General features: G+C 47.8%; 4 protein-coding genes across 9 annotated transcripts in view; 1 reads left to right on the top strand and 3 right to left on the bottom strand.

The window, feature by feature from the left end:
• The window catches only part of LOC129713532 (casein kinase I-like), a 198,276-nt gene extending 192,218 nt beyond the window's left edge, over nt 1–6,058 (top strand). For 4 of the 5 annotated variants that reach the window (XM_055662622.1, XM_055662621.1, XM_055662624.1 and 1 more), the window contains one exon: nt 4,554–6,058. In XM_055662622.1, the coding sequence (XP_055518597.1) occupies nt 4,554–4,608 (55 nt within the window). In that variant the 3' untranslated portion in view covers nt 4,609–6,058. The remainder of the gene's footprint in view (nt 1–4,553) is intronic. The other variant, XM_055662625.1, reaches the window with a different exon arrangement.
• Nucleotides 6,059–15,750: 9,692 nt separating this feature from the next.
• ch25hl1.1 (cholesterol 25-hydroxylase like 1, tandem duplicate 1) lies at nt 15,751–21,026 on the bottom strand. Its single transcript, XM_055662620.1, has one exon. It carries the CDS (start codon nt 21,024–21,026, stop codon nt 20,217–20,219), a length of 810 nt encoding a protein of 269 aa, XP_055518595.1. The 3' UTR covers nt 15,751–20,216.
• Nucleotides 21,027–30,218: 9,192 nt separating this feature from the next.
• Nucleotides 30,219–54,522, bottom strand: si:dkey-24l11.2 (uncharacterized protein LOC100034462 homolog). 2 transcript variants are annotated; one of them, XM_055662618.1, is made up of 12 exons: nt 54,463–54,522; nt 50,677–51,432; nt 46,052–46,111; nt 44,702–44,754; nt 43,538–43,682; nt 40,309–40,739; nt 38,457–38,685; nt 37,015–37,132; nt 35,921–36,044; nt 34,695–34,806; nt 32,736–32,848; nt 30,219–31,422 (listed from the first exon to the last, which is right to left on the bottom strand). In XM_055662618.1, exons 2-12 carry the CDS (start codon nt 51,418–51,420, stop codon nt 31,350–31,352), a joined length of 2,202 nt encoding a protein of 733 aa, XP_055518593.1. In that variant the 5' UTR covers nt 51,421–51,432; nt 54,463–54,522; the 3' UTR covers nt 30,219–31,349. The 2 variants fall into 2 exon arrangements, with proteins under 2 accessions (XP_055518593.1, XP_055518592.1); XM_055662617.1 differs by lacking the exon at nt 54,463–54,522 and adding an exon at nt 53,196–53,551.
• Nucleotides 54,523–68,646: 14,124 nt separating this feature from the next.
• Nucleotides 68,647–71,112, bottom strand: part of kti12 (KTI12 chromatin associated homolog) — a 17,332-nt gene continuing 14,866 nt past the window's right edge. The window contains exons 8-9 of the mRNA XM_055662616.1: nt 69,864–69,932; nt 68,647–68,853 (exon numbers count right to left, since the gene is read on the bottom strand). Of these exons, the coding sequence (XP_055518591.1) occupies nt 68,710–68,853; nt 69,864–69,932 (213 nt within the window). The 3' untranslated portion in view covers nt 68,647–68,709. The remainder of the gene's footprint in view (nt 68,854–69,863; nt 69,933–71,112) is intronic.

The following is a 71,112-nucleotide window of genomic DNA, read 5'->3' as shown; positions in this document are numbered from 1 at the left end:
TAAATTCTTAGTGAGAATTTTAGTGTTTTGGTATGCCCATCAAACGTTTCAGGTTAAATGGGACAATGTTGTATCTGCTCCATTCAGCGTTAGTAACGGAGTGCGGCAAGGAGGAATTTTGTCTCCTATTTTATTTAATGTTTATATGGACGAATTGTCAAATCAGTTAAATAGGTTAAAAACTGGCTGTCTTGTGGGCAACACTATTGTTAATCACCTGATGTATGCAGACAACCTGGTCCTGCTCTGTCCATATAGTGCTGGGCTGCAGCAGATGCTGAAGGTGTGCTCTCAGTATGGCCTTGATTATGACATAAAGTATAACGCTAAGAAAAGCCGCATAATGGTAGTTAGAAGCGCTGAGGACAGGGAATCAACTTTTCCGACCTTTTATTTGTCAGACAGTCCTCTTGCAGTGTGTGAGGAAATTAAATACTTAGGTCATGTCATATCTGATGACTGGAAGGATGACAAAGACCTCTACCGACAGCGCTGTAAAATTTATCTTCAAGCCAACATGCTTATAAGGAAGTTTTATATGTGCTCTGACCATGTGAAGTGTTCCCTGTTCAGAACCTACATCACACCGTTATATACTGCTCAATTGTGGTCTAAGTATAAGAAAAAGAGTATGCAGAGGCTTAAGGTAGCGTACAATGATGCAATGAGGTTGCTACTTCGTGTCCCTAGGTGGCATAGTGCCAGTCAATTGTTTGTGTCCACTAGAGTGCCAACCTGTGAGGCACTCTTAAGACAGCTGATGTTTAGTTTTATGTGTCGCCTGGACAAGTCAGAGAACCACATAATTGAAGCCTTAATCAGCCCTCTGAAAAGCTGCTATAGATTCACTTCTAGGCTAAGATGGCATTGGTGCAATAGCTTATATATATTTTAGGCTAATATGCAATTTCTTAATGTATCTTTGTAATTCTTTGTACTGTTTGATGTGTATATGGACCTGTGTCTGAAATAAAGCTTTAATAATATCTATCGGACTAGACCAGGGGCCGCCAACCTTGTTCTGCAGAAGGGCCGGGACGCATGTCTGTGAGCGGATGGTGGGCCACATCTAACACGTGTACACATGGATCCTGCCCCGGATGGCAGGCATCAAATCACGTGTTCACAGAAAGTAGACATAAATACTGGAGAAACTCAGCGAGTGAGGCAGCCTCATGCAATCCTTGCATGTCTCACCTGCTGAGTTTCTCCAGCATTTTTGTCTACCTTAGATTTTTCCAGCATCTGCAGTTCTTTCTTAAATGTGTTCGCAGAAGGTGCGCGGTTGTGCCAACGGCTTTGCGCAGGGTGCGGTACAGCCAGAGCTTGGCCGCGCTCAGGGCGGGCGCTCGGCGGGCCGGATGATTTTGGGTTACGGGCCACATTCGGCCCGGGGGCCGGTGGTTGCCGACCCCGGGACTAGAGTTTGAACAGATTGTATATATATGGTTAAGAAAGAACTGCAGATGCTGGAAAAATTGAAGGTAGACAAAGATGCTGAAGAAACTCAGCGGGTGAGGCAGCATCTATGGAGCGAAGGAATAGGCAACGTTTCAGGTCGAGACCCTTCTTCAGACTGATGTCGGGGGCGGGAAAAAGAAAGGAAGAGGCAGAGACAGTAGGCAGTGAGAGAAGGAGGGAGAAAGCAAGGACTGCCTGAAATTGGAGAAGTCAACATTGACCTCCAATTTCAGGTATCTACATATGGTATACCTGAACTGTTTTGGATATCTTGCAAAACAATGCTTTTCACTGTACCTCGGTACACATGACTATAAAAAATCTACACCTAAACCATAAGAGCAATCAAGTCAAACTCAAGTACATTAGGCTGAGCAAAGGGAAAGATACCAAGTGCAGAACATAGTTGTCAGCATTGTAATGCAATAGTTCCATAGACCAAGTCCAATATCCACCATGGGATAGAGGTGACAGCAGTCTAGTTTACGGAACTACCATTCTGATTACAGAGGAGAAAAAGCTATTCCTGAGTCTGGTGGTGTGCACTTTCAATCTTCTGCCCTATGGGAGCGGGGAGAAGCAGGATTAACTGGGGTGGGAAAAGTCTTTTGAGTATGTTGGCTTTGAGGTAAGTACAAAATAATCTACATCGAAGCAGGGCGTTTCCTACTTCAGTTATTTAATCAGGTGTTGTTAGTATCTGGAGCATGTTGTGGCCTCTCATCAATGACATCAGATTAGTTTATTGTCACGTGTACCGAGGTACAGTGAAAAACTTTTGTCAGTGAAGGTTCTGTCGCACAAATTGCGACCATGTGGCCCTCACCAGTCATGGTTAGGACAGCATCCGCAGTAGTCCAGTGGTGGGTCAGCAGTGCTAAACTTGAGGACGGGCAGTCCACTGCTGGAAGTATGTTTTGGCCCATTTCCACCTGTTTGGGCCTCCAGTGACTCAATCACCCTCCATTGAAAGCCACTCCTTTATTTATAACAATCCTACTCGAGACTAACCATGTCTAGTGATAACTTAGTGCCAGCCTGCTGCTTGTGGAATGAGATTGTATGTATGTTTTTCACACCCATAAGGATATAAGGTCTTCAGTGATAGGTGTAGAATTAGGCCATCAGGCCCATCAAGTCTACTCTGCATTCAATCATGGCTGTTCTATCTCCCTCCTAACCCCATTCTCCTGCCTTCTCCTCATAACCTCTGACACCCGTACTAGTCAAGAATCTATCTATCTCTGCCTTAAAAATATCCACCGACGGCCTCCACAGCCTTCTGTGGCAAAGAATTCCACAGATTCACCACCCTCTGACTAAAGAAATCTCTCCTCATCACCTTCCCAAAAGAATGTCCTTTAATTCTGAGGCTGTGACCTCTAGTCCTTGACTCTCCCACTAGTGGAAACATCCTCTCCACACCCACTCTAACCAAGTCTTTCACTATTTCTACGTTTCAATGAGGTGTCCCCCCCCCCCCCTCATTCTTCTAAACTCCAGCGTGTACAGGCCCACTGCCAACAAACGCTCATCAAAGGTCAACCCACTCATTTCTGGGATCATTCTTGTAAACCTCCTCTGGACTGTCTCCAGAGCCAGCACATCCTTCCTCAGATATGGTGCCCAACATTTCTCACAATATTCCAAATGCCGCCTTATAGAGCCTCAGCATTACATCCCTGTTTTTGTATACAAGCCCTCTTCAAATAAATGCTCACATTGAATTTGCTTATTAACTTTTTGGGAATCCTGCACCAACATTCCCAAGTCCCTTTGCACCTCCGATTTATGGATTTTCTCCCCATTTTGAAAATAGGCTCCAAAGCCACACTCAGCAAAATCAATAACCCCACTCTCACCATCGACGGCACCACTGTCTCCCCATCTCCCCAGGCCCGCAACCTTGGCGTGATCTTTGATTCCACCCTCTCCCTTGAGCCTCACATCCGCCATGTCATTAAAACCTCCTTCTTTCACCTCCGCAACATCGCCAAACTCAGACCCTCTCTCACACCTCCCGCTGCTGAAAGACTCATCCATGCCTTCATCTCCTCCCGACTGGACTACTGCAACTCACTTCTCCTTGGCATCAGCTCCACCTACATCAACCGACTCCAACTGGTCCAGAATGCAGCCGCCCGACTCATCACCCACACCAAATCCTGGCATCACATCACTCCAGTCCTCAAACAACTTCACTGGCTTCCCATCTCCCACCGGATCACCTACAAAATCCTGATCCTCACCTACAAAGCCCTCCACCATCTGCCCCCCCCCCCCATATCTCACTGACCTCCTCTCCCCCTACCAACCCTCACGGTCCCTCAGATCCACATCAGCCGGTCTCCTCTCCATCCACAAGTCCAACCTCCGCAGTTTTGGGGACAGAGCCTTCTCCAGGGCAGCTCCCAGGCTCTGGAACTCCCTCCCCCAACTGATCCGCAATTCCGTGTCCCTCACCATCTTCCAGTCCCGCCTCAAGACCCATCTCTTCACCTCTGCCTATCCTTAGCCCCACGTCCCCTCCCTTTTCATCTGTGCATTAATTGCCTCATATTGTGTTTTGTATTGAATTCTGTCTTTACTTTGTGTACTAGTCATGTCTCTCCTATTTATTTCATTCCCCTTACATGTTTTTCCTCTACCTGCTAAATTTTTGTACGGTGCCCTTGAGACTCTTGAAAGGCGCCCATAAAATAAATTTATTTATTTACTACCAAAATGTAGTACTCAATGGGGAAAAATAGACACACAAAGTGCTGGAGTAACTCAGCGGATCAGGCAGATCATTGATCGGTGGGTCAGGTTGAAGACGGGACCTGAAATGTCACCTATCCATATTCTCCAGAGATGCTGCCTGATCCGCTGAGTTACTCCAGCACTTTGTGTGTCTTTTCCTTTCGTTAACCAGCATCTGCAGTTCCTTGTGATTCCACCTTAAAATGTTTGTGAGTCAATTCTGGATTATATTAGTTATGATATGGGTTGTCGATTGCTGTTCAGCCTGCCTGCCTGCCATGCATCGGTTTAAATGTATCAACTAAATCTTCGGGGGCCGTTATTAATTGTGTGTCTCCCTCCCTGCCCAGGTGCTGCTGTTTTTTCAGGAGGAAAAGGAAGAAGAGCAACAGTCGACACAAATGACTGCAGCTCTCCACGGACTGCGAGGCACTCCTTGCATGTTCAACTCCCTTCATTTCAGACGAAAACGCCATCTGACTGGTTGACAAGCATCAGACTGATGACCTTTGTTTTTGTTTCGTTTTTTTTGCCTGTGCCTACATGTTCCTCCGACTGGGAAAAAGGATCCTTCTCTCCTTCGACACTCAGGCTCAATTGCACTTCTTCACGCGACGGATTTTCCCCTTCCCTCCCTCCACCCCAACCCTGTGGGAGATGGGCCAGGCACCCAAACAACACCCCCCCCCCCCCCCCCCCCCCCCCCCCCCCAGCTTTTCCTGTTTTCCCAGCCGCGGAGAGACGGATGGGGGAGGAGACGACCCCGGGAGATTAGTCCCGCCACAAACCGAGAGGCTGGAAAACTTGTGGGTGCAAACAGACTCTATGCAGAGACACCCACCTGGAGCAGGAGAAGACGGCCAAACTGACAATGGCAGCACAGGTGGAAGGAAATAGGTGCATTTGTTGCAAAAAAAAAAATGGTTGTTCTATTTTGTGATGTAGCATACAAGCTGTGAGAAACTTACAATCTATGTTTTTTTTTTTTGCCAAGCCTCCATCCCATGCCCCATCCCACCTCTCCACCCGACTATTAAGCCTTTTCTTGACCTTGTTTGGATCTTTCCAGGTGCCGCCAGATGTGTTTTGTGCATGCTGTCTGAAATCATTTTTAAGAGGAAGAGGTAGGCTCTTTTTGCTTTAAGGTGCACTTAATGTAGGAGCGGTGTGTGCGCGGGTTGCGTGTGCGCGCGCGTGTGTGTGTGTGCGCGCGCGCGTGCGATCTCTCACTGGTATCTGATATCGATCAAAGATCAAGCCCATTGTGGATAGTGAACACACACTGGCTGCTGCAGTAATCTCCAAGCCAGTACTGCCACTTTTAAATGTGTTTTTTAGTTGAAATCTTGACGTTTATATCCAAAGAGCTGTGTTTCTATGGAAACAATACAAAGTGGAACAGCATTAATTCCCCCCTGAGATTTTTATTTATTTTTAAGTGGGATGTCTAGAAATGTCACGAGCCGTCAACGAGCATCTGATTTCAAGGACTGCTGCAAATCGGTTGCCAAAAATGAATGAACAGCTCATTACATGTTTGAGGTAGTTTCACTGGATTTAATAAAACAAGTAGGTATTCGCACTGCAGAGGAGGTGTCCTCTCAAGGAACACACTTCCCACCTCAGCCAGGAACACTTTAAGCTTTTCCCAGCCCATCTCCCCTCCTTGCGGTAAACGTACAACTGGTCTTAATCTTTCTAGGGTCCCGTAGAGTAGCGTTCTTTTGATAACCTGCAGATGCCGACTTGAAACGAATGAACCTATTGGGCGAGTGGGGGCAGGCTTTCCCACTGATTAGACAGGAGGCGTGTGTGTGAGGGTGGGTGGGAGTGGGAGGGGAGGGTAGGGGGGGGGGGAGGGGGGGGGGGGATTGTTAAACAGAGGACTTACCCTCTGGTCTACTCTGAAATTAGATTCTTAAGCATGACCCCGCACCTGCTGGTCAGTGACTGCGGGGGACTTTTCTTTTTTTTTTGCTTAAGGCAGCTGTATCCTCAGGAAGCCGCAAAGTGCCTGTGGCTTTACTCACCACCCCCGTACCGCCCTGCCGCAAGGCTGGCCAAGCCTCGGGCGTTCTGCAGGCGTACGTGCGGAAACTGACCATTGGCCGGAAAACGGTCCTCTTGTTTTACAAGGGGGGTTTAAAAAACAAAAAAAAAAAAGCCCATTAAGCCGACGCATCGCACTGATGCAGATTGAGCGTTGTGACGTTGCCAGAACGTGAAGCCTGACCGCTAGGCCTTGGCACAGTTTTCGGAGATTAACCATGCCACACAAGGGACTTGAGCTGCGTACAATTCCGTAGTTTCTTTAGCGATGTGAACACAACCAAAGCACTTCCAAAATGCAGTGAGCTCATCAAGATGAAGTTCGGGATAGTCCTGCCCATAAGTATGTGGTTCATTGCAGTGTACCATGTTATCATTATTAGCCGTAGCATCCTAAAGCTCTTATTTCCCCCCCTGCGGTTGAAATGATGCAATATCACTTTTGGACTTTGGGGCCCAGCGCAGTTGAGAAATCCAAATGAACACACCAAGGTATGGAGCGCCCTGGAGAAAGATCTGTAGGTCAGACACCCATCGGTCTTTGCTTGCAATTCTGCATTTGTGAATTGTCGGGAGAAATATTTATGTCGACCTGGGATAAAAGCACGCTTTGCACCACGCTGGAATTGAAATTCTCGACTGACACAGTTTTCTCCATCTGGGTGCATGTCCCAAGGCTGCTCAACGCTTTAGCCCTGCAACCTCCTGTTGTAAGTAGGATGCAACAGCAAGCCATACATTCCGCAGCATAGGAAGAAAAGGCTGGCTTTGGTCATCTTGTGTTGCCATACGCACTCTTTAATTTGCCCTGGAGTTTAGATTTAGCAGACTGAAGCGCAGCACTGTGCTCAGGGTCTGGAAGGAAGCGATCTCGAGTAACATTCTCAAGAGGTGTGTAACTATTTGAATGTCCGTGTGTGGAGTCATCATGCAATGTTAACACTTACCTGTTGAATATTCTGCTCTTTTGAACTGAAAAAAAGTTGCTGGTTACCAGATGTGTGGAGCAACGCTGCTGTAATTGATTGTTGGAAAGTAATTAGAATTGAAAAGTGTGGGCAGTGGGGGAAATGAAATACAGTTTTGTAGAGAGACCAGGGTCACTGTGTTCTGAACTCAACGGTTCACACGTGCAGTCCGTTTCCCTGGCCAGTAACACATACGCCAAGCATCTCTCCCTCTTTCCGAGTTGGAGAATCAACAAACAATGAGCAGCTAGTTCCAGCCGAGAGTTTGCACTGCACAGACTGCTCTGGTATGGACAGTTCCCATCTGAATTATCCACAGATTCTGCCAGGCTGCCAGGTTAGCTTCTTAGTGCAACCATCTCCATACCATTCTGTTTACTAAATGGGAACAAACTACTCTTTAATTCAGAATTGCATAACTTGAATTTTGTTAGAGCAACATTTATTTCAATAAAATTGTCTCCTGTGTAGTTTTATTTATATTGCTTAATTCAAACCATTGTTAATACAATTTTTCTTTTCAGCCAAAATACAGCGTTGGAGTAAGAGGTGTAGTAGACCCTACTTTTAGTTTATGTTCTGGGCATCTTGCACCCACGGCATTTATACATTTAATTAATCTTTTTTTTTGCGCTGTACAACTGGTGGGGAAATAGGGGAAGAAGCGAAATCATAAGGGAACAATAATAGACGCAGCCCCCAACGACATGAAGGAGACGTACTTGGCATTGAACTTGTTCGACTGATATAAATTGATGCACACATTCCACTCTTAGAACTGTATAGGGAGGCTACATAACGGGCATCCTGGAAACACTACTCAGGGTAGACGCAAAATGCTGGAGTAACTCGGCTGGGCAGGCAGCATCCCTGGACTGAAGGAATGGTCGAGACACAAAACGTCACCTATTCCTTCTACAGCGATGCTGCCTGAACCGCCAAGTTACTCCAGCATTTTGTGTCTATCTTTGGTTTAAACCAGCATCTGCAGTTCCTTCCTAAAGACTACGAAGGGCTGGAAGTCTTCACAGTCCCTGATATATCATTGGCATGTAACGCCCTAAATTAGCAGAGAGATTTTCTTTATAACCTCTGCAAGGTGATCTGCAGATTGGCTTCTGGATGTTCTTTCATAACACTTGTTAGTATGGCTAGAATACGAGGTGCCATAGCAACCTCCCCTGCATTACAGACAGATTTAAGCCCTAGGCTATTCAGGAAACAGCATTATAAGAATAAAAAATAATAGAGATTCTTGTGCTCATTGCCAGCAATGTAATTTTACCACTTTTTTGTTACTCGATCAACATACCTTTTCTTTAGTCTTACCATTTTCATTCAAATGTTATTTAAACAAGAAGATTTGTTGAAAATGTTTATCTGCTTTATGTGCTATCTTTACATCTGAAATATTATGATGTCCCCCTTTTCAAATGTTCCTACTCTCCCAGCAACTTCTAGATTGGTTTATGATTCACAAGGTACAGTACCAACTTGGGCGACTGTATTTGACTTCCCGAGGTCTTAATGTTTCCTGGTGAATTCTATAAAAGTAAATAATGTTAGAACAACTTCTAAACTACCTTTAGGAAGATGTAGATCAGTGAATTCTTTCAAAAATGTCATGGTCTGGAAATGGAAGATGCCATGAAATTGATGGCCAGCAAGAAAGCATTGGCAATTCTCTCTTAAATGGTTGGATCGACACCGTCTACTGAGTAGCTTTCAGATCCATCTCGATTATTGTCTCTGCCTTTTTTTGTTAGTGTCAGTGTGTTAATGGCTGCGGGTTTCACTGTAGCAAAGGCATGGGGCTTGCCAGGGTTGAGTTTTAGTTTGATGGTTGTTCAGAGGTCCAAAGAAGCCCCCCATCAGATGACCTTTGAAATGTGGTTGCATGGCACTGTCCTTCCATCAGTGCTGTAAGAACACAAACTTGAATATGATTGTACAACAGTCGGCATTTAGAATTAGAGTGCAGCCTTTAATATCAGGTCATTTTAGGAAGAAAGTTCATTCCAAACTTGCCCTGAGTCGACCACAAGCTACAGCTGTTTTGATGCAATAATGCATTACAAATCCATGTACCTTGAGTCCAGCCTTCATCTTCTCTCTGCTGCACCACCCTCGCCAACATTCCTCCCCCTCAATGATTACTTAGTCAGGACTAGGTTCCATTTTGTCTGACACAACCAAAGCCAGTGAGTGCGACCTGGTTGCTTGGATGGGAAAGCAATTACTCAACAAACTCGGTGGACCAGCGTTAACTATTAATGGGACTCCCTTTATCTCTGGTTGTATTCTGGATCGTGTGAGTAAAAGCTGTGTTTTTACTCTCTTTGATGTTGTACTATAGCTCAGGGTCGCCACCTGAGCCCGAATTTCTCAATAAAATTCATCAAGTTCAAGACTGATAATCACAAAAAAAACTTAAGTATTTATTTTTGGTTTGCATTCTTTTGTAACTGCGTTGTCTCCTCTGCTGTTTGTTCTGTATTTACACGATGAGCTATCAAGAGTGAGCCCACAGTTTTTGGGTGTGTACAGTGTATGAAATGCAACCATTGAAAGATGTTTTTTTAAATGAATGATTGACTGTATTTTTTTCCCTCTGACTTTCTCACTCAAATATCTTTTCTATCTGCAATATATTTATTTTATTTTCCTGATATGCACCTTCTAGATTGTGTACACACAAGGGCTCAATTACTGGTCTTGATAGGATTATTCCATCACTAGCTGCACGGTGGCGCAGCGGTAGAGTTGCTGCCTTACAGCGCTTGCAGCGCCCGACACCTGGGTTCGAACCCGACTACGGGTGCTGTCTGCAAACTGTACGTTCTCCCCGTGACCGCGTGGGGTTTCTCCGAGATCTTCGGTTCCCTCCTACACTTTAAAGACATACGGGTTTGTAATTGGCTTGGTATTAATATAAAAAATTGTCCCTAGTGTGTGTAGGACAGTGTTAATGTGCGGGGATCGCTGGTCGGTGCAATACCGGTGGATGAAGGGCCTGTTTCCGCACTGTATCTCTAAACTAAACTAAAATCTATAATTCTCTGTCATTCTTGCAGTTCATTTTGAAGGGTCTCAATGACAAGTTGATCCTTTAATGATTTGCCACTGATTTCTGCAATAACTTGTTCTCTGTTTATAATTGATATTCTTAATTCCGCTGTTGAGGCACCTGTATCTGAAACACAGATAATGTTACTTGGACACGCAAGGAAGTGCAGATACTGGAATCTTGAACAAAACACCAAGTGCTGGAGGAACTCAGTGGGTCAGGCAGTATCGGTGGAGGGACACACAATGCTGGAGTAACAATCACCTAAAGAAGGGTCCTGATCCCAAATACATCGCCGCTCTATTTCCCTCCACAGATGCTGCCTGGCCTGCTGAGTTTCCTCCAGCACTTTGTGTAATGTTGCTTCTAGAGATACATTGTACATAAACTGATTTCTAGAGTAAGCTAAGAAAGAAGACCAAGTGCTTTAAATTTATTTTTCTTTGTTTACTGGTCAAAATGTTACCTCCTGCCAGGCAAAATGTACATGGTTTTACCCAGATTCTTCCAATCTAAATTGTTGCAAACAGATACACTGACTTGTGGGGTGCCGCAAGGCTCGGTGCTGGGACCCCAGTTATTTACAATATTAACGATTTAGACGAGGGAATTAGATGTGACATCTCCAAGTTTGCAGATGACACAAAGCTGGGTGGCAGTGTGAGCTGCGAGGAGGATGCTATGAGGCTGCAGGGTGACTTGGATAAGTTGGGTGAGTGGGCAGATACATGGCAGATGCAGTATAATGTGGATAAATGTGAGATTATCCGCTTTGGTGGCAAAAACAGGAAGTCAGATTATTATCTGAATGGTGTCAGGTTAGGAAAAAGGGAGATGCAACGAGACCTAGGTGTGCTTGTACATCAGTCGCTGAAAGTCAGCATGCAGGTACAGCAGGCGGTGAAGAAAGCTAATGGCATGTTGGACTTCATTGCGAGAGGATTTGAGTTTAGGAGCAAGGTGGTCCTACTGCAGTTGTACAGGGCCCTGGCGAAACCACATCTGGAGTATTGTGTGTAATTTTGATCTCCTAATTTGAGGAAGGACATTATTGCTATTGAGGGAGTGCAGTGTAGTTTCACCAGGTTAATTTCCGGGATGGCGGGACTGACATGTGATGAAAGAATGGATGGACTGGGCTTGTATTCACTGGAATTTAGAAGGATGGGAGGGGATCTTAAAGAAACATATAAAATTCGTAAAGGATTCGACAGGCTAGATGCAGGAAAAATATTCCCCATGCTGGGTGAGGCCAGAACCAGGGGTCACAGTTTAAGAATAAGTTGTAGGCCATTTAGGACTGAGATGAGGAAAACAATTTTCACCCAGAGAGTTGTGAATCTGTGCAATTCTCTGCCACAGAAGGCAGTGGAGACCAATTCACTGGATTTTTTCAAGAGGGAGTTAGATTTAGCTCATAGGGCTAAAGGAATCAAGGGATATGGGGGGGAAGCGGAAATTGGGTACTGATTTTAGATGTTCAGCTATGATCATATTGAATGGCCTGTTCCTGCACCTATTTTTCTATTTTTGTAACCTAACCAGCTCTTCGTCCTCAGCTTTTACAGCCAAACAGATTAATAGCACACAAAATGCTGGAGTAACTCAGCAGGTCAGACAGCATCTCTGGAGAAAAGGAATTGGTGATGTTTTCTGGTCAAGACCCTTCTTGATACTGAGAGATATAGACGGCTATGCATATCTTTCATTCATTTGTTCTATATCTCTCTACATCATCACCGTGTATATCAAGGGTTCCCAACCTGGGGTAAATTTACCCCAAGGGGCAAATTTGTTGATTCTGGATCTGTACATATTTTTTCTCACTGACTGTGTTTGGTTCCAGTATCTATTCATCACTAGTTCTTAAATAAGTGAAATAACATTGTTATGTGCTATTAAAGTTGCCTGGGGTAAACGGGACGAACAAGGTTGGGAACCCCTGGTCTATATCTCGTTTCACTTTCCCCTGACTCAGTCGAAAGAAGGGTCTCGACCCAAAACGTCACCTATTCCTTCTCTCCATGAGATGCTGCTTGTCCCCCGTTGAGTTACTCCAGCATTTTTGTGTCAATCTTTGGTTAAAACCAGCATCTGCAGTTCCTTCCCACACAGATTAATAGCACACCTGCCCAGCACAGACCTCAGTGCATTCAATTCCTCTGCTTCTAAGGATCTATTTTGGATTTGGTGAGTCACCAGCTTGAAATAGTCCTGATAGTTTAGCAGATATGCAAAATTGTGCTGCTTTATTAATGCAGCTCATAACCAAGTTAAACGGCCAAACTCTGATAACAAAATCTTCCGAGCTTAGTGTTCCATGATCTACATTGACAACTTCACCCTAAAGAAAATAATATGGTCCCCTGCACTATTTTTACAGCTGGTGTCAGCCCTGAGTCCCCTCTATTGGGCACAAGGAACAGTTGAATAAAATTTCCAACTTTATTCCAATCTATGCCCGCTAAACACACCCTAACCCCAAGATGAGAAAGCTCATAGTCATTGCGCTAATGTCTTACACATGCCACCCCCAGCCCCCGCCTGAGTTTAATCTAAATAGGAATACCAGTCAGGGTTGTACAAGTTCAGCACATTTTGCTTGGGGGAGGTGCCCATGGCCACTAAACTCAACCTGGTCTTTGAAGCGAAGATTGACTCAAAAAGCTGGAGCCACTCAGCATCCCTGGAGACAAGAAAGAGGTGATGTTTCGGGTCGAGACCTTCACCAGACTGAGAGTCAGTGAAAATTAGAGATATAGACGGTCTGAAGAAGGGTCTCGACCCGAAACGTTGCCTATTTCATTCGCTCCATAGATGCTGCCTCACCCGCTGAGTTTCTCCAGCATTTTTGTCTACCTTCGATTTTCCAGCATCTGCAGTTCCTTCTTAAACATTTTTGTCAACTCCGATATAGGCGGTGATATTGGTTGGGGCTGATTTCAAGCCAAGCTTGATGAAGTGAAAAGGCAGTAATATTGATCTGTGCAAAACAAATTAATTGTTTCAGTGAATCCTAAACCTTCCTTACCACTTGCCTGGGGAATCGGCAGAGCCCTGAGAAGTAGTTTTGTCCCAGACTGTGAGGATTTGCCTGTAAGCAGATTCGGGAAAATCCCCCGAGATCACACCAGATCCGTTGTGTAGACCTTGACGCAGTTCAAAGCTGTGTGTGATTTTCAAGTGGTTGTGATGTGGTCACCGTTTGTAGATATAGTGTTATACCATAGAACATCTAAACAGCAGCAAAACTATATTAAAAATAGGAATTATTTAAAATGTTTTGTAGGTGTACACAAGCCTGTCGATGGTTCAGTTATTCCCCGTGGCTTGCCTTTCACACGACACAATTTGTTTTGATCCTAACCACAAGTAAATTTGGTTTGATCTTGACAGAGGCAAGTCACTGCATGGAGCAGCTTTGTGGTGCTGCCTATAGAAATAACAACAATCTGATTCAGACACCATCATTGCCAGAGCTGGGGATCTGTACAGCTAAGCAGCACGGTGGCGCAGCGGTAGAGTTGCCGCCTGTAACCGTGTGGGTTTTCTCCGGGTGCTCCGGTTTCCTCCCACGCTCCAAAGAAGTACAGGTTTGTAGGTTAAATGGCTTCTGTTAAATTGAAAGTCGTCCCTTGTGTGTAGGATAGTTCTCGTATACAGGGATCGCTGGTCATTGGGGATGTTTCTGCGCTGTGTCGCTAATGTCTAAAGGAACAGCCCCTTCTATCCACAATGTCCGAACATGATGTCCAAGTCCGTGCCAGACTGGCGATCACCACTTCTCTTAAGCTGCACGTACTCGTGACTCTATGGGTCAGGCAGCATCTATGGCGGGGCAATTGTACAATTCACCAAATCAAATTGGCGTGTACCTCTCTGGAGTGCGGGAGGAAACCAGGAGGAAACCCACTCGGTCACAATGGAAATGCATAAACTCTGCACAGACAGCACCCGTAGTTAGGATCGAACCCGTGTGTCTGGCGCTGTGAGGCAGCAACTGTACCACTCGCTGCTCTACCTACAATAATATGCATCAAAGAATGCAGATAGTTGCATATAAATTATATGCATAAACTGAGCAGAGTGGGCATCGAACCTGACATAGAAATGTCATAGATCATCTCCACTGCCTTCCTGCAACACCCCTCAATGCGGCCTTATTCGGTCAGTCGCCAAGATGTCACTGTGCAGTGATTCTAGGATTATCCTAGAATGAAGTTTGAAACTGCAGATCAAGATCAGGGCGCAACTGGGAGCCAGTACCTCAGCTCCAGAGCCCCCGGGTTCGATCCTGACCTCGGGTGCTGTCTTTGCGGAGCTTGCATGTTCTACCTGCGGCGCGGCTTTCCTCCGGGTGGTCCGGTTTCCTCCCACATCGCAAAGACGTGCAGGTTTGTCAGCCAATTGGCCTCTAAATTACCCCCCAGTGTGGAGGGAGTGGAGGTGGAAGTGGGATACCTTAGCTATCTAGTGCGAACAGGTGATCGGCGGTCAGTGTAGACTTGTTGGGCCGAAGGGCCTGTTTTGACGTCGTATCTCTCGATCAACAATTGTAGTTTTTTTTGCTGGAGAAGTGAGGAATTAACTTCATTAGGCAGCTAGACACAAAAAGCTGGGGTAGGTAACTCAGTGGGGCAGGCAGCATCTCTGGAGAGAAGGAATGGGGTGACGTTGATGGGTCGAGGCCCTTCTTCAGTCCACTGTTGCTGTAATGGGCAAAGCTGGTGTGAACGGGTGATAGATTGTTGGCGTGGAGGGCCTGCCTGTTTCCATGCTGCATCTCTAAACTAAGATCAAAAGAAGTGGTCAACTTCCCACAGAGCAGGTGGTATTGGATAGCCCAGGGCAGAGGCTGATTGACTGGAGGTTTCACCCGGCAACCAGTCCCAGCTGAGACACAGTGTCCACACGACTGCACTTATTTCAGAGACTCGTTGCAGTCTGATTTTGACATCTGCTGTCTCTCCCCATGTAGGTGCTGGGCCAATTATTGCTCAACACCTGCCTCTGCTGACAGAGAGATGGAGCTAATAAACTGGATCTAGGTGTCGCGACTAAATGTGTCAATGTTTTATGTCTCATTAGTTTTACCTTGATTTATAAGACAGCTGGCATTGGCTTGCAAGTTGCTGTTTGTATCAAAGTGACATTGGATTGGATTGAGGATGGGGGGTGCGGGGAGATCGGTAAAAAATGATTTAAACACCTGCCTATCACTGGCATCGTGGGAGATGTTCTTGGCACTGAAAATCTAGCCTGCAAAATGGACAGAAAGCCCAATTTATAATTTTTAAGCATCCCCCAACCCCAGCCCCCACCCCTTGCAATTCCCTTCCCAAACAGAAGGATTTTATTTGCAAGCCGATAGTAGCTGGGAACACTAGTCTGTGTTAACCACACTCCAAACACTTTCACATGCACAGTTTAATTGGCCCGAAGGTGGACAAGCAGAGGGGATAAAGCAGTTCCAGTGCAGTATAAGGCCCTTCGACCCACCGAGTCTGTGCTGGCCAGCGATCACCCCGTACTACCTTACACACTGGGGGGCTAGTTATAATTTTTTTCACGGAAGCCAATTTATCTACAAACCTGCACGTCGTAGGATTGTGGGAGGAAACCGGAGCGCCCGGAGGAAACTCACGTGGTCACAGGGAGCACATACAAACTCTGTATAGACTGCACCCATAGTCAGGATCGAACCCGGGTCCACGGTACGAGTTCATTCCAAGAGTTCTCCCAAGTTTCCCCTGATTCGAACTCGGAGATTTACGGTAATGGCCACTCGTCGGTACCCGGGGCTCTCGTGGACATTTTTCAACCTGTTGAAAAATCTTCACGAGTCTTCCCGAGCTTACCTGCCGTTAGCGAGTCTTCCCGAGTACCTGCCGTTAGCGTTATGAGCCGCTAAGAGACGTCCCCGAGCTCTGACGTACCCGCTACGTACATTCTACGTGCTTACCCCGAGTTTGATTTTTGAAAAACGGGAGAGCTCTTGGAATGAACTCGTACAGTGGGACAGGGCTTCTAGGCAGCAACTCTATTGTTGCGCCACCGTGCTTCCCATTCATCCTTGGAACTGATCTTGCAAAGACCTTTCAACGGTCATGAGTGATAGGAGCAGAATTAGGCCATTCGGCCCATCAACTACTCCGCCATTCAATCATGGCTGATCTATCTCTCCCTCCTAATCCCATTCTCCTGCCTTCTCCCCATAACCCCTGATGCACAAATACTGGTTGACTTTTCTCCCCCATCCCCACACCTTCCCAGTGTTGAATTGAGGGGCAAATCTCCACGTGATTATAATTGTTAGTCATCCGTGCACCAACCCTGTCACCAGTTATTATAATTTATGTCTTAATATCCTCCTCTGGGAGAAGACCTGGTGAAAAGCTATTTCTAATGCTCCAGTAAAGATATCCCACTTTGATAACCTCTCCAAACCTTCTGCTGATCTGCTTGGGGTAGTTACAGAGCTCTGGGAATGAAAGCAAATAAACTAACCCTGTACCACAACCAACATTTGTATGTGCACTTGTTTCGATGCCAACTCCAAATGTGGCCACAAGCATAATATCCTGGATTAATTCACTTCTCAGGAGTAGTGGCACAGCGGTTGAGTTGCTGCCTTACAGCGGCAGTGGCCCGGTTCGATCCTGACTGCTGGTGTTGTCTGTACGGAGATTGAACGCTCTCACCGCGACTGCGTGGGTTTTCTCCGGGTGCTCCGGTTTCCACCCACACTCCAAAGACGTGCAGGTTTATAGGTTCATTGGCGTCGGTAAAATTGTAAATTGTCCCTAGTGTGTATCATAGTGCTATTGTATGGGGTGATCGCTGGTCGGGGTGGACTCGATGGGCCGAAGGGCCTGTTTCCACACTGTAGTCTCGCAAGTCACTCATTGTGCATTGGTTTTCCATTTGACCTTTTGACTGTAGGGGTGATGAAGGTGAGCGGAGGTGGTGACATATCTGGACATTCACATCCAGCACTTTGATTACCTTTAATGGACCAGGGAGACTGTGGTCAGGTGAAGTAGTGTCTGAACACAGCGGGGGGAGAGTTTACAAACCTGAGATTCCTTCCTGCATTGTGAGTAAAGAATCTAATATCCTCTCCCAACCCAATCTACCTTTCAAGAACAAAGACCGTCTAACAGGAACTGTGACACAAAAAGAAGATTTGAGGTAAACTAAAAACTCAAACTCAATTCAAATCAACTCTTGCTTTTGTACCAGAGAAACTTATCACTCCAGAGGCTGTTCTGTTTGAAGTTGCAAGCAGGGGAGCTGGTTTCTATGTGATATTTTATTGGCGTCAAAAGTAGACAATAGACAATAGGTGCAGGAGTAGGCCATTCGGCCCTTCGAGCCAGCACCGCCATTCAATGTGATCGTGGCTGATCATCCCCAATCAGTACCCCGTTCCTGCCTTCTCTCCATATCCTCTGACTCCGCTATTTTTAAGAGCCCTATCTAGTTCTCTCTTAAAAGCATCCAGAGAACCGGCCTCCACCGTCCTCTGAGGCAGAGGATTTCTCTGTGAGAAAAAGTGTTTCCTCGTCTCCGTTCTAAATGGCTTACTCCTTATTCTTAAACTATAGCCCCTAATTCTGGACTCCCCCAAACATCGGGAACATGTTTCCTGCCTCTAGCGTGTCGAGACCCTTAATAATCTTATATGCTTCAATAAGATCTCCTCTCATCCTAAACTCCAGAGTGTACAAGCCCAGCTGCTCCATTCTCTCAACACATGACAGTCCCGCCATCCCGGGAATTAACCTTGTAAACCTACGCTGCACTCCCTCAATAGCAAGAATGTCCTTCCTCAAATTAGGGGACCAAAACTGCACACAATATTCCAGGTGTGGTCTCACTAGGGCCCTGTACAACTGCAGAAGGACCTCTTTGCTCCTATATTCGATTCCTCTTGTGATTGTACTCACTGGCGATGAAGGTGCTTCTGGCAACGATCCCAAATTCCCAACATCTGCCTGCCCTCCAGATGTGGTTCCAGTGATTGTACACAGCATTCCCACCAGGCTTAAACTTCCTGGGAGCTCTTCAGAAAAGCCTGTGTCATAGAGTGATACAGTGTGGAAACAGGCCCTTCGGCCCAACCTGCTCACACCGGCCAACATGTCCCGCCTACCTGCGTTTGGTCCATATCCCTCCAAACCTGTCCTATCCATGTACCTGTCTAACTGTTGGGATAGTCCCAGCTGTCCCAGCATTGGGATAGGAGGTGACTACCTCCTCTGGCAGCTTGTTCCATACACCCACCACCATTTGTGCTTCCAAAGAGTTTGATAAGTCAGATGTGAGAACCAGCACACAACACGTTGTATAAATCTTATATTTGGAAAGTTTTCTACAAGCAAGACATGAATAGAAGGGAGAGAGGGAGAGATTAGTTCCCTATTTGGATAAACGAGCAGCAAACACAATATGAAACACAGCAATTATGAATAGTTAATGGTATGTAAATCTTTAAAATAGTTTTAAATTTAATATTGAATTGAATAATTTGAACTTTAAGTCATTCGAACGCAACCAAGCCACATACATTTAAAGAGTCTACTTTAAACAAAGGTTAAAATATATATTAACATAAGGGGTAGACACAAAATGCTGGAGTAACTCAATGGGACCGGCAGCATTTCTAGAGAGAAGTAATGGGTGATCATTTCTCAGACAGAAGAAGGGTCTCAACCCGAGACGTCACTCATTCCTTCTCTCCAGAGATGCTGCCTGTCCCGCTGAGTTAATCCAGCATCTGCAGTTCCTTCCTACACATAGGTGAGATGACCAGGATCCAGTTGAGTGATGATGTGGCAAGTATGAATGTTGATCCTTGGTAGACGGGATGGCTTCTCTGATCCATTGCCTCCCCAGATGCTGCCTGACCTGCTGAATTGCTCTAGCACTTTGAGTTCTACTCCACCTTCTGTGATCCTTATCGCTAATGTATTACAGGTTATTTTACCATAGAGTGATGCAGTGTGGAAACTGGCCCTTCAGCCCAACTTGCCCACACCGGCCAACATGTCCCAGCTACACTAGTCCCACCTGCCTGCGTTTGGTCCATATCCCTCCAAACCTGTCCTATCCATGTTATCAAATGACGTTTGAAAATCAAGATAAATTAGATTCACGGTTTTCCCAATTCAACAAGTTTAATCAAGCAGGATTTTCTATTTTGAATTTCATGTTGTCCGTCCATTATCATGTTTCACTTTTCGGTTTAGTTTAGTTTAGAGATACAGCGAGGAAACAGGCCCTTCGGCCCGCCGAGTCCGTGCTGACCAGGATTTACAATTTTACCAACGCCAATTAACCTACAAAAACCCGCACGTCTTTGGAGTGTGGGAGGAAACCGGAGCACCCGGAGAAAACCCACGCAGGTCACGGGGAGAACGTGCAAACTCCGTATAGTCAGCACCTGTAGTCAGGATCGAACCCGGGTCTCTGGCGCTGCGCCACTGTTGGGAACCTCTGGTCCACAGCACAGTGGGTCGGGGGTAGAAGATGCCTTCAGGATGCTATTGAGAACCTTGAGGCCAAGCATCAGGCACCACCTCCACCTCCATTCCCTCCTTCTGTCGCCTACTAGCCCATCTGTAGAAGCGTCCACGGCTCCTCCTCAATGGATCCAGAGAGGCCGAGTCCCCTCATCCACCAAAGGGCAAGAAGCGAGTCTGACCCGAAACATCATCCGTCCATTCCCTCCACAGATGCTGCCCGACCCGCTGAAGATCCTCCAGTGACTGTTTTGGACAAGAAGGGGCAGCGAGTTGGGGAAAATGCTTCATTGATATCTGCACAAGCTCAACCTCGTTGTCAGGCAGCATCTTGAGTCTATCATCTGGTCCAGACTACACCCAGCCACAGCAACAGCAACAGCAACATCACCTCCTTCGCTCTCATCACCACTGGAGGCTGCCTTGTGCCTGGTGGCTGTAGGCGGTGCCGAATGCCCGGTCCAGGTGGGTGAAGAAGGGGGCAAAGTTAGTGTTGGGGTCCCGGTGGTGGAGGTCGTGGGCCGGGGACCCTCCCACCAGCCCCCCGGGCACCAGCCGGTGGAGACCCCAGGGGAGGTCGTAGCCGATGTGGTCTTCCACCGAGAGCCAGACGCTGGAGACCATGAAGACCCAGGTGGTCAGCGGGTGGACCTTCAGGAGGAGCGGGGTGGTGCTGCTCCAAAAGCCGACGGTCAGGAGCTCCCAGGGCCCGAGTTGTTGTGTTGCCCAGGAGAACGGGGCAGCGTAGCGGTGGTGGGTGGCGTGTACAGCCCGGTACAGCCGCGGGTCCCAGTGGTGGACCACATGCCAGATGTAGTATTGCAGGTCAAACACCAGCAGGCAGCTCAGGACGCCGGCCAGCAGCTGGCAGAGGGTGGGGGCAGCAGCGGGCGGATGGGCCGAAGGGTCCCACCACCAGCCCTTCAGCCCCACGGCCGGCAGCACGAAGAGGAGGTGGTTGGAGAGGGCTCGGCCCAAGCACCGGGCCATGGGGCGAGGTCCCGGCCGCCAGCGCTGCATCTTCCACCGGGGCAAGCCGGGCAGTCGAGGCCCCAGCAGGTCGGCGGCGGCGAAGGGCAGACAGAAGGCGAGGTAGCCAGACAGGGAGAGGAGGACGGGGAACACGGGGCTCTGCACAGCCCAGCGCTGCTGCAGGAGGACGTGATCCCACAAGGGCTGCAGGGCTGGCGGGCTCAGCGTGGAGTTGTGGCCCATCCCGGTCACCTGGTCCCCGGGCCGTCCCCTGCTCCACCTCCCCCGGGCCCCGGGCTGCTTTATACCCCCTCCCCGACCCCCACACACACACACACGCACACAATACGGAGCGGGTGGTCACATCTCATCCCGGATTAAATCGCCTGATCCCTGCCGCCTGATGCCTCTGCAAGCGGCGCTGTAACTAACGCCACTGGCTGCTGTGTTCAGTAGAATCCACACAGTCACAACCTGATATGAAGTTTATAATGTTTAGGAAGGAACTGCAGATGCTGGTTTACACCGAAGACACAAAAAGCTGGAGTAAGTCAGCGGGACAGGCAGCATCTTTGGAGAGAAGGAATGAGCTGACGTTTCGGGTCGAGACCCTTCTTCAGACTGAAGTTATAAAACTATGAGATACGAAACGTTGCTTATTTCCTTCGCCCCAGAGATGCTGCCTGTCCCGCTGAGTTTCTCCAGCATTTTTGTCTACCAGAGGCTTAGATAGGTCACTTCAACCTCCTGATAGGCTCCAAATTACGTAGACTCGGGGCATTATTTTTGATTTTGCACTTAAAAAAAAACTATATATTGTAGGAAGGAACTTGCAGATGCTGGTTAGAGTATATATATATATATTAATTCGGTTTAAACCAGCATCTGCAGTTCTATACAGATATAGATATATATAATCTATCTATATCTGCTGATTTTGCACTTTAAAAAAGTTATATATATATATAAAACTAACCCTAACCCAACCTATCAGCTTCTACGGAACACAACTCAATATACGTTCTGCCACATTTCAAAGAATGCAAGTTTGTAGGTTAATTGGCTTCTGTAATTGTCCCTGGAGTGTGGTGTGTGGGATAGTACTGGTCAAAGATCTTAGAGCAGAGCTCCGCTGTAAGGTCTTTGGTGCTGGTGTCCGGGTGGCCGCTGGTCGGCGCGGACTCGGTGTTTCCACGCTGTATCTATCTCTAAACTAAACAAGAATCCGCTGAAAGTTGGGATCTTGGGAGCAGTAACGGGCCGCCTTCTGTCTGCCCGCTGGTCGAGTGGACACTGTTCATGGTGAATGGTCACGGTGGCGCAGCGGTAGAGTCGCTGCCTCACAGCGCCAGGGACCCGGGTTCGATCCCGACTACAGGTGCTGTCTGTACGGAGTTTGCACGTTCTCCACAATCCGCAGTCTTTCCTGTGCACACGTGTTTTAAACGTTGTCGTTATGTCTGCTTCTCTTATCTGTGGCTCTATAAGGATGTTTCCACTAGTGGGAGAGTCTAGGACCAGAGGGCACAGCCTCAGAATAAAAACACGTACCTGCAGAAAACAGACGATGAGGATTTTCTTTCTCCAAATCTGTGGAATCTATTGCCACAGACAGATGTGGAGGCCAAGACATTGGGTATTTAAAGCGGAGGTGCTTGATTAGTGCGGGTGTCAGGGGTTACAGGGAGAAGGCAGGAGAAAGGGGTTGAGGCTCTATAAGGCACTGGTAAGACCGCATTTGGAATATTATGAGCAATTTTGGCCATCATATCTGAGGAAGGATGTGCTGGCTCTGGAGAGGGTCCAGAGGAGGTTTACAAGAATGATCTCAGGAATGAATGGGTTAACATATGATGAGCATTTGTCGGCCCTGGGTCTATCCCTACTCGCTGGAGTTTAGAAGAATGAGGGGGGACCTCATTGAAACGTACAGAAAGGCTTGGATAGAGTGGACGTGGAGAGGATTTTCCACTTGTGGGAGAGTCTAAGACGAGAGGTTATAGTCTCAAAATTAAAGCAAGTCCTTTTATGAAGGAGATGAGAAATGTCTTTAGTCAGAGGGTGGGGAATCTGTGGAATTATTTGCCACAGAAGGCTGTGGAGGCCAAGTCAGTGGATATATTTTAAACTGAGATTAATAGATTATTGATTAGTATGGGTGTCAGAGGTTATGGGGAGAAGGCAGGAGAATGGGGTTAGAAGGGATAGATCAGCCATGATTGAATGGCAGGGTAGACTTGATGGGCTGAATGGCCGAGTTCTGCTCCAAGTGCATATGAACTTATGAACCGTCCCTGTCAGCTCATACCAGATAACCTGGCCCTCTGATCTCCTCGCATCTTAAACCTGTGCCCTCTAGTTTTAAACTCCTCTAAGCTGGGAGAAAGGACTCTCAACCCTATTTCCCTCATTTCAAGTTCGTGAGTTTATTGTCATGTGTCCCTGTATAGGACAATGAAATTCTTGCTTTGCTTCAGCACACAGTAAATAATAGGCATTTACTACAAAACAGATAAATGTGTTCATATACCATGATATAAATATACACACACATGAATAAATAAACTGGTAAAGTGCAAATAGCAGAAAGTGGTTATTAATAATCAGTTTTGTCCGAGCCAGGTTTAATAGCCTGATGGCTGTGGGGAAGTAGCTATTCCTGAACCTGGTTGTTGCAGTCTTCAGGCTCCTGTACCTTCTACCTGAAGGTAGCAGGGAGATGAGTGTGTGGCCAGGATGGTGTGTGGGTCTTTGATGATACTGCCAGCCTTTTTGAGACAGCGACTGCGATAGATCCCCTTGATGGAAGGAAGGTCAGAGCCGATGATGGACTGGGCAGTGTTTACTACTTTTTGTAGTCTTTTCCTCTCCAGGGCGCTCAAATTGCCGAACCAAGCCACGATGCAACCGGTCAGCATGCTCTCGACTGTGCACCTGTAGAAGTTAGAGAGAGTCTTCCTTGACAATCCGACTCTCCGTAATCTTCTCAGGAAGTAGAGGCGCTGATGAGCTTTTTTGATAATTGCGTTAGTGTTCTCGGACCAGGAAAGATCTTCAGAGATGTGCACGCCCAGGAATTTGAAGTTCTTGACCCTTTCAACCATCGGCCCGTTGATATAAACGAGGGCTGTGGGTCCCCCTCCTACTCCTTCCAAAGTCCACAATCAGTTCCTTGGTTTTGCTGGTGTTGAGGGCCAGGTTATTGCGCTGGCACCATATGGACAGTTGCTCGATCTCTCTTCTGTATTCTGACTCATCCCCATCAGTGATACGCCCCACAATAGTGGTGTCGTCAGCGAACTTGATGATGGAGTTCGCACTGTGGTTCGCTACGCAGTCATGGGTATAGAGTGAGTACAGCAGGGGGCTGAGCACGCAGCCTTGAGCTGCTCCCGTGCTGATTGTTATCGAGGCTGACACATTTCCACCAATACGAACAGACTGTGGTCTGTGGATGAGGAAGTCGAGGATCCAGTTGCAGAGGGATGCGCAGAGACCCAGTTCTGCGAGTTTGGTAACCAGCTTGGAGGGGATGATTGTGTTAAATGCCAAGCTGTAATCAATGAATAACAGCCTGACATATGAGTTTTTGTTGTCCAAGTGGTCCAGTGCGGAGTGGAGAGCCAGCGAGATCGCATCCACCATTGATCTGTTGTGGCGGTACGCGAACTGCAGTGGGTCCAGGTTTTTGTCGAGGTAGGAGTTGATTTTAGTTTAGTTTAGAGATACAGTATGGAAACAGGCCCTTCGGCCCACCGAGTCCGTGCCGACCAGCGATCCCCGCTCTATCTTGGTATCCTAAAATGAAAAATTGTCCCGTGTGTGTGTGTGTGTGTGTGTGTGTGTGTGTGTGTGTGTGGGATAGTGTTAATGTGTGGGCAATGCTGGTCAGTACGGACTCGGTGGGCCGAAGGGCCTGTTTGTCTCCGTGCTGTATCTCTACACTAAACTATCCTACACACATTAGGGATAATTTACATTTATACCGAGACAATTTACCTGTACGTCTTTGAAGTGTGGGAGGAAACCGGAGTTCCTGGAGAAAACCCGCGGGAAGAACGTACAAACTCCACACAGACAGTGCCCGCAGTCAGGATTGAACCCGGGTCTCTGGCGCTGTGAGGCAGCAACCCCACCGTGCCGCCCATAATGGAACATAGAGTGTACAGCACAGGGACAGCCCCTTCGGCCCACAATATCTATGCCGAACATGACACCAGGTTAAACTAATCTCTGATAATTGTATAAACCTTTAAAAGATCATTCCCCAGCCTCCCACACTCCAGTAAGAATAACCCAATCCATCCGACCTCTTCTTAAAAGCATAGATATCGGCACGGTGGCACAGTGGTGGAGTTGTTGCCTTACAGTGCCAGGGACCCGGGTTCGATCCTGACCACGGGTGCTGTCTGTACGGAGTTTGCACGTTTTTTCCCTGTGACATGCGTGGGCTTTCTCCGGGTGCTCTGGTTTCCTCCCACGCTTTTTTAGGTTAATTGGCTTATTATAAGTGTAAAATTGTCCCTGGTGTGTGCAGGATAGTGTTAATGTGTGGGGATGAGTGGTTGGCGCAGGCTCGGTGGGCCGAAGGGCCTGTTTCCACGCTGTATCACTAAACTAAAAGTCAGCCCTCTCTTCCAGGTAACATGCTGACACACTTCTCCTGCTCTGTCTAACGCCACCACACCCTGTTGCTCAGAGACCAGAACTGTACCGTGTTGTTAGCATCTCACGCACTTGCTATTTGTTCTCTAGTTGGGTGCAAAGTCCCAGCGCTAATTCCCCAGCGAACACACTAGAGCCTTTTGTCCTTTGAAACAATCACAGTCTTGGTTCCAAACCATTTCATGTGACAATGATCACTCCTCTAATTCCACAGCGATTAGACATTTATCTTCAAGACTTGGAAATGAACAGTTAGTATATTCTCACTATTCTCAATCTGAATTCTCAAAAACCATTTTTGAAAAAAAAATTCTGCAAATACTCAGCAGGTCAGTAGGTTAATTGGCCTGATAAATGTAAAAATTGTCCAACTTCCAGTAGACAAGACAATAGATGCAGGAGTAGGCCATTTGGCCCTTTGAACCAGCACCACCATTCAATGTGATCATGGCTGATCATCTCCAATCAGTACCCCGTTCCTGCCTTCTCCCCATATCCCCCGACTCCGCTATTTTTAAGAGCCCTATCTAGCTCTCTCTTGAAAGCATCCAGAGAACCGGCCTCCACCGCCCTCTGAGGCAGAGAATTCCACAGACTCGCCACTCTCTGTGAGAAAAAGTGTTTCCTCATCTCCGTTCGAAATGGCTTACTCCTTATTCTTAAACTGTGGCCCCTGGTTCTGGACTCCCCCAACATCGGGAACATGTTTCCTGCCTGGATGATCTGCCATGATCATATTGAATGGTGGTGCTGGCTCGAAGGGCCGAAGGGCCGAATGGCCTACTCCTCCACCTATTTTCTGTGTTTCAGTATCATATCATTCAGTATAGTCCCTGGTGGACTCTTCAGAAGATACAAGTTCTGAGAGAATTTCTGTGTAATGTACGTATAATTGTGAACACTTTGCGTGTAATTTATTTCCATTTTGCATGTAATGTATTTATAATTTATTTGAAATATGTGTAATTAGATAAGAGGTACAGAAGTGTGAAAACGCACACCTCCAGATTCATGGACAGATTCTTCCCAGCTGTTATTAGGCAACTGAACCATCCTATCAGTTCAGTTTATTGTCACGTGTACCGAGGTACAGTGAGAAACTTTTGTTGCGTGCTTACCAGTCAGCAGACAAACAATACATGATTATAATGTTTAAGGAGGAACTGCAGATGTTGGAAAACTGAAGGGAGGCAAAAATGTTGGAGAAACTCAGCGGGTGAGGCAGCATCTATGGAGCGAAGGAAATAGGCAACGTTTCGGGTCGACCAGTATTTTTGTCTACCTTCGATTTTCCAACATCTGCAGTTCCTTCTTAAACTTTAGATTAGGCTCTGAGGGCGAAAGGAATTGAGGGATATGGGGGAAAAAAGCAGGAATGGGCTTCTGATTTTGGATGATCAGCCATGATCATATTGAATGGCGGTGCTGGCTTGAAGGGGCAAATGGCCTAATCCTGCACCTATTTTCGATGTTTCAATGCCTCTGTGTGCTGTGTTGTTGCTGCAAGATTCCCATTGTACCTGTGTCTCTCTCTAGTGCACGTGACGATAAACTGAACTGAAGTTGTTAATGTGAAGTAGTTAATGTGCATTTCTGCCCAGCATTGTCAGACCTGATCGACCGGTAACACAGATGGTGGCAGGTTTACAGCCGTTTTCAGACGCCTACTTAGTTCGAGTCTATCAATGACCATAGATAGCTTTGCTAATTCACAAACAGGCCAAGGATGTTATGAGCAAAATAAAAAGAGTCTTTCACGTCAGCTACAGGAAGACAAACATCTCAAAACTGACAAAACTAAAGTTTATTTTAAAATACTGTCAACTCTACACACATGCAAATGTATATTTTTTTCATTTTTAAAATATCTTGCCAGTTCATATTAACCATTTCAGTTATAATTTTGCACCAAAAATCAGAAATATGACCAGATTAAAGTTAATTATGCCAACAAAATACTGCATGTGACTGCCCCGCGCGTCTCAGTGTTGCTGGGAGTGGGTGAGTGGGTGAGGACATGGGGCGGTGTGCAGCTCGCCCAGAGACCAGTCCAATGATGGTGGACACGGGCAAATCCCTATTGGTGCCGCGGATCATGGCAGTGCCAGCATTCCTGACCTGCGTCAGGTCTACCTCCCTACGGCAGCTTGTGTCAAACTAACCCAGGTGTATAAACGTAGCAAGACTACTCTGGGAGGACAGTGCCAGCAAGTAAAGTGACTGTTCTGGGACCAGACTGGGTGAATGCCTTGGTTGGCGAGTGGGGTCAGGTCACTCGGGCACAGAGAGTCACACACACACACACACACTGCCGAGCCGCGGGTGGGCGGTGTATCCAGCTGGTGGAGGTGATGGGGATGAACACCCAAAGGCACTCTCGTTACAAAAGTGATAACATGGAAAACCTCATCGGATCGAGAGTGTGTGTGTGTGTGTGTGTGTGTGTGTGGAGTTAGACCCCAACGCAGAAGAGAAGCATCAAGTCCTCACCGTGGGTGCTGGCCATCTCACTGCCCAGCTGCCTGCCCGCACCAACACACACCCGCACCAACACACAGTGCGCACTTCACCAAGGGCAGGTTTAACTCTTTACTAAGTTTCCCTTTTGCTAACCAGCCAGCGGCCGATCGTAACGGGCGGAGATTGAAGAACACGAATAAGGGAAGAGGAGGAGGAGGGGAGGATCAAGAGAGCACACAACCAGAGGGAGACAGCAATGGACATGTTGAAGGGCACAAAGTGCTGGTGTAACTCAGCAGGTCAGGCAGCATCTCTGGAGAGCATGGATAGGTGGCCCATTGTCAGTCTGAAGAAGGGGCCCAACCCGAACATCATCCGGGGATGATGCCTGACCCGCTGAGTTACTCCAACACTCCTTTGTAACCAGTGTCTGTAATTCATTATTTCTACACTGGACATTCAGGGCTGGTTGGGCGGCAGTGAGGCAGTGAGGAACAAGAGCCTGTATTTTAAGCCCTCAGACTCCTTCACCTCTCGGGCAGGTTTGTCACCTCCACAGCTCCAGGAAGACGCTGCCCCTTGTCACCATGGACAGGGGGAGTGGGGAGTGGACTCTGGAAACGGTGCTGTCAGTGTTAATGAACAGGAAACAGGACTATCTTCAGCTCACTCCAGGAGGCCACTGCAACATAGACACAGAGTTCCTGCCGTAACTCAGCTGGTCGGGGATGGACTCTGGACAAAAAGGATGAGTGACGTTTCTGTCTGGCCAGTCTGAAGAAAGGGTCCCAACCCAAATCGTCAGCCGCCCCTTTCCCCCCCCAGAGGCAAGAAAACCGATTCCTTCTCTCCAGAGATGCTGCCCGACCCGCTGAGTTACACCAGCACTTTTCCTGTAAGCCAGCATCTGCAGTTCTTTGCTCACTGGAATATTGGGGCCCAGGTTAGAATGTAGGAAGTAGGAAGAGAGATGGGGGGGGGAAAAACTCCCTGTTGCCGATGTGTCCGCTTGGGGAACTGTTGGCAGCGAGCCGCGCTGAGGCCTCCCTCCGCCAACGCTTGGGCAGCCCCTGATCCTCTCCCGGGATGCGAGCGAGCGGGGGCAGAGTGGGAAAAAAGGCGGAGATTTGGAGGAAGGCTGCAGCCGGTCCCAATCCCGAGGCAACGTGGTGAGACAGAGCCAAGGTGCGGAGTAGGGCAGGAGCAGTGGGGGGAGGGGGAGACGTGCAGGCCCAGGTTACAAGCAACTGGACCCTGCTCAATGTTAAGGGAATTTAAGAAGGAACTGCAGATGCTGGAAAATCGAAGGTGGACAAAAGTGCTGGAGAAACTCAGCGGGTGCAGCAGCATCTGTGGAACGAAGGAGATAGGAAATAGGCAATAGGAAATAGGAAATAGTCAACGTTTCGGGCTGAAACCCGAGGGTTTCGGCCCGAAACGTTGCCTATTTCCTTCACTCCATAGATGCTGCTGCACCCGCTGAGTTTCTCCAGCACTTTTGTCTACCTGCTCAATGTTAGCAGGTCTATCTCCCAGCTCCTAAAGCACGAGATGAAGGCGACTATCAGGGGAGGAGCTGCCGCAACCCAACACGCTCCGCACACACACACACACACTTCGTTATCCTGGCCGTTAGGTCTACGTTGAGTTTACGGGACTAAAGTGAGGCAGCGATGAAGAATCTGGGAGGTGGGATCTCCGCTACTCATGTGGCGGCAACCGGCAACATCTCACCGGGCAACTGCAAGGGGCTTAAACCAACGTGATGGTCTGGGAGATGAATCAGTGTTGGAGCTCCATGTGGACGGAAATCTCACTGCAGTGGCCACAGAGTCTAAAAGGCAGGGCCAACCAAGCTCGTTCTACTCCTGCAACATCTCTCCAGACTGTGCCTATACATCTACCAAGGCCTTGCCTCCATTGTGGAAGAGACCGACAAGAGTCACAGCTTATCCCCCCCCCCCCCATATCCTCCCCAAACCCCCCCCCCCCCTTGCAACCTATATCCTCTCCTTCCCACTCTGACCGGGGACATTCATTGTTTTTTTCTTCCCACAGACGATGCACGATGCATAGTTTCTGCTGCTGTTTTTATCTTGGGTTCGTAGACGCCTCTCGGGCTTTGGAGACACGCAAAGGTCCCAGACCCGAGGCAACGTGGGACAGGCGCATGTTTTGTTCCGTAAGGGTGTCAGTGGCTGCGGGGGAGGGGGGGAAATTGATCAGCTAAACCCAGAATGAATGACTGAACAGGTTCTAGTAAGGGAACGACATTCTCTTTACCCCTCGTCCCATAGATGGGGAGGGGGGAAGGGGGGAGATGAGTCGACGATCGCAGAATGATTCACAGGAGACAAACGCAAAACATTTGCGGGAGAGACATCAGAAAATCCAACCCACAGACTTCCTCCGGCATGTAACAAACTGTAGTCGATCGGAAAAGCCACACTGAAGCAGCCTTGTCAAACCACCCTTCATGAAGCACCTCCCAAGTGGATGTCTGCGGTACCCCCTCAGATGCGCACAGCTCGTTCCCTCATCTCATGTACAGGGTGGCAAGCGTTTCCGCGCTCACTGTCGGCGTGGCAATGTGTTGCATAGTACAAGATTTGACCGCATTTTATAAAAAATTGCCAAATTAAATGTAAATCAACACGGTGATAACCTTGAACATTCAAAACCAAATGAGAACGCAACTTCCAAATGCACTTGTGCAGGCTCCGCTCCCCAGGGCCGACTCGGAGGAGGCTGGAGTTGAGTTGAGAGCACCATCAGTTCTCCAGGGAGGTTGGCACAGGACTCTGCCACGCTGCCCAACATCTACAAGCCTCTCTACACTACTGCAGTGGGCATCTGTGCCGTGGCAGGTGTCCCAGTGGGGGAGCTGCCCCCTGCTTATGCCACTAGCAAGTAGGAGCAGCACCCGGCCCATATCCCTTGTAAATCTGCCGATCGGGTGGACGTCTAGCCGTGCCCTTGTGATTACTACATACTTGGAACATGAGGTGGTGCAAACACACTCAGAACCGTGACGTGACAAGTGGCACGGACTGCCCTCAGGTGCCGACTGCTTGGCTCAGAGCAGGTGGAGTTAGTCGAAAGCAGGGGGCACACAATGTTGCCGACTTTTGAGCCTCTTACACAGGGTTAACAATGCGGGGCAAGACGTTCTGAAGTTTGTACGGCCCCCACTGGGGCAGAGATGGCATCTTACTGCGGGCCAGACAAACTAAAGGCCGTCCGATTCCTCAAACCCCTCTCCCCAAGATCCTCGAAACTTGAAAACATTTTATCCTCTCACCACCTCGTTGTACGAGGGGGGAAAGGAACAACAGGGGGTGGGAAGAAAAAAAAAAAAACACGCACACACCAAACCCACTCACAGAGTTGTTACTAAGGCCACCGTTCGCAGGTGAGGGATCCCAACCCCGGCCTTGCCGCTCACTTGGGCTGCTGGTGCAGAGACCGGCGAGAGACCGTCTTCGTAGTGTTCGCGTACTTCTGCTTGTCTTTGCTGTGTAAGGAACACACAGAGAGCAACGCGGGGTTAAAGGCGAGCGGGCTCAGAGCAGGAACGTCAATCACCCTCGCGCTGTTAATCAGTAAGTGGACGATTCGGTTAAAAGGCCGTCACGGCACCAGGCTCTGCCCAAGCTGGCCGCCTGCCCCTTTCCTGGGGTTACATCCACGCCAGGGTGGTCCTAGAGAAGGGCCATGTGTGTCCACGGGCACACTGGGCGATTTCTGGGACCGCTAGGCACAGAGGGGGGGATGGAATGCATCCTTAATAAGCATGGGGAAAGTGTCATTCCTTCGCTCCATAGATGCTGCTGCACCCGCTGAGTTTCTCCAGCATTTTTGTCTACCTTTGATTTTCCAGCATCTGCAGTTCCTTCATAAACAAGCACCCATCACTTTCACCACTCGCAAAATCTAAGCCCACCCATGGACTTGCCCTTTAACATGCTGGGTGACAGGGAACAACCACAGGAGGGGAGACTTTGGACATTGGTCTTAGAACCCGCGAGACGGCACAGTGGTGCGGCGGGTTGAACTGCTGCCTCACAGTGCCAGAGACTTGGGCTCCATCCTGACCTCAGGTGCTGTCTGTGTGGAGTTTGCACGTTCTGCCTGTGACTGTGTGGATTTCCTCCGGGTGCTCTGGTTCCCACCCAGCAACGGGAGGGTTTGTCGGTTAATTGGCCGCTATGTTGCCCCTCGTGTGTAGGGAGTGGATGAGAAAGTGGGATAACATGGAACTAGTGTGGACCTGTGACGGTTGGTCGGCGCGGACTGGCATCATGTCCGGCGTAGACATTGTGGGCCGAAGGGCCTGTTTCCATGCTGTATCATTCAACTAAAACTATGAGGCACTGGGACTCTTGAGATTAAGGAGTTATGTAAAATGGAGGCTTCTACCGAAGAGGAAACATTACGTAAGAAAAGTGTAAACGAGGAAATTAATCCCAGTGCAGGTTGTGAGCGGGGTTTTCCCGTGAATAAAAGCAATCCCACCACCGAGAATACAGCGGCATGTTGGGGCTGCCGTAGAGTTGCTGCCTCACAGCGCCAGTGACCCGGGTTCAACCCTGACTACGGTGCTGTCTGTACATTCACCCTGGGACCATGTGGGTTTTCTCCGGGTGCTCCAGTCTCCTCTCACACTATAAAGACGTGCAGGGTTGTGGGTCGGTTGGCTTTTTATAAACTGTGAATAGTCCCCGGTGTGTAGGGGTGGCGCTAGTGTACGGGGCGATCGCTGGCCGGCGGAGCCGTTTCCATCGCTGTAACTCTACAAGTCTAAGGTCAAGGGACGGGGAGACTTACCGACTCATCCGCATCTGGCTCCGACAGCCTTGGCCTCCTTCCCAGTGGCTGGTGTGGGATCCCTTGGTCATCATGGCTCCGCAGGCTGCACACGGCTTCCCGTTGCTGTACGGCTGGAAACAAGCGCACTGTGTGAGTCGGAGACGGAGCAGGCCCTGACTAGACTACACGCACCACACATCTCCCCCCCCTGGGAGAACCGCTTGCTCACGGCATCAGAGACCACAGAATATGCGGTCAGATGCCCAGTGTTCTCCCCGTGGCCGCATGGTTTTCCACCCGTGCTCCAGTTTCCTCCCACACCCCAAAGATGTGCAGGTTTGCAGGTTCATTGGCCTCTGCTAATTGCCCCTTGTGTGTAGGGAATGGACGTGAAAGTGGGATAGTATAGAACAAGTGTGAATGGACGATCGATGGTTGGCTGGGACATGGTTGGTGGGCCGAAGGGCATGTTTTTAAAGCTGTACATCTTTCAATCAAAGTTGCACAAGACCAATTGTCTTGGGACTGAGAAGGTCAGAAGAAGGGTCCCGACCTGAAACAGTTTAAGAATAAGGAGTAAGCCATTTAGAACGGAGACCAGGAAACACATTTTCCTCACAGAGAGTGGTGAGTCTGTGGAATTCTCTGCCTCAGAGGGCGGTGGAGGCAAGTTCTCTGGATGCTTTCAAGAGAGAGCTAGATAGGGCTCTTAAAAATAGCGGAGTCAGGGGATATGGGGAGAAGGCAGGAACGGGGTGCTGATTGGGAATGATCAGCCATGCTCACATTGAATGGCGGTGCTGGCTCGAAGGGCCGATGGGCCTACTCCTGTGTCTATTGTCTATTGGTATGCAAAATCAGTACTCCCGTTCCTGCTTTCTCCCCATATACCTTGATTCCGTTAGCCCTAAGAGCTAAATCTAACTCTCTCTTGAAAACATACAGTGAATTGGCCTCCACTGCCTTCTGTGGCAGAGAATTCCACAGATTCACAACTTTCTGGGTGAAAAAGTTTTCCCTCATCTCAGTCCTAAATGGCCTACCCATTATTCTTAAACTGTGACCCCTGCTTCTAGACTCCCCCCAACATGGGGAACATTTTCCCTGCATCTAGCCTGTCCGAACCCTTAAGTATTTTATATGTTTCTATAAGGTCCAGTGTTTGATATGTTTCTATAAGATCCATCATTCTCATGACCTCCGATCGACCTCACTAGAGACCAATCTTTAATTGGAGTTAATCTTCCACTAAATGTTGTACACGTTATCCTTTATCTGTGTACTGAGGATATTGATTGTAATCATGTCTTGTAGTTTTGCTGACTGGATAGCACACAAACAAAAGCTTTTCACTGCACCTTGGTACAAGTGGCAACTATAAACTAAACGAGAGATGAACACTAAATGCTGGAGTAACTCAACTGGTCAGGCAGCATCTCTAGAGAAATGCAATAGGTGACACTTTGGGTCGAAACCCTGCTTCAGACAGAGTCGGGGGAGAAGGAGACGAGAGGAATCAGGGGATGTATCTCTCACCTCCAATTCTCAGGCTGAAGAAGGGTCTCTACCTGAAACGTCACCTATTCATTTTCTCCAGAGATGCTGCCTGACCTGTTGAGTTACTCCAGCATTTTGTGTCTGTCTTCAGTGTAAAGCAGCATCTGCAGTTCCTTCCTACATAAACTGAACTGCACGAGGCTATCACATCCCATACTGTCAGGTCACCCAAGGTTACACGGACACAGTGCTGAACTACTATCTACCTCTTTGGTGACCCTCGGACTTTCCTTGATCGGACTGTGCTAGCTTTACCTTGCACTAAATGTCATTCCCTTGTACTGGACTGTAAATACACTGTAAATGGCTCGATTGTAATCATGTATTGTCTTTCTGCTGACCGGATAGCGCGCAACAAAAGCTTTTCACTGTATCTGGCTACAGGTGACAATAGACCAAGCTGAAGCAGCCACCCCTCACCTGCTCCTTGGCGCAGAAGCCACAGATCATGCGCGTGGCCATCTCCATCAGGTGGTCCTGCTTGTTGTCGTGACACAGGTCGCACGGGTAGGCTTTCCCGCAACACTGAAACCTGAAAGATTCACCAGAAGAGGAACATCTAAAACACTGCAACATGCAGAGACACACACACACACACACACACAGGTCACGCTGCCTCCGCAAGATCACCAGCATAATCAAGGTTGAGGTCCCGACCACGGGGGGGAAATGGAGGAGGACTGGCCAGATGTTGTGCCTTCCACCACCGTGATGAATGCTGTGGTGGATGTTAGTGTTAAATCTTTATTGTGTTTTTGTGTGTTCTTTTTTCATTGTACCGCTGCTGGCAAATTCATTTCACTTGCACTTTATGTGCAATGTGACAAATAAAACTGATATTGATATTGATTGACGGACCGGTCTCACCCCCGTCACTCCCTCTTCTCCCATCAGGCAAAAGGTGTGAAAACGCACACCTCCCGATTCAGGGACAGTTGTTATCAGGCAATTGGACCGTCCTTTCACCAGCCAGCGAGTGGTCCTGACCTACAGATTTCTAGGTTATTTGGCTTCAGTAAATTGTAGTGCATCAGTTCCATAGATGATCAGCCATGAGAGAATGGAGCTTGTGAGTTTAGAAGGATGAGAGGGTATCTCATTGAAACATACAAGATTGTTAAGGGCTTGGACGCGCTAGAGGCAGGTACTATAGGGACTATACTGAATGATATGATACTGAAACACAGAAAATAGGTGCAGGAGTAGTCCATTCGGCCCTTCGAGCCAGCACCACCATTCAATATGATCATGGCAGATCATCTAGGCAGGAAACAGGTTCCCGATGTTGGGGGAATCCAGAACCAGGGGCCACAGTTTAAGAATAAGGAGTAAGCCATTTAGAACGGAGATGAGGAAACACTTTTTCTCACAGAGAGTGGCGAGTGTGGAATTCTCTGCCTGGATGCAGGTTCTCTGGATGCTTTCAAGAGAGAGCTAGCTAGGGCTCTTAAAAATAGCAGAGTCAGGGAGAAGGCGGGAACAGGGTACTGATTGGGGATGATCAGCCATGATCACATTGAATCGAAGGGCCAAATGACCTACTCCTGCACCTATTGTCTATTGTCTATTGATCACAGTGAATGGCGGTTTGGCTCGAGCGACCTCTATTATTCGGCCACAAAAACCGAAGTTAAAGCAGATCTTACCTGAGCCAGCGACAACTCTTCTTATAGTGGCCGCAAGTGCCAAACTCAGGCAGGGGCTTCCCCAGCTGGATGGTAGATACTTGGGGCAGCCTCCTCGGATGTCGGTGAACTGAATTCTTATTGTCTAGAGCAAGGGAAAAAAAAGACCGAGCGACTGGTCACTGAATGGTCACGGGACGTCTGCAGTCCAACACACAACCTCCGAGCTCACGGAGCGGATAAGCCAGAGGGGCAACATTCTTCTCCCCCAGTATTGAGAAAACTCTTGTCGAAACAAGGAACTGCAGATGCTGGTTCACAAAAAAACCCACACAACGGGCAAAAATGCTGGAGAAACTCAGCGGGTGCAGCAACATCTATGGAGCGAAGGAAATAGACAACGTTTTGGGCCGAAATCCATCTTCAGGCTGATGGAGGGTTGGGGGGATGTGAAAACAGGGAGAAGAAAGGAAAAAGGAAGAGGAGGAGCCCGAGGGCTGAGGGAGAACTGAGAAGGGGGAGGAGACAGCAAGGGCTACCGGAAATTGGTGAATTCAAAACTCAGCAGGCCAGGCAGCATCCCTGGAGAACATGGACAGCTAACGTTTAGGGTCTGATGAAGGGTCTCGACCTGAAACGTCAACTATCCATGTTCTCAAGAGATGCTGTCTGATCTGCTGAGTAGCTTTGGTTTAATAATGGAGTTGTCAATATCCATCAGGATCAAGCAGTCCCTGTCTATGTGGTCTTCCAGTGAGATGGACAAGGAGTGGCTTAGAATGGGCAATGAAATGGGTAGATGGTTGGAGCAAAGGTCAGCGATTAAAGCAGAAGATGTGAGACAGACTGATTGTGAAGCCAGAGGAAGGAGCAGAGGATGAGGGGGGGGGGGGGGGGGGGGGGGGGGGGGGGGGGGGGAGAGAGGGAAGGTGTGGGGGAGAAATGCTGAGGAAGGAAAGGAAGAGAATGACGAGAGGACATTGGGATGAACACTCCATGTGTCCCCGCTCTCCAGGGCCGTATTCCAAATGCGTTTCTTTGCAACAGATCTTCTTCCCCCCCCCAACTCCATAAACCTGCTCCGAATGAAGTCAATTACATTTCGCTCGGCTCACCCATTTCATCCTCTGACTGGGTGTTCATCTGGTAAAACTGGGCCGCCTCCGCAAACACACTCAGCTTCCCGTGGCAGTGCAAGCAGTTTAGTTCCTTGTACCGGCCGTACGTTAGGCCCTGGACAACAAGGGAGAAGGGTTAGCAACTGTGGTCACTCAGTGGGTGAACAAAAAATACAGGGGACTGGCAATGGAGCAATCATGGGTTAAATATAGCTCTTCACCAGGAGCGAGCGGGCAAGATCATCTCTGACCCCTCTCACCCTGGCCACAAACTCTTTGAATCACTTCCCTTTGGAAGGCAACTCCGGATTGTCAAAGCTGCCACAGCCACAGACATAAAAACAGTTTTTATCCACGAGTAGTTGCTCTACTCAACAGCCAAAAATCTGTAGCCTCCCTTTGATCTGGTATTTTGTTGGTTCACATGCTTGATCAATGGTGTTTTATCATTAATGTTTGATTATTATTAATGCTTCGTGTTTTCCGAGTCATTTGTAACTGTCACTGTATGTCTTGTTGTTACTTGTGGGTGGAGCACCAAGGCAAATTCCTTGTATGTGAATACTTGGCCAATAAACTTACTTACTTTACAGTGCAAAGTTCCATCAGGTATTGTACAGTCCCATTCACCTATAGATAGCTCATTACAAACATTGGACTTTGCCTCTGAACCTGTTGCACAACTGTGCTGAGAACTACATACTGAACTGCATATCTTTCCCTGCTGAGATCAGTACACTGCACTCTGTATCTATCCCTACTGAAAACTGTGTAGTGCATTCTGTATCTTTCCCTTTGCTCTAACTGTTGTATTTGAGTTTGGCTTGATTGTATTTATGAATACTTTTATCCGATTTGATGCGATAGTGTGCAAAACAATGCTTTTCGCTGTACACAAAATAATAATGTTCAGAAGTGATGGGAGCAGAGTTAGGCCATTCGGTCCATCAGGTCTATTCCGCCATTCCATCATGGCTGATCTATCTTTCCCTCTTAACCTCATTCTCCTGCCTTCTCCATATAACCCATGACATCAATCTATCTTTGCCTTAGAAATATCCATTGACTTGGCCGCCACAGCCTTCTATGGCAATGAATGTCACAAATTCACCCTCCTCTGACTAAAGTTATTCCTCCTCATCTCCTTCCTAAAGGAACATCCTTTAATTCTGAGGCTGTGACTTCTGGTCCTCGACTCTCCCACTAGTGGAAACATCCTCTCCACATCCACTCTATCCAGGCCTTTCACTGCTCTGTAGGTTTCAATGAGGTTTCCCCTCAGCCTTCTAAACCCCAGCGAGTAGAGGCCCAGTGCTGTCAAACACTCATCCTATGTTAGCTAACCCACTCGTTCCTGGGATAATTCCATAGGAGCAGAATTAGGCCATTCGGTAACACAGGTAAGACATTCAGAAAAGGCTCCCGCTTTACAAACTGACCTGCAAATCTCCCTCCTTGGAGCAGTTGAGGCAGTACACGGAGAAGGTACTCTCCTGTACGATCAAATCCACAGGGACACATCCACGCAGGTCCAGGTAACCCATGACATCCGAGTTCTCATGGAGGACACTGGGCTGGAAGGTGGCACTGATGGCCGAGCTACATTTCTCACAGCTTGTAGAACAAGGCTGCTTCTGGGATACGATCAGGTCGTCAGCCACTTTGCACCTTTGAACAGAAAGTGACCAGTGGTCAGTTCACCTAAAGCTGGTGGTTGTCGTATGCCAAGACCCTCCTCAATTGTCACTGCCATTTGGTTTTCGACTCAATTACAAGAACAAAAAAATAACAATGAAGGCAGCCTACGAACAGGGAGTGACAGAAAATTTCAGCAGTCATGACCCACGTATCCAAAGTTAGTTTCCATTTTAGAGAGATAGCATGGAAACAGATCCTTCGGCCCATCGAGTCTATGCTGACCACCCGTTCACACTAGTTTCAGTAGTTGAGACCCACATACCTCAAGTTATCATTTTAGCGATACAGCATGGAAACAGGCCCTTCGGCCCGCCGAGTCCATGCCGACCATCGATCACCCGTTCGCACTAGTTGGATGTTACTGCACTTTCTCATTCACTCCAAACACACTTGGGTCAATTTAGAGGCCAGTTAACTGACAAATCCCACACGTCTTTGGGATGTAGGAGGAAATCGGGAGAAACCCAGAGGAAAGCCACGCGGTCACAGGGAGAACGTGTAAACTCCACACAGGCAGCACCCGAGGTCAGGATCGAACCTGGGTCTCTGGCACTGGGAGGAAGCAGCTTCAGCCACTGTGCTGCCCCACACAGAGAATACAAGCATACTGCAACATCATTGCAAGAGGACAATACCAGGGAGGAGATCGCCAATGGATAAGCAAGGAAACTAAATCAGACTTATTAATCACAATGATAATTGAAAATCAAAAAAAGTGGCTGGAAATTAAAAAAAATAAAACCCCACAGTAAATACTAGCTCAGTATCCTGTACCTGCCTTCTCTCCATACCCCCTGATCCCATTTAGCCACAAGGGCCACATCTAACTCCCGCGTAAATATAGCCAATGAACTGGCCTCAACTACCTTCTGTGGCAGAGAATTCCACAGATTCACCACTCTGTGTGAAAAATGTTTTTCTCATCTCGGTCCTAAAAGATGTCCCCCTTATCCTTAAACTGTGACCCCTTGTTCTGGACTTCCCCAACATCGGGAACAATTTGGCAGCTTGCACAAGGATTTGTGCGTGGTTTCAGATATTTTGCCATTGTTATCAACAACAGAGGATTATCAAAGGATATACCAATTTTATGCCCCCAAAGATGTAAACTTAGAGGGAAAGCAAGTAGTGAGGAGAATGCAAGGGATTTGGGAAGTTTGCTGAGGAAGAAATTCATGGAAGAGTCCATTTTTTGGAAGGAGAAACACAATGTCTCAGAGAGACTGAGACGTCCTTCAATTATGGCAATTTTTCTCTATGCAAAACAATCTTAAGGAACAGTGATATAGACACAGAATGCTGGAGTAACACAGCGGGACAGGTAGCATTTCTGGAGAGAAGGAATGGGTGATGGGTCAAGACCCTTCTTCAGAACAGTGAAGCATTTTGCAAAGAGATACAGATGGTGTTGTGTACATTTGTAGGCTTGTAGGGATGAGCTTAGAACCCATCATCAAATGGATCTATAGGAGGCACTGCCTCAAGAAGGCAGGCAGCGTCACCAAATCCCAATTACACAAATGGGTAGAAAGGTTTCTGCATCTTACAATTAAGGATGTGAATTCACTCTCACGCCACTAACGTTGATCGTACCTGTTACACTTCAGCGACACGGTGATCTGCACAGCGGCCAGTGTCGCTGTCCCTTCTCCCAGCTGAAAGCCAACAAATCGCACTGCTGTTCCCTTGTGCAGGCTCTTGCTGTTGGACTCTACCGGCAGCTGCCCGCTCCCATTGCCAGCCGGGAGGGATTTATGCCTGCGAGGGGCATCAGTCCTTGAACAACCATCAACCTCCTCACCAGAGCTGACTTCACTGCCCGTGCCACTCATCTCTGGGCTTTCTGCCTCGTTGAACTTGGTCTGCTGAAGCTGCTGCGACAACCCCCTGACCACATCTTCTTTCTGGGGGCACAGAGGCCCTTCTGTCGACTGCAGAACCCGCGCGTCCGCCAGGCGCGGCTGGAGGTCCTGGAACGGTACAAAGCGGATCCCAGATTTCTCCATGTCCAAATCCCTCTTTATCTGGAAAGGGTACATAACGGGAAACGTTAGTTTTCAAAACCGCAATCATATTGGCAGCATTCTCCACAATAATCATCTCACCTCCTCAATAAAGAGGAAAAGTCACAGGGCTGGAGAGAATGGGATACTTACACGCCAAAGACTTACAAGTTTGTAGGTTAATTGGCTTGGTAACATTGAACTTGGTGTGTGTAGGATAGTGTTATTGTGCGGGGATCGCTGGTCGGCACGGACTCGGTGGGCCGAAGGGCCTGTTTCCACTCTGTATCTCTAAACTAAACTAATTCGGGAGGGTCAGCATGGCTTTGTCCACAGCAAACTTGTCGGGCAGCCAAGGGTAGTGGTCGAGGCAGATACTATAGTGCCATTTAAGAGGCTTTTGTATTGGCAAAATGTGTAGGAAGGAACTGCAGATGCTGATTTATACTGAAGATAGACACACAACGCTGGAGTAACTCAGTAACTCAACTCGAGAAAAAGAATATGTGACTTGTCAGGTTGGAACCCTTTTACAGACTGAAATTGACTTCAGATTAGATAGACATGTCGACATGCAGGGAATGGAGGGATAGCGATCAAGTCCAGAGAAGATTCGTTTAACTTGCCATCATGTTGGGCAGAGACATTGTGGGCCAAAGAGCCTGATCCTGTGTTGTTCTGTATTCTACAAGTGATGGAATGGATTGTGAATGGACCAAATGACCTCTCCTTTCACTCCTGCCATCGGGAATATGGGAGTCTGAAAACCATGACCATCAGGTTCACAAACAGCTTCTTCCCAACAACCATCAGGCTCTTGAACCTTATACAACTCTAACCCCAACTATGCATTTCTGTCGACTGTCTCTGGTGGCACTAAGGACCTTGGGATTTCGTTTTTGCATTAGTATTGTTATTAATTTATAGAATTTGTGATTATTATATATTATCGACGTATATTGTGTTAAGCTGCTGCAAGTAAAGAATCTCATTGTTTTGTTGTGCAGACATTTGACAATATGGGCCAAACAAGGCTAAATGGGACTAGCATTGACAAAGTGGGCTGAAGAGCCTGTTACCGTGCTTTGTGACAGTATGTATGACAATGAAACACTCTTCAGGACAGGCAGCAATCTCTGGAGAGAAGGAATGGGTGACGTTTCAGGTCGAGACTTGTCTTGACCCAAAATGTGACCCATTCCTTCTCTCCAGACATGCTGCTTGTCCCACAGTTTAGTTACTCCAGCATTTTGTGTCTATCTTTGGTTCAAACCAGCATCTGCAGTTCCTTCCTACAAATTGAAATACTCTTGACATGACTGGACAATGTGGATGTGTGGCGATGGTGTCGTGGGGAGGGAGAAGCAAGAAATAATTTAATAAATTCATTAATAAAGCAGAAATTAATGGGCAGCACCGTGGCACAGCGGTAGAGTTGCTGTCTTACAGTTCCTGAGACCCGGTTCAATCCCGACTACGGTTGCTGTCTGTACGGAGTTTGCACGCTCTCCCCGTAACCTGCTTGGGGTTTCTCCGGAGCTCCGGTTTCCTCCCACCCTCCAAAAGACGTACAGGTTTGAAGGCTAATTGGCTTGGTATAATAGCAAATTGTTCCTAGTGCGTGTAGGATAGTGATAGTGTATGATGATGGCTGGTCGACACGGTCTCGGTGGGCCGAAGGGCCTGTTTCCGCGCTGTATCTCTAAACTAAACTAATGGACGGCTTTCAATGTTGGTACAGTCAGGTATATGACTAATCTGGCTGCAAATTATGTATAGACAAGTTGTTGCATGTGTCTAAGATTTTCTGTAATGCCAAAAATATTCATTTTAGCAACGGGAAAACCCAGCCTCACAACAGGATCCCACAAACATATTCAAAGGTCCAATGTACGAAGGGCATTGTATTATTAATCTGTGCCCAGGTGAACAAGATGCCAAACATTCTGTATTTCCAAACGATCAGAAAGTAGATGACCAGAGATTTACAAAATCAAATTAGTATACTTTAGAAAAAATGGCTACAAAGTGCTAGAGTAACTCAGCAGGTCAGGCAGCATCCTTGGAGAACATGGATAGGTGACGTTTTGGGTCCAGACCCTTCCTTCAGACGACCTCTCTCTTCAAACTTAGTTTACTATAGGATTAGGTGCAACTTTGACTTTAGTTTAGAGATACAGTGCTGAAGCAGGCCCTTCGGCCCACCGAGTCCGTGCCGACCAGCCATCCCCATACACTAGCGATATCCTACACACACTAGGGACAATTTACAATCTATACCAAAGCCAATTAACCTACAAGCCTGCACGTCTTTGGAGTGTGGGAGGAAATAGGAGGACCCGGAGAAAACCCACGCAGATCATGGGGAGAACGTGCAAACACCGTACAGACAGCACTCGTAGTCAGGATCAAACCCAGGTCTCTGCCGCTGTAAGGCAGCAACTCTATGGCCGTGCTACTGTGCTTTAGAAACTAAAGGGCACAAAGTGCTGGAGTAACTCAAGGGGCCAGGCAGCATCCTTGGACAACATGGAGAGGTGATGTTTCAGGTCGGGACCCTTCTTCACACAACTCCTCTCTTGAATCGCAGTTTACTTCAGATTTAGATGCAACTTATTCTGCAGAATACCTTTCAATTACCAGTTAGAAAAACACGTGGACAGTCTGACAGCTGGGAAGTATCGATTCTGACACAACGAGACACTGAGAATAGACCAGCTTGTGATATGTTTTCTTCTTTCTTTCATCTCCCAAGTGCCTTGTTTTGTTCCCATCGGGCAAGACGTCACTGAACAGGGCGTCACTGAACATGGTCTTACCTTTCTGGCTCCCTCGATGAACAGCTTCTCCAGGTTGCGATCGAGCCACCGCAGATAAGGACGAAACAGCAGCTCGAGTTTTCCTGTCAGCCTGTTGGTGGCATGTTTGGCCTGAAGCCACTCCTCCGAGGCTTTGCACACGTGCCTGAGGTGGAGAGGGCAGAAGGTAACCTAGTGAAACGGCCCGCAAAACCAGGACTTAGTGGAAATGAACAACCATTTGAGACATGAAGAACTTGGTAAAACTCCAAGCACACCCTGGTGCCAGACTGGGGTAGATTTTCCAGACGATTGGATGCTATCCCCATTAGAATCCCAACACTTGGAGCGCAGGAGGATGAGGGGCGATCTCACACGGGTTCGTAAGATCATGAGCGGAATAGACAGGGTAAATGTTCAGAGACAGACACAATATGCTGGAGTAAGCAAGTCAGGCAGCATCTCCGAAGCAAAGGAATAGGCAATTTTTGAGTCAGACTGAAGAATAGGGGTGCGGGGGACGATAGGGTGTGTGTGGGGGTGGGGGGGGGGGGGGGGGGGGGATTGAAGGAGAGAAAAGGCCAGAATAAGCCAGAACCTTTCCCAGAATAGGGGAATCAAGAGCCAGAGAGCATAGGCTCAAGGTAAAGGGGGCAAGATTTAATAGGAACCTGAGGGTCAACTCTTTCAACACAAAGGTTGGTTGGAGCAAACTCGGTGAGCCAAAGAGCCTGCTTCCCGCTGTATCACTAAAGTAAGAGCAGGAACTGGCCTCCTGGTCCCTCGAGCGTAGCCCTCCATTCAATGTGATCATAGCTGATCTTACTTAGGTATCACTTAGGCTTGTTGTTAAAATCTTGAAAAATTGAATTTGTGCAGAGTTGCATACCTTCTGCTTCCGCAGATGCTGCTTGACACACTGGGTTCTTCCACTCGCTGTTTCAGATTGCAGCATCTTTGGTCTACATATAAATGGGGCAAGTTGTTTCTTCTTTACATTGAGATGACACTAATAGGCTCTTACGGCCACTCAAGTAAGATTTTACAGTGAAAGTAAAGAAGCATTCATTTATCTTTGGCAAACAGCTCGGGCTTGAACTACAGCACAGGGTTTTCACTCCAAGCCTATGCTGAGGAGATACACCAATGCCAATGGTTCAGTATTTTATCCTCATTTCTCCTTACCTTGCCATAGACGCTGGCAGATCCTGATCCTCGGGAATGTCCAAAGTGAACACCTTCGAAGAAGAGAGAGATGAAGAGAATCAAGCAACATGCTACCGTATTTGAGGTGGGAGAAAGAGTGGGAAGCACGGGTCCACCACCGATTTGCCCCCTCCCTGCGGCTGGGGTTCTGGAACTCTGGGCCGGCCAGAGCCAGCAGATCCGTTCTCACGGCCAACTTCCGAGGCCGACTTTGCGGCCCGGTACCTCAGCCCCCTGGCGGGCCGTTCCAGTACTGCACGACTCCTCTCTGAGGCCGTGACCTCCGTGGGTCCGGCAAAACGGACAATCCAGAAAGGATCTGGAACCAAGGGGGGGCCGGAAGAGTCGGCGTTGGACCTGTATCGCACCTCTGGTAGATCTAATCGTAACAAGGCGAAAGCGGTAGTTGTGGCCAGAAATACATCTCCCTCAACTACTGAAGGTCAGGAGTCGAGTTGAATGACCCCTGCGGACAGTTCCACTGTATTTTTTATTACACAGAGGGTGGTGGGTGACTGAAACACACTGCTAGGGGGGTGGTGGAGGTAGATACAATAGTGGTGTTTAAGAGGCATATAGATAGGCACATTGGGATATGTAGAGAATGGAGGGATATGGATCACATATAGACAGATGAGATCAGCTTATCTTGGCATCATGCTCGGCACAGACATCATGGGCTGAAGGGCCTATATCTGTGCTGTAATTTAGGCATTTCTACTTCAGTTCCTCTGCAGGTGTAGTCATCGAAATGTGACTTAGCGTGGGTAGATCAACATAGCATAAGGTTATCTCCTTATTGTTCTATGACTCAGGGCAGCACAGTGGTAGAGTTGTTGCCTTCCAGTACCAGGGATCCGGGTTTCATCCCGACCACGGGCGCTGTCTATATGGAGTTTGTCCGCTCTCCCCGTGACTGTGTGGGGTTTCTCCGAGATTTTCACTTTCCTCCCACACTCCACAGACGTACTGGCATGTAGGTTACTTAGTTTGGTGTATGTGTAAATTGTCCCTAGTGTGTGTGGGATAATGTTCATGTGCGGGGGATGGTTGGTCGGTGCGGACTAGGTGGGCCGAAGGGCCTGTTTCCGCGCTGTATCTCTAAACTAAACTATGTTGATGAACATAGCAGAATTGAGCTTACTGACGGAAGGAATAAAGTTTGTTACATTCTTCCAAAAACAATCCGTAATGTTTGTGTCGTAGATCAGTGCGGTCAGCCACAACTTGCCTGTCATTGTAACATAATGCCCCAGAGAATGTGGCAACAGATACAGCTCCAGCATGCGCAAGCCTGCACTTTGTGCTGTCGGCAACATGACTTCTTACCTCCAAAGGATAATCGTCCGGGAAGGAAATCTGAATGTCCAGCTCCTTCAAATCAAAAGGCTGTAGGAGAAGGAGAGAATAAGAATCAACTTTGGAATGTTAGAAGGAACCGCAGGTGCTGGTTTATACCGATAATTGACACAAAGTGCTGGAGTAACTCAGCGGGTCAGACAGCCTCTCTGGAGAAATAGGATGGGTGACGTTTCGGGTCGGGACCCGTCTACAAATTTTCATCCTTTCTTCCCCCCCCCAGAGATGCTGCCCGACCCAATGAGTTACTCCAGCACTTTGTGTCTATCTTTGTAATGTTAGGACAGACAAAAACATAACACCAACCAGTTCATTCACAAAATGAATAAGTAAGGGTTGTTAATGATGGGTGATAGATTGGGGGGGGTTGCAAGCCAAGGTAATGGGGCCCTGTAACTGAGGAGGCATGTGCTGGCATTGGCAAGGACCTGGAGGAGGTTTATGAGAATGATACCAGCAACATAGAAAATATCATCCAACTCAGTATCGCGCACCTGCCTTCTCTCCATACCCACTGATCCCTTTAGCCACAAGGGCCACATCTAACTCCCTCTTAAACATAGCCAATGAACTGGCCTCAACTACCTTCTGTGGCAGAGAGTTCCAGAGATTCACCACTCTCTGCGTGAAAAATGTTTTTCCCATCTCGGTCCTAAAGGATTTCCCCTTTATCCTTAAACTGTGACCCCTTGTCCTGGACTTCCCCAACATCGGGAACAATCTTTCTGCATCTAGCCTGTCCAACCCCTTAACAATTTTGTAAGTTTCTATAAGATCCCCCCTCAATCTCCTAAATTCCAGCGAGTGGGTTAATGTATGGAGGGCGTTGGAAGTCTCTAGACCTGTACTCGTTGCAGTTTAGAAGGATCCTCATCGAAAACGACTGAATAATGAAAGGCCTGAATTGCATGGACATGGAGAACGTTTCCAATGTTGGGAGAGCCCAGGAACGGGGGGCACATCCTCAGAATAAAAGGCGTACCATTAGAGTGGAGACGAGGAGGAATTTATTTTGCCTGGGGGGGGGTTGGTGAATCTGCAGAATTCATTGCCACAGATGGCTGTGGAGGCCAGGTATTCCTAAAGCGGAGATCGATAGGATCTTGTGTTTAAGAAGGAACTGCAGATGCTGGAAAATTGAAGGTAGACAAAGGTGCTGGAGAAACTCAGTGGGTTTTGGCCCATAACGTTGCCTATTTCCTTCGTTCCTTAGATGCTGCTGCACCCGCTGAGTTTCTCCAGCAGCTTTGTCTACCTTTGATAGGATCTTGATTGGGAAGGGTGTCAAAGGTTACAGGGAGGAGGCAAGAGAATGGGGTTGAGAGGGAAAAAGGCAGAGCATACTTGATGGGCCGAATGGCCTAATTCTTCTCCTACGTCTTATGAAAACAGAAATTAAAGGCAAAGGGGTCAGGTTTTTAAGCAGTCCTTGGAAGAAGTGCAATTGTAGAACGTTTATAGATGAACACATGGCTACAGCTGCAAACTTGGCAGCAATGAAACACTACAGAAGAGTGAAGAGCAAAAATAGCTTGCTATGCAGATTAGAGGAAATTCAACACCAGGGTTGGCTGAAGATCTACAGATGAATTAATATTAGGATTGAAAAAGACAGACAAAATCCTGGAGCAACTCAGCAGGTCAGTCAATAAGGTTAATTCCCGGGATGGCGGGACTGTCATATGCTGAGAGAATGGAGCAACTGGGCTTGTACACTCTGGAGTTTAGAAGGAAGAGAGGGTATCTCATTGAAGCATATAAGATTGTTAAGGGTTTGGACACGCTAGAGGCAGGAAACATGTTCCCGATGTTGGGGGAGTCTAGAACCAGGGGCCACAGTTTAAGAATAAGGAGTAAGCCATTTAGAACAGAGACGAGGAAACACTTTTTCCTCACAGAGAGTGGTGAGTCTGTGGAATTCTCTGCCTCAGAGGGCAGTGGAGGCGGGTTCTCTGGATGCTTTCAAGAGAGAGGATCAGCAGAGTCAGAGGATATGGGGAGAAGGCAGGAACGGGGCACTGATTGGGGATGGTCAGCCCTGAGCACATTGAATGGCGGTGCTGGCTCGAAGGGGTCGAATGGCCTACTCCTGCACCTATTGTTTATCTCTGGAATCGGTAACATTTCAGGCCAAGACTCTTCTTCAGACCCTTCGTCATATTAGGATTCATCGCTTAGTTTAGAGATACAGAGCGGAAACAGGCCCTTCGGCCCATCGAGTCAATTCCGATCTGTGATCCCCGCACATTACCCAAGCCAATTAACCTACAAACTGTAACTCTTTGAGGTGTGGGAGGAAATCGAAGATCTTGGAGAAAACTCACACGGTCACGGGGAGAATGTACAAACTCCATACAGACAGCAACCGTAGTCGGGGTCGAACCCGGGTCTCTGGCGCTGCAAACGCTGCAAGGCAGCAACTCTACTGCTGCGCCACCATGCCACCTTTGTTCTGGCTTGTTGGATGAAGCCAGACCACTGGGTGTATGTGAGACTTGTATTAGGGATGGTAGACAAACTGTGGGGATCGGTATAATCAGGGATGGCATTGTAGTGAGTTTGCACCATTGCACTGTCCAATATACCTGCTCTACAATGCAATGCACAAACTGAATACTGTAAACCCTCGTACTAACTGATCTCTATTGAGTGGAAGGTAGACAAAAATGCTGGAGAAACTCAGCGGGTGAGGCAGCATCCATGGAGCGAAGGAAATAGGCGACATTTCGGGTCGAGACTCTTCTTCAGACTATTGAGTGGATTTGAGTTATGGTGGACCGAGGCTCCCATTACAGCCGCACCCCCCCCCCCCCCCACACCCGCGGGTTAAACCTTTACCCCCCCTCACTCAGTTACAGCAGGCAATGGATCCACTCCCTCCCCAGTCCGTTATTGCGGGGGTTTACTGTAATGTATTGCAAGCTGGGGGGGGAAGATAAAAACAAAGCGCTGAGCAGGTCGGGCAGCATTTTCCACAGAGAAACAGGGCGTTTCAGCTCAATGATATTTTGTCAGATCTGAGAAAACCAACATTGCCCTGACAGGTTAACTGTTCCTCGTCCATAGATGCTGCCTTACCTGCTGAGTATTCGCAGCACTTTGTGGATTTTTCTTTCAGAATTCTAGCACCTGCATTTTTTTTTAAATCTGCAATTACTCGGGATAGACTGCACTTACTCGGGATAGATCTACAACTAAAGTGTCTCTTTTTTCCCAGAGGACATAGAATAGGCTGCCGGCAGAGGTAGTAGACGCAAGTACTATCACAACATTAAAGATTTGGATAGATACAAGCATATGGGTCAAACACATACAGGTGGGACTAGTGTAGATGGGGCAAGTTGGTCGTGTGGGCAAATTGGGCTGAAGAGCCTGCTTACATGCTGTACGACCATGACATTTTTAATTCCTTTTATTAAAATATATTGCACAATATACAGGTAAACCTAATTAAATGAATGGATCACAGGTCTTGTGTCTTCCCCACACATTCTAGTCCCACTTCTATACCTCAGATTTCTAAGGGATGGATTATAAGAAGAAAGAGTTGCATGGTTTCAAAGAAGGAAGTGGTTCAAACCCTAATTTTTTTTGCCAAATGTTTAGAGCAGGAACAATAGAGCAAATGGGCCATTTTTGATTCATGAAGTGAACAGTTTTGAAGACCACTGGAAATTGGAGGAGCAGCCCCCCCCCCCCCCACCCCACATCAGTCTGAGGAGTTTTGGCCCGAAACTTTGCCTATTTCCTTCGTACCATAGATGCTGCTGCACCCGCTGAGTTTCTCCAGAATTTTTGTCTACCTTCGATTTTCCAGCATCTGCAGTTCCTTCTTAATAAAAAGTTTTGAAGTTTGTTTAGTGATACTGTGTGGAAACAGGCCCTTCAGTCTACCAAGTGCATACCGAATAGCGATCACTAGTTATATCCTTCATATTCGGGACAATTTACAGGAGCCAATTAACCTGTATATCTTTAGGATGAGGGAGGAAACCGGAACACCGGGCAAAAAAAACACATGGTCACAGAGAGAACGTTAAAAACTCTCAGGGATTATGGGAAGAAAGCTGGAAAATTGAGTTAAGAGGGAAGAATAGATCAGCCATGGTTAAATGGCGGAATAAACGTGCTGGGCTGAATGTCTTAATTGTGCTCCGATAACACTAACTTACGAACACAGAACTAGTGTGAACGGGTGATGGATGATCAGCGTGCTGTCTGTCTGGAGTTTGCACATTCTCCCCATTACCACATGTGTTTCGCACAGGTGTTCCATTTCCTCCCACATCCCAAAGACAATAGGCAATAGACAATGGTTGCAGGAGTAGGCCATTCGGCCCTTCGAGCCAGCACCGCCATTCAATGTGATCATGGCTGATCATCCCCAATCAGTACCCCGTTCCTGCCTTCTCCCCATATTGTAGGTGAATGAGCCTCTGTAAATTGCTCCTAGTGTGTAGGAGGTGGATGAAGAAGTGAGATAACATAGAACTAGTGCGAATGGGTGATCGATGGTCGGCATGGACCCGGTGGGCCGAAGCGCCGGGTTCCTTCAAATCGCACGATCCACACAGCGTAGGGAGTGCAGGACTCACCCAGTCGGGGTCGGTAGGCTCCACCACGATGCGGTAGTAAGTCTTCTTCCCATCCTCGCTCTTCTGAACGATGAGCTGGCCCTTGGGGAAGCGTTTCAACAGCTGGCTGATCTCAGTGTCTCGGAGTTGGCGGGCAACCTCCTGGGTCAGCTCGGTGAGCTTCACCTCGTCCTTAACCACGGCGGGACGGGGGACGGCCGACCGTATGAGCGGCCCCGGCGGTCTCAGGCTGATGCGGGCGGGCTCGTGGTCCAGGGGGTCCCTGACGGTGGGCAACCTCTCGGGGTGCCAGAAGCGGCACCGCTCCTCCATCACGCAGTAGCCGTTCAGGAAGTAGCGGCACGGCCTCCTCGCTCTGTCTCTGGGGACCGGCTGCGGCGGCGGTTTGGGCGTTCCAAACCGCGTTCGACCCTGCGCGGCCGGGTCCTCGGCAAAACGCACCGTGCCGCCGTCTGAGGGGCACTCGGCGCCGCCCTGGCACCGAGGGGCGCTCTCCGCGGCTGTGGCACCGCTGCACTGGCTGTCAGGCGCCCCCGGAGCCGTCCGTGGCTCCAGGTGCTCGTGCAGGAACCGGCACCTACGGCCAAACTGGCAGTACTTTCCCCGAGAGTAAAAGCGGCAGACCGGCGGGTATGCGTTCATGCTTCTGGGCTTCGACTGAGCCGTGGAGTAGCTCCTGCCTTTCTCAGTCATGTCACTGGCGTGAGGCAGACCCTCAGACACTGGGATGTGGCCCACCTCCATGGCTTCCAGGGTCTGTGGACAGAAACAGAGTTCAGCTTAGTTTCTCATTGTCACATGTACATGCTTTTATTTTTTTATTTTCGCATGCTATCCTGTTAGCGAAGACTGTACATCAAGCCGGTTACAATCAAACTGTCCACAGTGTACAGATACAGGATAATGGAAATAAAGTTAACTGCAAGATAAAGTCCACTGTATTTCGATGAATGATAGTCCAAAGGGAGTTCAGAACCGATCTCCAGTTGGTGATAGGCTGGAATGGAGTTTAAACTGCAACTTCTGATTCAGTTGGCAATGTCTCCCATTCATTACCAATTTAAATTAAAGATTAAAAACGTAGTTTAGTATATCATCATGTGTTACAAATGTGTCACAGCAAAAAGCTTTTGTTGCGTGCTAACCAGTCAGCTGAAAGACAATACATGATTACAATCGAACCATTCACCATATATAGATACATGTTTCTGCTTCTCAAAACTGTATAAACATTTTGAAAGCTGAAATGTTTCTGTGGACGGATTGCGAGTGCAGTTGATTTTGAAGGTGGTCAGTGGAGCCACCTGTGTGGAAAGCAACTGCAGATGCTGGTTTACACAGAAGATAGGCACAAAATGCTGGAGTAACTCAGCGAGGCAGGCAGCATCTCTAGAGTAATAGTATAGGTGTCGAGACCCTTCTTTAGAATGAGAGTCAGGGGAGTGGGAAATTAGGGGTACTAAACGGTTCTGAATAAATCACGTGCACTACCATAGATTTTTTTCCTAATTGTGCTACACACTAATGGTTTTTTTTGCAGTCCTTTTCCTTTTACCGTCTTGCAGAATCTGTGTGATTTATATATAATTTCTGTTTGTGTGCGTTTATCTGAGTTTGTGCCTGTGATACTGCTGCATGCAACATTTTCCATAGTACCTGTGTCTCACCGTACTTGTATAATGAACTCTACTTGACTTTTGAAAACAAAAATCAGCAACAGCATATGCTGCACATTTCTAATTTAGCTGTTAAACACAAACATGGCCCTCTCCTCCGAAGCACATATTTACAGGAAAGCATTGAACACGACTTTTACTTTAAACTTTAGAGATACAGTGCGGAAACAGGCGCATCGGCCCACCAAATCCACGCCGACCAGCAACCCCTGTACACCTAAGACTATCCTACACACGCACCATCGGACAATTTACAATTTTACCAAAGCCAAATAACCTGCAAACCTGTATGTCTTTGGAATGCAGGAGAAAACCAGATCAACCGGAGAATGTACAAACTCCGTATAGACAGCACCTGTAGGCCAGGATCGAACCCGGGCCTCTGTAAGGCAGCTGAAAAGCAGCAACTTACTGTTTTGCCACTGTGCTGACCTAATGACATTGACACATAAACTGAGAAATTGTTTACAAAAGTTCAAGGTTATCTAAAGTTTAAACTACAAGAAGTTTTCCCAATTCACAACGTCAAAGTATCGAATTTTATCTTGCGTCCAGATCAAGGGCATGCTTGTGCTGTGCGGATATGAAGTGTCCCAGTAATCAAAACCAAAGATCTTATAGCTATAAGATCTTTGATCAAAACCTAGAATCTAGTCACATAACCATCATTCAGCTGAAGAAAGTCAGTCAGATTCCAGAAACCATTTAAACTTTGACCCTGTCAAAGAAAGGCAAATAGCTTCAGACACTGAAAACTTGAAATATAAACAAGAAACGTAATAAATACTCAGTTGGCCAAACATCATTGCTGAGGGAGAAACAATGTTTCTCAGATCAATGAACCTTTCAATAGAAGTCATCCACTTGGAGCGTTTAATCTGCTCCTCACTCCTGGCACAAGATTTCACGGCAATTTCTTTAAAAAAAAATTTAAACAGTTGTGTTTAAAAGATTATGGCCGTTGTTGCACTACATTCCGGTCATGTAAATAAAAACTTTTCAATGTAAAAGTTCAGTAAACTTTCATTGAGTCCAATTAGAGGAAGTGCAACCCCTTGAGAACTCAGTAAAGATGGAAACTCAGATCAGCACGACTGAGCACGACCTGGGCCCCTTAATCTTTCCCCTGCTGTGTACATTGCCGGGCCTGTTGAATGTTTCACTGTCTCTCGGTGAGTCTGACCGGGTCAAACGCAACACGCCCCCCCCCCCCAAGTAGCGTGGAGTAGCTGCCCCAGTTGGGGGGGGGGGGGGGATGAGATCGACCCCCGAGAGTGGGTAAGCGGGGGTCAGCTGTCAGGGTGGGGAAAAGGTGTTCAGGGAACTAGGGCGGGGGTGGGTGGGGACTGGACCAGGGATGGGGGGGGGGGGGGGGGGGACAAGGTCTGGGGAAGGGTTGCGAGTTAGTGCATCGGGGGGGAAGGGGGCATCAGAGAGGGAGAGAGGGCATGGACAGGGGATCGGTGGGGGGGGGGGGGGGAGAGGGGCATGGAAAGAGGAGACTGGGGCATCAAGGGGGATGTACGGGGGGGGGGGGGGGGAAAAGAACATAGGGGGCATCAGGGGAGAGAAGGGGGAAGAAGGACGTTGCGGGTGGCAGGAATGGGGGGGGGAGGGAGGCATTGGGGTGGGGGAGAGAGAGGGGCATGGAAAGAGGGAGACAGGGGGATGGACGGGGGGGGGGAGAACCATAACATAGGAGGCATCAGGGGAGAGAAGGGGGAAGAAGGACGTTGAGGCGGCAGGAATGGGGGGAAGAAAAGCATCGGGGTGGGAGAGAGGGGGAGAGGGGCATTGAGGGAGATAGGGAGATACCGGGGGAAGACGAGGAGGTGAAGACGGCCAGGCGCATCGGTGGGGGAGAGACGGGGGGGGGAGGGGGGGGGGGGGGAGACAGCGGCCTTCACCGGCCCGGGACTGCCGGCCCTCGGCGCCGCTCCCCTGCCGGCCCTCGGCGCCGCTCCCTCCCGGATCCAGCGCCCACCGACCCCGCTGGCAACCGCGCGTCGAGCCGGAGCTGGAGCCGGAGCCGCGGCTACTACTGTTGCTACTGCCGCCGCCTGGGGTGTGGAAGCCACTCCCTCGCAGCGCAGCCGAAGCCGCCATTTACCTGACACAGTCGGAGCCACAAGAGCAGCGGACCCGGCGCCCCCGCTAACCCTTCCCCCGGCACCACGGCGCATGCGCGGCGCTCTGGCGCCGTCGCCGCGACTGCGCAAGCGCATTGATAACGTGCCGTCGCTCGGGGACTGCGCATGCGCATCACTCGGGTGCCCCCCCCCCGGTAGCAACTGCGCCTGCGCATCCATCGGGTGCCGCCGGTAGCTAGGGAACCGGCGGTCGCGTCTGCGCCTGTGCAGAGTAGGGAGCTCCCATGGCTATCTAGACTTGATCTAGACTTGATCTAGACTATACTACAATACTCTATCCCCTGCTCCCAATTCCTCCGTCTTCGCCGCATCTGCGCCCAGGATGAGGTGTTCCATACCAGGACATCCGCGATGTCCTCATTCTTTTGGGAAGGGGGGGTTAGAGAGAGTCAAGGAGGACTCTCTCTAACTTCTACAGTACATTGCATTGTGGCTTGGTTCGGCAACCTGAGCACCCTGGAGAGGAAAAGACTACAAAAAGTAGTAAACACTGCCCAGTCCATCATCAGCTCTGACCTCCCTTCCATCGAGGGGATTTATCGAAGTCGCTGCCTCAAAAAGGCTGGCAGCATCATCAAGGACCCACACCATCCTGGCCACACACTCATCTCCCTGCCACCTTCAGGTAGAAGGTACAGGAGCCTGAAGACTGCAACGACCAGGATCAGGAATAGCTACTCCCCCACAGCCATCAGGCTATTAAACCTGGCTCGGACAAAACTCTGAACATTAATAGCCCATTATCTGTTATTTGCACTTTATCAGTTTATTTATTTATGTGTGTATTTACGTATATAATGGTATATGGACACACTGATCTGTTTTGGAGTCAATGCCTACTATGTGCTGTTGTGCTGAAGAAAAGCAAGAATTTCATTGTCCTATCAGGGACACATGACAATAAACTCTCTTGACTTGACTTGACTTGACTTTTCCAGACGTACACTAGGCCTATACCCAAACTCTATCTCATTTACATTGATGACTGCATCGGTGCTACCTCCTGCACCCATGCAGAACTCATGGACTTCATCAACTTCACCACCAATATCAGAGATGGTCCAAGTACATTTGGTGGTGAAGTTGAAGTTGAAGTGGTGGTGAAGTCCATGAATACTGCATGGGTGCAGGAGGTAGCACAGATGCAGTCATCAATGTAACGGAGATGGGGTTCGGGGATAGGGTCAGTGTATGCCTGGAACAAGGATTGTTCAACGTACTGTACAAAGAGGCAGGCATAGCTGGGGCCCATGCGGATGCCCATAGTAGGTATGTTGCAAAACGTACCTGAAGCGTCGCTGAAAATCTGTCCCAGCCCGTGTGCGCGATTTTGGCGCCGTTTAGAGGGGGGCGGGTTTAAAACGCGATTTTCCCTAGGCTGTTCAAATCGAGGTTTTTCAGCCTAGTTAATTATTAACGAAAAATCGCTGGAAGATTCCGTCGCTTGAGCTATTATTAGTTTTAAGCGCTTTATATAATTGTTATAGTAGGTTAAAAATTAACCTCTAAACCCCCGACAGGACAACGGGCCAGATCTCATACAGAGGAAAACGGAAGGTAGGCTGTTTATTTTTTACGTTAAAAAGGGCTTCTTAAGATCCCTTTATACAAAGTTTAATGTTGCGATTAGTTAATTTTGGGCCCCTTATATCCCGCAGTATTTTTCTGGGCATTTGAGGGCACAAATCCACCGCAATGTGAACGTTCTAAACCAGCGCATTCACAGGATCCCACTAGAAAGCTGATTTAAATGGACTTTAATTTACAGCAATTGAACACTAAATTCCTTCCATTTGGCCTATAAATTAATGTAAATGAGATTTAAAAATCATGTTTTATTGTGAATTGTTTGTGAATATTATTTGGACACTTAGGCTATTTAAAAATGTTAATCATTTATTAAGAAATGGATAGATGTTTAGATCTAGTAATTGAAGTTTGGGATTAGCTACAATTAGGTAACTAACTAATTATATGCTTTAATTTCAGGTCATCCAAGTAAGATTATTTTATATTTGTTTCAGAATGCTTCAATCTATGATAACTGAAAATATCATTCAGTTCTCTTAATTTTTAAGAAGGTTATGGGCTTTTGACTGTCTACGATCATAGCTTTTTTGTTATGTCCATAGAAAATCAATAGGGAACAAGATGCTAATTTCCGAGTATGAAAATGGCCATAACTTTTTAAATACTTGAGATATGAAAGTGAATTAGGTGTCAAATTAAACCTATTTTTATGCTTTATCTGATGGGATAAATTGCAGACTTGATTTATTAAATCTCAAAATTTTGTAACATTGCTACCCATAGCTACGCCTTGGACTTGGAGGACTTGGGAGGAGTCCATGGAGAAGTTGGTGAAGGGAGGACCAGCTCTGCTAGGTGGAGTAGACTGTTAGTAGAGGGGAATTGGATGGTTCTGCGGTCGAGGAAGAAACGGAGGGCTTTAAGGCCTTCCTGGTGGGGGATGGAGGTGTTGAGTAACTGAACGCCGATAGTAAAGATGAGGGAGTGGGGGCTCGGAAAGCGGAAGTCATTAAAGAGACGATGGGCATGAGAGCTATCTTGGACATAGGTCATAGAAACATAGAACATAGAAATTAGGTGCAGGAGTAGGCCATTCGGCCCTTCGAGCCTGCACCGCCATTTAATATGATCATGGCTGATCATCCAACTCAGTATCCCGTACCTGCCTTCTCTCCATACCCTCTGATCCCCTTGGCCACAAGGGCCACATCTAACTCCCTCTTAAATATAGCCAATGAACTGGCCTCAACTACCCTCTGTGGAAGAGAGTTCCAGAGATTCACCACTCTCTGTGTGAAAAAAGTTCTCCTCATCTCGGTTTTAAAGGATTTCCCCCTTATCCTTAAGCTGTGACCCCTTGTCCTGGACTTCCCCAACATCGGGAACAATCTTCCTGCATCTAGCCTGTCCAACCCCTTAAGAATTTTGTAAGTTTCTATAAGATCCCCTCTCAATCTCCTAAATCAGGTCGGGAGAGATTGGACCAGGGGGGTTAGGATGGAGTCGAGGTACGTGGAAATGATTTCCGTGGAACAGGAGCAGGCAGAAACAATGGGCCTGCCAGGGCCGATGTGTTTGTGGATTTTGGCGAGAAGGTAAAAACGGGCTGTGCGGGGCCTGGAAACGATGAAGTTGGAGGCTGTGGAAGACAGACAGCCGGACGTGATGAATTCAGTAATGGTAAGTAAGTAAATTTTATTTATATAGCACGTTTAAATCAACTCACCTTGAAACCAAAGTGCTTTACATAGAAGAAATAATTAAGTTTCCGTACATCCATAGAAAAAATTAAAATAAAGAAAAATGACACAACTCATTATAGAATTCAACATGAAGGTCCCCCCACAACACAATCAAAATTTCCCACTGTGGGGAAAAGCATCAGAAGGTTCAGCCCTCTTCATCTGTGATTACCCGAGGTCGGGGCCTCTTTGTGGCCTCCGCAGCCAGTCCAGTGATTTCAGGCCCTCTTGGCGGGAAGATGGAACTCCGGCGTCGGGTGAACAATGGTGTTTGAGATTAAGGCCTGGTGCTCATCTGTGGGATCATGGTCCAAGGATAAGTAGGAGGAGGCGTCTGAGAGTTGTCGCCTGGCCTCAGCCCGGTGGAGGTCAGAGCGCCAGACTACCACGGCACCTCCCTTTGTCGGCGGGTTTGATTATAATGTCAGGGTTGCTGCAGAGTGAGCGGAGGGCTGTACTTCTCTAACTTCAAGTAACCCTTGCTTTACCTCTCTCTGTCCTTCTCCTCATCCTAGTTTCACTGTCCTCCTGATTCATTTTACTGATTCTATGCCTCATTACGTCAAGTTTGGAAAAGGGGAAGTACAACGGGATCTGGGGGTCCTTGTAATCAGTCTATGAAAGTAAGCATGCAGGTACAGCAGGCAGTGAAGAAAGCGAATGGCATGTTGGCCTTAATAACAAGGGGAATCGATTATAGGAGCAAAGAGGTCCTTTTGCAGTTGTACAGGGCCCTAGTGAGATCACACCTGGAGTATTGTGTGCAGTTTTGATCCCCTAATTTGAGGAAGGACATTCTTGCTATTGAGGGAGTGCAGCGTAGGTTTACAAGGTTCATTCCCAGGATGGCGGTACTGACATATGCTGAGAGAATGGAGCAGCTGGGCTTGTACACTCCTGAGTTTAGAAGGATGAGAGGGGATCTCATTGAAACATATAAGATTGTTAAGGGCTCTGACACGCTAGAGGCAGGAAACATGTTCCCAATGTTGGGGGAGTACAGAACCAGGGGCCACAGTTTAAGAATAAGGAGTAAGCCATTTAGAACGGAGACGAGGAAACACTTTTTCTCACAGAGAGTGGTGAGTCTGTGGAATTCTCTGCCTCAGAGAGCGGTGGAGGCCGGTTCTCTGGATGCTTTCAAGAGAGAGCTGGATAGGGCTCTTAAAAATAGCAGAGTCAGGGGATAAGGGGAGAAGGCAGGAACGGGGTACTGATTGTGGATGATCAGCCATGATCATATTGAATGGCGGTGCTGGCTCAAAGGGCCAAATGGCCTACTCCTGCACCTATTGTCTGTTGTCTATTGTTAGCCCCCTCAGCCAACAATTAACTATTCTATATTTCCTCGATCATCGTCTGCTTTGATCAGTTGTTTTCCCACCCTACTCTTCCATATCTTTCTTCCCTGACTCTCAGTCTGCAGAAGGGTCTTGAACGAAAATGGTATCCATTCTTTCTCTCCACAGATGCTGCCTGTCCCGCTCTTACTCCAGCATTTTGTGTGTATCTTCTGATAATCTGGTGTCTTTTAGTGAAGGGGGGGGGGGGGGGGGGGGGGGGGGGGGGGACCAACCATGGGCGGGTAATTAGGAGTAGCTTGGATGGGGCATCTTGGTCAGCAGGGACGAGTTGGGCTGAAGGGCCTGCTTCCATGCTGTAGGACCCTTCTTCTGATTCAAATTCAGATTTGATAGCAAATCTATGATAGATATGAGGCAACACAGTGGTGTAGTGGTAGAGCTGCTGCCTTACAGCGCCAGAGACCCGGGTTCGATCCTGACTGCGAGTGCTGTCTGTACGGAGTTAGTACGTCCTACCCGTGACCTCGTGGATTTTCTCCGAGATCTTCAGTTTCCTCCCACACTCCAAAGACGTACAGGTTCGTAGGTTAATTAGCTTGGTATAAGTGTAAATTGTCCCCAGTGTGTGTAGGATAGTGTTAGCGTGCAGGGATCGCTGGTCGGTGCGGACTCGGTGGGCCGAAGGGCCTGTTTCCGAACTGTATCTCAAAACTAAACTACACTAAACAAAATGATTTAGATATGATTTAAACAGACAAAAGAACACTGCTCCAGACCTTATCTCTCCATATTGGGGCCTTATCCAAGCCTAGGTAGACAAAAATGCTGGAGAAACTCAGTGGGTGCAGCAGCATCTATGGAGTGAAGGAAATAAGCAACGTTCCTCCAGCATTTTTGTCTACCTTCAATTTTCCAGCATCTGCAGTTCCTTCTTAAACACCTTATTCTAGCCTTATCGCTTGCTTCACACTAATGAACTGCATTCTAGAGGAGGGAGGAGAGTGACTGGTCTCTAAATTAAGCCAGCATTTGCACAAGTCTACCACCAAGGAGCCGTGGTGAAACTGAAGTCAAGAGACATCAGTTATCCCCAATGCTTCGAGTTAAACTACCTGGAAAGGAAGATGGTTGGGTTTGAAAAAGCTACTTATCTTAACTACTAAACCAGGTTCGCTTCTTAATAAACAGACACCACACAAACTGTTTGGTAGACCAGTTCAAAACTTTACTTAACATCGGCCGATGGAAGGGAGCGAGAATTCCAGTCAAGTGACCAACACAGACACTTGACTGTCCTCAGCCACCTTCTCTGAACAACAGAATTACATTGCCTTAAATAGGGTTTTCTTGTCCCCTTAACACCTTCCACAGACATTAATCATGTCAGAGGTACAGGAAAAGGTTTCCACAGAATGCATCACATCAAACCTTTTGTTTACATGGTACAAGATATACTAAAAACATTGGCTATTTGCTTTATCTCCAAATAGACCACCCTAGCTCTCTTCGCTGCTTCCTCTGTCATTTGGTCCCTCATAAACATAGGTCATTTGTTTACAAAGATGTGACTGTCTATTCCTCTCTTCCTTTATTGCCTCATCCCCCATAAACATTGGTCATTTGGTTTATGGCATCTTACTTTCAAAGATATCTCTCTAGCTCCTTCACTTGGGAGACAATGTTATCTCACACACCCCGCAACCTGAGGAAAGCCTAATTTGACACTAAATATAAGCTGTAAGCTAGCCCAGAAGCCAATTTAATATCTTCTTATATTTTTAACTAAAATTCGGCTTCATCAGGTTCACTGGAGTCCCATCACACCATCACCAGAACGTAGGGTGATACAGCATGGAAACAGGCCCTTTGGCCCAACCAGCCCACTCCGGACAACATACCCATCTCACCTGCCAACTTTTGGCCCATATCCCTCCAAACCTCTCCTATCCATGTACCTGTCTAACTGTTTCTTAAATGTTGCAATAGTCCCTGCCTCGATTACCTTCTCCGGCAGCTCGTTCCATACACCAACCACTCTTTGTGTGAAAAAGCTACCAGTCAGATTCCTATTAATTCTTTTCCCTTTACCTTAAACCTATGTTCTCAGGTCCTCAATTCCCCAACTCTGGGCAAGAAAATAGGTGCATCTGCCCGATCTATTCCTCTCATGATTTTGTACACCTCTATAAGATCTCCCCTCATCCTCCTACGCTCCATGGAATAAAGACCCAGCCTACTCAACCTCTCCCTATAGTTCACACCCTCAAGTCCTGGCAACATCCTTGTAAATCTTCTCTGAACCCTTTCAAGCTTGACAATATCTTTCCTATAACATGGTGCCCAGAACTGAACACAATATTCTAAATGCGGTCTCACCAACGTCTTATACAACTGCAACATGACCTCCCAACTTCTATACACAACCAATCAATTTTATTTGTAAAGCCCATTTAAAAATAACTCACGTTGACCAAAGTGCTGTATATCAGTGCAGATATTAATGTGCTACATACAATAGTACACAGACCTAACAGTACATACATAAACTGTTTACAGCGCCCCCTCAGAGGGCCTCAAAAATCGCTAGGGAGTAGAAATGGGTTTTGAGCCTCGACTTAAAGCAGTCGATAGAGGGGGCCGTTCTGATGATGAGAGGGATGTGCCAAAAGCCTTTATGACCACCTTATCTACCTGTGACTTGACCTTCAAGGAACCATGCACCTGTACTCCTCAATCCTTGTGAAAGAAGACATGGTCGTCCACTGCAGCCAAGTATCATCTAACCGTGCCACTGGAATCCGGCTCCTGCAGCTGAGAGGGTGGGGTAGGTCCTGTATAACAGCCTCTCCACCTTGTTTAAGAAGGAACTGCAGATGCTGGAAAATCGAAGGTAGACAAAAGTGCTGGAGAAACTCAGAGGGTGCAGCAGCATCTATGGAGCGAAGGAAATAGGCAAAGTTTCAGGCCCAAACCCTTCTTCAGTTATGTCTGAAGAAGTATTTCGGCCCGAAACGTTGCCTATTTCCTCCAACATTTCTCCAGCATTTTTGTCTACCTTAGGCCTTTTATTTGCGATTTTTCATTCTATTTGTATCGAATGCTGCAATGTCGTGTTACAGCCATAAGGTGGCGGGAGAGACCAACGGATTACACCTTGTTTTTCTCAAGTTGGAGACTGGGAAAATGTCTAGTTCAACCCTATCCACTTGCACATCTGACGGTTACTAACGGCAGCAATGAGACCCAGTCTAACGCTGGGCTGGAGAAGTTGAGTGTCATAAAAACATAATCGATAAATTGAAGGTTATTAATGGACTTTAGGAGGAGAGGAACATAGAAAATAGGTGCAGGAGTGGGCCATTCGGCCCTTCGAGCCTGCACCACCATTCAATATGATCATGGCTGATCATCCAACTCAGTATCCCATCCCTGCCTTCTCTCCATACCCCCTGATCCCTTTAGCCACAAGGGCCACATCTAACTCCCTCTTAAATATAGCCAATGAACTGGCCTCAACTACCTTCTGTGGCAGAGAGTTCCACAGATTCACCACTCTCTGTGAGAAAAAAGTTCTTCTCATCTCGGTCCTAAAAGATTTCCCCCTTATCCTTAAGCTGTGACCCCTTGTCCTGGACTTCCCCAACATCGGGAACAATCTTCCTGCATCTAGCCTGTCGAACCCCTTAAGAATTTTGTAAGTTTCTATAAGATCCCCCCTCAATCTTCTAAATTCTAGTGAGTACACACCTGTCCACTGTCTCCATCAATGGTGTGGGCGTGCAGTTTAGCAGGGCGTACAAATACCTTGGAGTGTACCTGGACAGTAAACAAGGCTGGTCCAGGAACGCTGAGGCCATGTACAAGAAGGGTCAAAGCCAGCTGCACTTTTTGAGAAAGCTCCGCTCCTTCAACATCTGCAGTAAGATGCTGCAGATGTTCTATTAATTGGTGGTTGCCAGTGCCATCGTCTTCACTGCCGTGTGCTGGGGCAGCAGGCGAAGGCCGCGGATGCCTATAGGATCAGCAAACTCATCAGGAAGGCCGGCTCGGTCCTGGGGGGTGGAGTTGGAGTTGGAATCACGGGAGGTTGGTCTTGGAGGGGAGGATGCTCCTCAAACTGTGGAGCATCCTGGACAATACAGCTCACCCCCTCCATGACACACTGGTCAACGTGAGGAGCACCTTCAGCAACAGACTGGTTCCACCAAGATGCAGCACAGAACGCCACAGGAGATCCTTCTTCCCTGTGGCTATCAAACAGGCCAACTCCTCCCCTTTCTGTTGTGGGGTAGACCGAGACTGAGACTGACTCCCCTCCCCCTCCAATCTTGGCACATCCCCAATCCTCTACATAAAGATCCATTATATTGGTATCGTAAATGCTGTCAAATAACCATCCTAACTTCAGGCAGTGAATGAATACACAACTACAGCAACTTCATGAAGGTTACTGAAGGAGCTAGGTAGTAAAGTTTTACAACCGTCCAACACTAGGTGGCAGCAAAGGTCCATTAAAGGAATCTGAAGAAGGGTCTCGACCCGAAACGTTGCCTATTTCCTTCGCTCCATAGATGCTGCCTCACCCGCTGAGTTTCTCCAGCACTTTTGTCTCCCCTCGATTTTCCAGCATTTGCAGTTCCTTCTTAAACATAAAAGGAGTACATGTAGTTTGCCCCATAAACAATAGACAATAGACAATAGGTGCAGGAGTAGGCCATTTGGCCCTTTGAGCCAGCACCGCCATTCAATGTGATTATGGCTGATCATCCCCAAACAGTACCCCTCCAGATTCGACACATGCATCTCTGAATCTCTCTTTTCTCTCTAGATGGACACAAAATGCTGGCGTAACTCAGCGGGACAGGCAGTATCTTTGGATAGAAGGAATGGGTGACAGTTCGGGTTGAGGCCCTTCTTCAGACTGACTCAGCACAGAAACAGGCCCTTTGGCCCTCCGAGTCCAAGCCAAACATCAAGAACCCCTTTCCACACAAATCCCACCTCTTGTTTTGTTTTCTATACAGCCTATTTACTGTACACATTCCCTCCAGCTTCCCTCATCTCCCTCCAGTCGACCACTCATTTGGGTCCCAACCCAAAATATCACCTATTATTTTTCTCCAGAGATGCCGCCTGATCCCGTAGAGTTACTCCGGCCATTTGTGTCTATATTTGGTATAAACCAGCATCAGCAGTTCCTTTCTAAACATAAGCAAAGTCTTGTCCCACCTCGGCCAGTGCGGGTGTCAGAGGTTATGGGGTGAAGGCAGGAGAATGGGGTTAGGAGGGGGAGATAGATCAGCCACGATTGAATGGCGGAATAGACTTGATGGGCCGAATGGCCTAATTCTACTCCTATCCCTTGTGACCATTCCTTCTTCTCCCCACCCCCATCCAGCAAAAGGTACAGAAGCTTGAAAGCACACACCACCAGACCCAGGAACAGTTTCTTCCCTCTGTTATCAGGCTTCTGAACGGCCCTTCCATAAGTCTGATTCACCTCTACCCCATTGCAGACATTGGACTTTGTCTCTGGAACTGATTCGCAACAATGCTGAGAACTATATTCTCCATTGCATATCCTCTCCTTTGCTCTAACTATTGTACTTGAATTTGATTTGATTGTATGGTATATCTGATCTGTTTGTATAGCATGCAAAACAAAGCCATTCACTGTACCTCGGTACATGTGACAATGATAAAGGGCGGGGGAGGAAGCAAAGTGCAAAGGTTTATTAAAGCAGTACCAGTCGCTTGTAACAATGAATACAACGTGTTAGTTGTATCTTTTCCCACCCATTATCAACAGCATTGCAAATTTCAGTCACCAACATCAATGATGGAATTTTCGAAAGTTAATTCTGAATCATTCATTGTCCAGAAGTAAGAAGAACCCAAGAACGATTCAACAACTTCCACGAATGCCCAGCTGAACTGTGATGTAATAGCAAGAAACTGCAGACAGTGTCATAGTGATACAGCGTGGAAACAGGCCCTCTCTGCCCAACTTGTCCACACCGGCCAACATGCCCCAGCTGCACTAGTCCCACCTGCCTGCGTTTGGTCCTTATCCATCCAAACTTGTCCTATCCATGTACCTGTCTGTTTCTTAAATGTTGGAAGTCCCAGGCAGCTTGTTCCATACACCCACCACCCAGGTCTATATGTCGGCTTATATAGAAGAAAGACACAAAGTCCTGGAGGAACTCAGCAGGTCAGGCAGCATCCCTGGAGAAATATAGATAGGCGACGTTTCAGGTCAGGACCCTGCTTCAGCCTGAAGGACGGACCCGACCCAAAACAACATTTATCCATTTTCTCCACGGATGCTGCCTGACCTGCTGAGTTCCTCCAGCACTCTGTGAAACGTCACCTATCCATGTTCTCCATGGATAATAGACAATAGACAATAGGTGCAGAAGTAGGCCATTTGGCCCTTCGAGCCAGCACCGCCATTCAATGTGATCATGGCTGCTCATCCCCAATCAGTACCCCGTTCCTGCCTTCTCCCCATATTCCCTGACTCTGCTATTTTTAAGAGCCCTATCTTGCTCTCTATTGAAAGCATCCAGAGAACCTGCCTCCGCCGCCCTCTGAGGCAGAGAATTCCTCAGACAGGCAGAGAATTCCACAGACTGGATGGTGTCTGACCCGCTTCCTCCAGCACTCTGTGAAACGTCACCTATCCATGTTCTCCACAGATGCTGCCTGACCCTCTGAGTTACTCCAGCACTCTGTGAAACATCACCTATCCATGTTCTCCACAGATGCTGCCTGACCCGCTGAGTTCCTCCAGCACTCTGTGAAACATCACCTATCCATGTTCTCCACAGATGCTGCCTGACCCGCTGAGTTCCTCCAGCACTCTGTGAAACGTTACCTACCCATGTTCTCCAGGGATGGTGTCTGATCCGCTGAGTTCCTCCAGCACGTTGTGTCTTGCAGCTGAACTGAGATTGATGGATGTTGAATGAAATGACAGGCCATGCTGAGCAGTCACTGAAAGAGAGTCAGCCTGTCTGGGACCTGTGTCACCCGTAAAGATTGAACACAGCACAGGAATAGATTCACCAACGAGACTTGCGGGCAGAGACACCTTGGGGAGAGCTCAAGTTTCAGGCAACCAAATCTAGTCCCGTGGAAAGTCGAGATATGCAAACCCAAAAAACAGTGCTAGCCAAGCGATGGTGGTGCTAACACCAGCTCCAACTCAGTCTGGCCATGCCAGCGGGGGAAAAAAGTAAGGACTTAAGAGAGATCACTTGAAATATTTAGAGCAGGGGTGGGGAACCTTTTCATGTTGGAATGCTGCATTAAGTTAGCTGTAATCAAATAAGGCCGCATCCAAGAAACTTCAATTAGATATATTTCAAAATGTACATTATTTTGTTAATATAGCCCCCATGATTTGCCAATGTTTGTGGCCGTCAGTCGGGGAGGATTATTTTGTTGAATCTTTTTTTACTCTTTAGTATTTTAAATACGTTCATTTTAAGATAAAAAATAAAAATAATAAAATACGAACAAAAACATATTAATAAAAATAAAAGGATTTGTTCTACAAAATTTGGATTCATTCAAAAGGCCGGACTTAATGGCCTAGTGGGCCGCATGCAGCCTTAAGGCCGCAGGTTCCCCACCCCTGATTTAGAGATGACCCCAATTACTTTAGCACAAAGATCTGTGTTGGTCAGAGTCATAGAGTGATATGGTGTGGAAACAGGCCCTTCGTCCCAACTTGCCCTCACCGGCCAACATGTCCCAGTTACACTATTTCCACCTGCCTGTGCTTGGGTCCATATCCCTCTAAACTTGTCCTATCCATTTACCGGTCCAAATGTCTCTTAAACATTGCAATAGTACCTGCCTCAACTACCTCCTCTGGCAGCCCATTCCATACACCCACCACCCTTTGTTTCTCCCACACCCAACCTTCGATGTAAACCAGCTTCTGCAGTTCCTTCTTACAGCTTTTGGTCAATGATTAAAAAGAAGAAAAAAATAAGCAGTCCCATCTTTTCTTTCAAGAATTGTAAACAACCACACTCCAAGGTATAATAGGTTTAATACTGGCAGCAAAATGGCACAGCTGCTAATCCGAGATCTTCGGTTTCCTCCCACACTCCAAAGGCGTACAGGTTTGTAGGTTAGTTGGCTTAAATCATTGAATGGCCTCGCCCCGCCTTACCTCTCTGAGCTGCTCCACCTATATGCTCCTGCCTGATGCCTCAGGTCAGCGGATCAGCTGCTCCTTGAGGTACCAAGGTCTAAGCGGAAGCTCAGAGGGGATAGAGCCTTTTCTGTTCCATCTTTAAATCCTCCCTAAAAACTCACTCTTATTCACTGGCTTTCGACACTGGCTGAGACATTGTTCCTGTTTTAGTGCTTTTAATGTCTTTTAATTTTTACTGTTTTTATAGTCCTGTCGTCTTAATGCTTTTAGTAGTTTGTAATAACTTTTTGTTGACTTCCCATGTACAGCACTTTGTGGTAACTGATGTTGTCTAAAAGCGCTTTATAAATAAAGTTATTATTATTATTATTATTAGTATAATGTAAATTGTCCTTATTGTGTATAGGATAGTGTTAATGTGCGGGGACCGCTGGTCAGTGTGGACTCGATGGCCTGAAGGGCCTGTTTCCGCACTATCTCTAAACTAAAAAAAATAACATCTGATTGAATGGAACCAGAACGACAAACTTGCTCTCGTCAACGATGGCAGGACACGGCAACTCTCTGTGTGCCAACACAGAAGAGGGTATATGGTACATGTACGGTACAAAGTGAAACATAGCATGCAGAACAAGCATTCCATTGTAACTCTGTACACGGGAAAGCATGGAACCTCCGGTGCAGTCTGTGTGGAGTTTGCAAGTACTCCCCGTCAACCCGTTGGTGAACTCACGTGCCAAAGACATGAATGTGAGTCGGTTAATTGTCTGCAGTAAATATAGGTGTAAATATACACCTGCTGTATAGGTGAAAGGTTGAATCTGGGGGAATTGATGGGAATAGAACATAGAACTGTACAGCACAAGAACAGGCTCTTCGGCCCACAATGTCCGTGTAAAACATGATGCCAAGACCAGCTCATCCACCTGCACTGAATCCATAGCCCTCCATATTGAAGTCTATCCAAAAGCCTCTTAAAAGCCACAATCGTATCTGCCTCTAACCACCCGCCCTTGCAGTCTGTTCCGGCTCTCAACACCCTCAATGTTAAAGAAGTCACCTCATACATCTCCTTTAAACTTTGCCCATCCTCCGTCCCCTCTCATCTTAAACAATGCCCTCTTGTGTTTGATTTGTCCATGCTGGGAATGGGGAAGCAATAAAAGCAGATCAAAGTTAGGAAAAAGACAAAGTAACGGAGTAAGGGGGTCAGGCAGCAAGGTTGGGGAAGACGATGGTGATGTTTCGGGTCGGGACACTTACTTTGTAATCCAGCAAAATGACTTCAGATGACAGTAAATGAATGCATGACGGTCAGCACGGACTAGGTGGGCCGAATGGCCTGTTCCCGTGCTGTATCATTCGATGGTTTTCCTTTACATAAGCACGACTCAAAGTCTGAAAATATTTTTAATTTTTTTTTAATCCAAGTGGCAATTTGCAGCTTTGAGTAGCTCGTCAATGTAGACTGCGGTTGATATATTGCACAAACATGTTGGAAATTTGTCCAATGTTTTCCGTGGGGTGCATCTTGGTGTAGCTGATGAACTGGCGCCTCAGCTTTCTCAGTTCGGCCATGTGGAGGATACGGGTCAGCTCTATGTGTCGAAGGTCAAGGACTTTTATGACAAGCGTTCAGAGAATTAATACAATTGCCGCATACGATCGACACTCGTATCACATCCGCCAGAGATTCACCATCTTTCCTTGACCGGAACTTCTGAAAACAAGCCTTCATTTAAATGTAACTAGACCAAGTGCAGACCCGTTGGGTCCCCAATGGCGTTTCCCACACGGCGTTTGCGGGGGGGGGGGGGGGGGGGGGGGGGGGGGTGAGAAGAGGGGAGGAGGGGATCAGGAGGAGGACAACGGGAACCACCCCCCAAACACACAGGGAGCGGGGAGGGAGGTGGTGAGAAGAGGGGGAGTGAGGGAGAGAGAGTGAGGAGGAGAGAAACGGGACAGATTTGGGGAAAGAGGGAAGGAGAGCGGGGTAGGGGGTGAGAGAGGGGGAGGGGGGAGGGAGAGTGGAGGGGGAAGGGGGGGAGAGAAGTGGAAGAGTGGGGAGGGCGTAGGGGGAGTGATGGAAGAGGGACAGAGGGGTAGGGGGAAGGGGGTGGGGGGGGGAGAGGGAAGGGGGTGGGGTAGAGAGTGAAGGGGGTGGGGGGGGAGAGAGAGGGCATGGGTGGGAGAGGGAGAGGGGTGAGGAGAGGGAAACATAGAAACATAAGATTCTATAAGATCCCCCCTCAATCTTCTAAATTCTAGCGAGTACAAACCGAGTCTATCCAGACTTTCTTCATATGAAAGTCCTGACATCCCAGGAATCAGTCTGGAGAACCTTCTCTGTACTCCCTCTATGGCAAGAATGTCTTTGGGCATTGGGCATTGTGACATCACACGATGGAAACGAATCAAAAGGAAGAAAGGCAGCCGGCAGCCGGACGGACGGACGGACGGACGGACGGCATGCGGCAGCCACAGACTTTTATATAATAACTAGCACAAAAACAAAAAACACTAGAAATACTTAGCAGGACAGTCAGCGTCTGCTTCTATAATATAGGAATGTAAACTTCTTTTCACACCAGCTCCGAGATTTAAAAGGATATCTTCACCTTGGTTCCCGGTACGGTAATCTGGTCTCCTGGTACGCTTGTCTTCTGTGCGTTTAATATTGCCTGAGTTAAATGAACAGAGTTTTAAAGTTAGATTTTAAGGAAGCTCACATTTTAAACGGCAATACCAACAGATGTTTTTAAGGGGCGGCATGGTGGCACAACGGTGGAGTTGCTGCCTTACTGTCAGAGGCCCGGGTTTGATCCTGACTACGGGCGCAGTCTGAACAGAATTTGTACACTTTCCCCGCGACTGCGTGGATTTTCCCTCTGATCTCTGGCTTCCTCCCACACTCCAAAGACCGACGGATTTGTAGGTGAATTGGCATGGTATAATTGTAAATTGTCCCTAGTGTTACAATTTGGCTTATTGTCATGTGTCGGGTACAGTGAATTTGCCCAATTAAACACAAGCTACTGTAGATGCTGGAGTCTTGTGTCGAACACAAAGTGCTGGAGTAACTCAGTGGGCCAGGCTGCCTGAACCCACTGAGTTACTCCAGCACTTTGCGTTTACTTTGTCCAATACTTGTCCAGGATCGCCTCGGTGAAAGGGGATTAGATAGAGGGTAATTCGTAACAGGGGCTTTACAGTATTCAAAATGTGTGAGAAAGAACTGCAGATGCTGGATAAAATCGAAGGTAGACACAAAATGCTGGAGTAACTCAGCAGGTGAGGCAGCATCTATGGAGTGAAGGAATGGGTCGAGACCCGAAAACGTCGCCCGTTCCTTCTCTCCATAGATGCTGCCTCACAGGCTGAGTTACTCCAGCATTTTGTGCCTACCTATGTAGAGTATTCTACTGGGGAAGGGGTGCACTCAACATTATCGGAGGGGGCAGCAAGGTGGTGCAGCGGTAGAGTTGCTGCCAAACAGGAGATCAGTGGTGTACGCTTTTCCACACTGAAGGTGGGTGCTATCAGGGATGAACTCCAGAGGAAGTGGTGGAGGCAGATACAAGTATAATTGGGGGAGTCCAGAACCAGGGGCCACAGTTTAAGAATAAGGGGTAAGCCATTTGGAACGGAGACGAGGAAACACTTTTTCTCACAGAGAGTGGTGAGTCTGTGGAATTCTCTGCCGGTGGAGGCCGGTTCTCTGGATGCTTTCAAGAGAGAGCTAGATAGGGCTCTTAAAAATAGCAGAATCAGGGGATATGGGGAGAAGGCAGGAACTGATTGGGGATGATCAGTCATTATCACATTGAATGGCGGTGCTGGCTCGAAGGGCTGAATGGTCTA

The sequence above is a fragment of the Leucoraja erinacea genome, chromosome 36 (genome assembly GCF_028641065.1).
Source record: "Leucoraja erinacea ecotype New England chromosome 36, Leri_hhj_1, whole genome shotgun sequence".
NCBI lineage: Eukaryota > Metazoa > Chordata > Chondrichthyes > Rajiformes > Rajidae > Leucoraja > Leucoraja erinaceus.
Note: the sequence above shows the minus strand (reverse complement) of the source record. Positions and strands in the feature narration are given on the sequence as shown.

What these genes read in the sequence shown, in the direction of transcription:
- ch25hl1.1 (XM_055662620.1), bottom strand. Translation starts at nt 21,026, where the DNA reads ATGGGCCACAACTCCACGCTGAGCCCGCCAGCCCTGCAGCCCTTGTGG.
- si:dkey-24l11.2 (XM_055662618.1), bottom strand. Translation starts at nt 51,420, where the DNA reads ATGGAGGTGGGCCACATCCCAGTGTCTGAGGGTCTGCCTCACGCCAGT. An exon ending in CTGCCAGCGTCTATGGCAAG is followed by an intron (nt 43,683 to 44,701) that starts GTAAGGAGAAAT and finishes TCTCCACCTCAG; the next exon opens with GCACGTGTGCAAAGCCTCGG. An exon ending in AAGAGTTGTCGCTGGCTCAG is followed by an intron (nt 34,807 to 35,920) that starts GTAAGATCTGCT and finishes TGAATCTTTCAG; the next exon opens with GTTTCAGTGTTGCGGGAAAG.